The 72,089-nt window shown below is 36.9% G+C and overlaps 2 long non-coding RNA genes across 3 annotated transcripts; both read left to right on the top strand.

Moving 5' to 3' along the window:
- The first annotated feature begins 20,168 nt into the window (after positions 1 to 20,168).
- LOC107986637 (uncharacterized) lies at positions 20,169 to 50,656 on the top strand. 2 transcript variants are annotated; one of them, XR_001744312.2, is made up of 4 exons: positions 20,169 to 20,506; positions 21,759 to 21,894; positions 33,879 to 34,018; positions 50,453 to 50,656. It is a non-coding gene; the product is annotated as an uncharacterized LOC107986637 (long non-coding RNA). The 2 variants fall into 2 exon arrangements; XR_007059929.1 differs by lacking the exons at positions 33,879 to 34,018; positions 50,453 to 50,656 and adding an exon at positions 22,958 to 23,613.
- LOC124901497 (uncharacterized) lies at positions 38,310 to 39,546 on the top strand. Its single transcript, XR_007059930.1, has 2 exons — positions 38,310 to 38,785; positions 39,251 to 39,546. It is a non-coding gene; the product is annotated as an uncharacterized LOC124901497 (long non-coding RNA).
- Positions 50,657 to 72,089: the final 21,433 nt, after the last annotated feature.

Here is a 72,089-nt window from a genome sequence, read left to right as displayed (position 1 = left end):
ATCTTCACCCTGGCCCTCTTGTCAACCTGCGGTGATACAGGCTGGAACTCTGACAGTTCTCATAAGACGGCTGCTCTGCCAGGCACAGCTGGCTGTGACTTAGAGCCACACTTTGGAGCTTCTGAGCTTCCTTTTGCTTCTATTGTTAGCAAAGAACAAAATCTTCATGACATTCTCTATAGCAGAGGCTGTAACTTTCATTGAGATTTGTCAAAAGCTTGAGATCTTTTGCTATTAGATATGGTTTCCCTTGAAGCCTGCAGGCCATGGGACTCTCACATGGCACCCCCGCCCCTCTATAACCCCAAGCTTTTTCCATGCAGCAGGGTCCATTTACCCTCACTAAACAGTGTCCTTCAGTCACCAAATTGCAGGGAAAAAGAAATTACCCTTCACACCAATCTCAGGCCTGCATAGCTCTATCCACAAACCTGCGTTCTTCTAGATAATTATCCTGTGAGATCCAAGAACAATTATGGTAATATTTGCAGTAGCTCAGCATTAGTAATTATTTTCTATAGTATAGGCTGTTCAGTTTCAGATAATGTTAAGTAAAGGTCATTCTATTAGGAAAAGATCTTGTTGCAACTAACAGAAAACAACTGTGGCAAACTTAAACAGGAAATAAATTTGTGTAGGAGGAAATTAGGTAGCTTCCAAAATCAGGCTCAGAAAATAGTGACCTGCAGAGGTTACACAGTATGGAGCAGCTCAGGCCCAGCTGCAGCAGTGGTCTGGTCAGGAAGCTGCGCCTGGCACAGCCACCTCTGGACACTTATGCCAGTCATTACTGCCAGACTGTATGTTTCCTTTACCGCCAAACCGTAAATGAAGATTTGAAGTTTGCATGACAATGAAAGTATATTTTTGCTGTCTTATACAGAAGCCACTAGCATGTGATTACTGAGCACTTGAAATATGGCTAGTGTGTCTGAAGAAAATAATTTCTAATTTTATTTAGTATTAATTTAAATGAATTTAAATAGCCTCATGTGATTATTAATTATAATATGAGACAACTCATTTCTTATCTATCAAGATTTTTGTTTTGGAATTGTTAGTCAAAATTTTTCCAGGAAGCCACTTTTCCAGGTATAAAAAGTGCCACCTATACTTACATTTCTTGTCTCCTAGATCTCTATATTTGGCCTGTGGGAGAGACAACACTATAGAGGTCATTAGTTCAGTATATATAGCATCCTCTCCAAAAGCATTACCCACCAACCACTGGACTAAGATGGCTTTAATAGGCCTTTCCTTTATTTGACAAGGCCAGAGCCCCTGAGTGATGGGGTCATTATAAGATCAGTGGGTCCTTCCATGTCCATAGGGATTCAGTTGAGTTTTATGACACTGAAGCCAGACTTTTTAGGTTAGAATTTTGGCTCTGCCACTTGCTTAAGGTTCAGTGACCTTAAGTAAGTCATTTATGCCTAAGTCATTTATGCCTCAGTGTTCTCATCTATAACAAGGTTATGACGAAAGTACCTAACTCAAAATGTAGACAAATTTATATAAAGCACAGGAGAGCGTCTGGCATGTAGTAAGCTCTCAGTGAATATTGGCTTTTAATGTCATCACTGCTATCAGCACCCAGATGATTTTGCAATAGAAGATCCAATGCATAGTCATCAGTTTTCCTGTGAAAACAGGAATAGGTATGTCTGCAAAATTACTATGACTCTTAATATAGACTTAAAAAGTTAAAGATGCCAAAAGACATTGTTAACTCCAATGACCTGTCTCTAGGAAAGACAGCTGTTACCTTATTAGATAGTTGAGAATCTGTTTAAAAATCTCACCTTCTAGAAATAAGTAATAAGTTGTTTGATGATAAAACTTCTACTTCATATGTGAAATAAGAAAAAAATTGGAAGTCTTCAGATTTAGGGTAGAGTGGAAACACACAATGACGGAAACAGTGCCAATGACAGTAATTTGTGCTGACTCTAAAAAGCACATTAGTGGCTTCAAAAATTACTCCTCTCATTATATTGAGGGTTTCTATTTTTTATAAAAACAGAAACCAAAAATGCAGAAAAGAACTCCAGCACTCAGATTAATACATGGAACACTACAACGATGAAAGAAACTATGTTCGTCATGCATTGAGACATGTTTTCATTCTTGAACTTTACATGGACCTCACTGTGGGCCGTCAGCAGCCAGCATGTAGCACTATACAGTCCTGTCTTCTGTTTTAGACAAGTTTCTTTTTTGTGCTTTGCGAAAAAAAAGAAGAAGAGGAAGAAATGTAAAGAAAATACACAACAACAATAACACTAATCCCTCAACAATAATTTCTTCTCTAAAAATAGTTCAAGAAGAAAAATAAAAGGATCTTGCTGTATATTTTTTGTATCTAGATTGAATTATCTAGTCTTCATACTTTTCCACCTGGTTTTAAAAACAAACATCACAGATTTTAGTTCTCTATCATGTTATAAGCAACAAATGAGAGAGTTATGACTTATCCACAGGAAAAAAAAAACAACCTGGAGAACTCACTTCATATGAGATCAATAACGTTGCCCTCATGCACATGTGTATATAAATTTTCCAAGTCTTTTACACAGATGTTTCTCAAATGCCACTAGCTCATAGAAAATAACAAATCCTCTAGTTTTCTAGTAACCAAAATCAATAAGACATGGAATCTTCATCAGTCAAGAGCCAAGTACTTTGAAGTTTTCATACATGTCTTTAAACCTAAACACGTGTATTGCATAGTATTACTACCAAATTGGATATATTAAGGTTTACAACTTCACTGATGCAACTAAACAGTTTTATGCAATTTTTAGGGTGATAGAAAGCTAGTGATAAAAAGTGACATCTAAACTGAGCCTTTACTTTATTTGTTATGAATTTCCTAAAATAATATGATCTTTTATATATATTTTAAAATAGGATGTGTGTCTTGAGTTGACTTTCTGACAGTAAAGATGAGTTTTCCTCAACACATGTGCCTAAAGGTTCCATGAATGATAGCACACATTTGTGAGACGGCTGGCCAAGGTAAGAGGGATTTATATTCATGCAAAGGCAGTTATGTTCAAATCAGGATGAACCTGCAAGTTCACACTAGCACCACATTTTACCCAACCATATGGATAAATCTGAATCTGAAATGCTTATATTTACTTAGATTTTCCACAATCCTTTTTTGAAATGAAAATCCAGAAAAATCTACCAATTCACCCAGAATTCTTCGCTTTGACATGGTAACTACTAGAATCAACAAGAAGTGCTATAGGTAGAGGTCAATTTGCCCTTGTCTGAGAAGACAAACAGTCAAAGGACATAGTGGTAAAGAAACTAAGGAGCCCTCATTTCTCTATCTTCTTATGCTGAAGTGCAACTTGATGTCTTCCCATTTTACTCTATATTAGAGACATCATGTTGTTTATGTCATTAGGATATCTTTCAAAGACAATGGGCAGCGAGGTGAGACCACAGCAACCAGTGATTCTTCTTCCTATCAATTTCTTCAGATATAAACCCTAAACACAAACCTTACAGAGAAATCTCTTGTTAACTTGCCCTCTCAATTTACTTACAAATCTCTGCTTCTTCCTTCCTGTTTTTCAATCCTGTTTTTCACCAGCACTTCAAGAGCTAGAACAATCTCTTGTTACTGAGGGAAGAGATTGACATGCTATTCAAATGAGTTACTATTCACTGATGAATGAGCGATGATGCTGAGTTGCATGATGAACTCAGCAATCAGTGAAGGTTACTGGGTTCATTTCCTTTTGTTTTGGAAATAATAAGAATACATTATCAAGGAGAATTACATAAACATATATTCTATTAAAACTCCAGGGGCCTGGTAGAGTTCCAACCAACAGAGAATTGTCTGAATAAACCGTAACCTTGGGGCCCGAGAGGACCAAGTTCAAGCTTTCAAAACCACACAATCAGGCTCTCTTTTAAAGAGATGTTTATGTAATGTTTTAACAATTATTTGGGGAGTAAAAGTTTTAGCTGGTTAAGTGGCTATTTTCTTTGTAACACTACCAATAGACTATTTACCTAAATGTCTTATTGACTAATTCCTCTTTTTTCATATCTCAAGATTTAGAGACACATACAAACACAAATACATGCCATGCACACAATTTGGTATGGTATCAATGTCACATTTGAGTGTGAATAGCTAATTTTGGCAATCATTTTGCAATCTGATCATGACTGATTTCTTAGGATTTTTTTTTTCTTTTTTGACAAGGTCTCACTTTGCCACCCAGGCTGGAGTGCAGCGGCGCAATCTCGGCTCACTGGAGCCTCAACCTCCTGGGCTCAGGTGATCATCTCACCTCAGTCCCCCAAGTAGCTGGGACTATAGGCCTGCGCCACCACTCCCAGCTAATTTTTTGTATTATTTTGTAGAGATGGGGTTTTACCATGTTGCTCAGGCTGGTCTTGAACTTCTGAGCTCAAGCGATCCACCCACCTCGGCCTTCCAAAGTGCTAGGATTACAAGCGTGAGCCACCACGCAGGCTGCATACGGATTTTTTTATTTTTAACACAGGCATTTAATCTCCAGTTTAACAATTACCTATTCTTGGGTAGGAATGAACCCCCGTGTAGCCCTTCAAAACACAATTGTAAGTATCTGTGATATTCCTATTGCAAAAGTATCCTCCTATTCTAAAGGAAAATATGGTTGAAATATTAAATCTATTCTTTAGAAGGTCACCTGAAGTTTACTCTTCATTTACCTTCTTCTCCCATGAAAACCCCCTGTGCCCACTGCCCCATGCTGGGGACCTTTAGACAAAAGCATGGTGGTGAATCAAACTTGCAGTTCAAACTCTGAAAGAGACTTTATTAAAATGGACAACAGATGTGAACAAAGAAAAGAAATAGATCAAAGATGTGAACTCCATTCATGAGGATATTTGCAAACACAAAGCATGCAGGTTTTTGTTATTTTTAACTTTCATCAATGCAACCTTCTGGGTGGAGGAGGAAATAACACTGAAAAATAAAAAAGAGGGAGTATGCAATTGTGGAAGAGAAAGTCTTGTATCTGTGGAGTGGAATGGATTTAAAAGAAGACAACTCCACATACATTTTGAGCATCTTATTTGTGTAGACACTGGTGGGGATGCTGATGGCACAGGCAGGAAAACATGCCATGATCTCCACCTTCAGAAGCCCAGGGTTCAGGGGAGAAATCCAAATTACAAAATAACTGTAATAAATGCCAAATGCAAAAATTCAGAGATACAAATTTTTCATTATATATGTTGATACAAACCATTGATATACTTTTCAAGAAATGTGAATTGTTTTCGTAATTAAATAATAAACTGAGCAAACTGTAGCTGTTGCATAAGAATTGAAACAATTTGGAAACAAAACAAGTAATTGTTGGCTTTTATGATTTATACTATCCTTGTGCTGGAGAATCTGAATGAAGCAGTTCTGTAGAAGAAGCAGCGGAGGCCACAGATAGTAAATTTGGAGCCTGTGATTTTCAGTACTTTGCTGGATTGCTGCTTACAGTCATTTCTTACAACTTTAAACTTGGCCATGTCTCTTATTCCTTGCTGACCAATTAACATTCACACCACAAGTTCTAATGCCTTTTATTTGCTATTTGGCATTCCCAAACCTCACACATTCGTACTGCTTAGTCCAAGCTTCACAATTCTTTTGGTGCAATTTGGAGATTTCTATTTGAAAACATAGTGGGGTTATTGGGAACTTGTTTGCATAGCTTTTATTTTTTAATAAAGTGTTAAGGTCAGGACAACTTTTAGCTAAGTCTCAAAATGGCCTTATAACAATGGAGAATGAAGAGAATAACAGCACTTATTGTTTTCTGTTGGCTATTAAGCAGATATCTGGAAACTTCAGATGAAGAACTTTACCCAGTTTTCTATAAACCGAGATAGTAGAAGAAAATGGAGAAAATTATTGGGTTCTTCCTTACTTTAAAAGCTTACTTTTCATTTTAAGAAGCATCAACTGGTTTAACAATAATAAGTACTATTTATTTTAGAACTTTGAAAACATTCTAAGGTCTATGGGATAATTTTGAAGGTCTTTTCTTTTGTTGAGATTATTTGTGAGAGGAAATATAAAGTTGTAGTTCTTCCTGCACAATGATCTCAATTGGCAAGGACACCCAAAACAGGCCCAAAAGCTGTCCAAATTCTAAATTGGAAAACAAATGAATTAGCCTTAAATGTTTAGAAATAAACAGGTCCAAACAGGTCCAAAAGCTGCCCAAATTCTAAATCAGAAAACAAATGAATTAGCCTTAAATGTTTGGAAAACATATAAATTACAGTCAGTCTATTATGTAAGTCAATAAAATATTTTTATGCACTAAATTTCTTTTTTCATCAATGAAACAAATCTAAAAGTTACTTCTAAAATCTTATTTGCCCAAAGTTAGGCCACAAAGTGGAAGATAATTTTATTTTTTATTTCTCTTATTTTGAGGAGCTAGGGCTAGTAAAAACATAACTAAATAAATATAAAGAAACCAAACCCAGCGTTTTCTGATATTAAATTATTTCTATGAAAATGTAGATTCCATTTTAGGATAATCGGCTTTGTAACATGGCTTCCAGGAATATATTGTGGTAAAAGTATGATGTGCCTTTCAGTAGTATTACTTCACAGATAAACACATTACTTAATTGGAAAGCATAACATCCAGCTACCTACCGTGATGAAATGAAAAAGGACACAAAGTAAAAACAAATCAATAACACTTCAGAGTGATCAAATTATTTTCATAGTGAGTGAATGGATTCATAAACAAAATGAATTTTAAAAGGAGGGTCAGAACACAGTAAAACAGGTAGCTACTCGGGGTCAGTAGGCTCACAAAAGGGAGTTAGAGTTGGAATTCAGCCTAACAACCAAGTGGTTTTAATTGTTTATGACAGTGAGGAATAGAGTGAAGAAGAGCATATAAAAATGACAAATATAAAAAGAGCCCACTTTTTTCCCTGGTTACTTTTAACTTACATCTTCCCACCATACATTTTCTTAAATTCTGTTTGCCTACATGTAATAAAATTGTCTGAAGTGAGTGTAACCTGTTCTTTTCGTATTCTTAGTCTGATGAATATAGCAATATTCCCAAGCAGTTATCCAGATTGAGGAGCTAGGCTAGAAGACAAATAATTCACTTTTCTCTCAATCAAGTAAGCCTTGCTATTAAAGTAAAAACACAGTTGAACTAAGCAGTGCCCCTAGCAAAATAGTAAAAATTGTGAATTATGTAAATTCTAATGCATTAAATTAGAAATTGTTCTCTTTATTATGAGATATCATGGAAGCTGATTATAAACGACTGCTATTGAATGTTTCAGGGAGAAGATGAGATGATGTAAGAAGGTGAAATTTCTTTTAAGAATATTTAAATTATGAAACACAGTCTTCATGCTTCTACAAGATAAGAAACAGTTTGGTTCCAACGCTTAAAGATGGGAATTGATCAGCTGGTCTTTCTTGTCTCTTTAGTATGTTTGATTTTTTTTAAATACTTGCATGCATTGTTTTTATACTAGAGCATTTTATACATTGTTTTTATATTAAAGCATGCATGCATGTTTTAATACTTGCATGCATTGTTTTTCAGTGACAGATAAAATTGAAAGGCAAAAACAAAAGTTGGAAGTGAGAAAAAATAGATCTTCTATACATTCTTATGTTTCATAATGAAACAACAATTATCAATAAAATAAGTGAGAATTTTTATATTGCACATCTGTGAAAAGTAAGAACACTTTATAAGTTCAATAGAATGATATTTTGTCTGTGATTATAATAATAGAAAAATGACATATATAGTTTTTATGCCTTCATTTCTCTCAATAACATTCTAATAATTTATTTGTATTGTATTTTATAAAAGTATAGGCAGTAAATACATTTAAAATCATAGACAGTTTGAGACGAACTGCTCTATATCTGTGATTTTCAGACTTTAAGCTGCATATAAATCATCTTGGAATCTTGTTAAAATGCAGATTTTGATTCACCATATCTTGGTGTATCCAGAGATTCTGCATTTGTAACAGGTGCTGTGTGACAAAGATGTTGATGGTCTGAGGACTGTACATTAAATAGCAAGGCAACAGATCGCTTCTGTTATTTTTTGGATAATATTTTTAGTTGTTGTTAGTCACTAGACACTCTTGCTTTATGGGCAACCAGTCTTTAATTTTATACAAAGCATGTAAAGAATACATAGAACTGCGTAGAAACTTCAAAAAGTCAAGGCAATATCCCTGGAGTGACCACTCAGTCTCATGGGCAGGGTTGCTCCAACCATGTCTTCTGGGAAGTTCTGAGCTGGTAGAAGCGGACCCTGGTTTGAGTAGTGAGCAATTTCAAGGATTGTTCAAAGGAAAAAAAGAGGCCAATGGAACTTTGAAATTTGTCAATAGTAGTTCCCCGGGGACTTAATCCATGAACATTTCCTCTGATTTTTGGATGCAGCTTGAATTAATGGAAGTCCTTCCACCCAGCATTTCCACTGAAGGTAAACCAAATTATGTTATCTTTCTCTATAGAATTATTGGCATAAAATCTTTTAAGTATCAGTGCAAAATTATAGATTTATGGCATTGTTTTTTGATGTATTCCTTATATTTTGAGGCTAATTTGTGATAAAAGCCAGAAACATGATGATTTCTTTATGAAAAGCATACCATTTAATAAGTATGGATGAGACTACGGTGCTGAACTAATATAAATATGACGCATTAGTTCTAGGTAGTTTGCAGGCTATGCAATGTTTATATTATACTAAGTATGTTGAGTTAAATGCAGAAATACAACAAAGAGAATCTTAAATGAAAAGAAATAAAAACAGAAGTATATGAAGTTTGCAAAGTGATAGTTAAAGAGTAGTATTTCCTGATTGCAGGCAGTATACAATGCAACATAAGCAGAAAATGGCTAGATAATGGCTTTGAATATGAAGAAAGAAGTGAATGCAAATATAAAACTTATCCTAACATACCATGTTTCAGATAATTCCAAAGAAGCACATTTTCTCAGTGTTATCATGCAAAGTTCTGCATGCCATCTTGCTGTATAAAATATATTGTCATTCCATCTTCATACTTATTTGCAATACTGTTTATTGTAGAAAGAAAACAGAAGGAAAACCCTAAACAAATATTAAACATTCAGGGAAAAACCCTGTTTTATTTTGGATGTCATTTATAATATTTGAAGAAAAAAATGCTAATACTGTGAAGTAAAAGGTTTCTCTTTTTGTTTATCTTTTCCAAAGAGCTTTCTTCACATTTGAATACATCATAAAACTAAACTTTAATAGTAATATTAATTGTGGCACACTACAATAACTCTGACTCTCAAAGTAAGCTTAAGAATCAGTTATGGCCTAAACATTTATTTAAATATGTGTGGCTAGAGATGGTGGCTCAAAACAGGCCCAAAACACACCTGTAATCCTAGCACTTTGGGAGGCCAAGGTGAGAGGATCACTTGAGGCCAGGAGTTTGAGACCAGCCTGGGTAATACAGCAAGACACAGCACCCCCATCTCTACAAAATTTTTTTTTTAATTGGCAGGCATGGTGATGTTCACTGGTAGTCCTAGCTACACAGGCGGCTGAGGCAGAAGGATCATTGAGCCCAGGACTTCAAGCTTACAATGAGCCACAATGGTGCCACTGCACTCCAGCCTGGGTGACAGAGTGAGACCCTGTCACTAAATAAATAAATAAGTATGTGTAAGTATTGAAAAAACTTACTTTGCTTATGGAAATTATTTGCTGTTATTTGAAGAGTACTTAAAAAATAATGATGATAAAATAATAGTAATAATAATAATGATAAAGAGCTTCTAGTACCTTTATTTCTCTGCTAACTATAAAGTACATCCTCATTTAGGGAGGCTGAGGCGGGCGGATCACGAGGTCAGGAGATCGAGACCATCCTGGTTAACACGGTGAAACCCCGTCCCTACTAAAAATACAGAAAATTAGCCGGGCATGGTGGCGGGCACCTGTGGTCCCAGCTACTCGGTAGGCTGAGGCAGGAGAATGGCGTGAACCCGGGAGGCAGAGCTTGGAGTGAGCCAAGATTGCGCCACTGCACTCCAGCCTGGGCGACAGAGCGAGACTCCGTCTCAAAAAAAAAAAAAAAAAAAAAAAAAAAGGTACATCCTCTTTTAAGGAAGTAACACATTAACATTTCCAGGAAGGACATATGGCATTATTCTTTCAAGTCTCCCTCAAAGTCAATTGGAGTTACATATTTTTACAAAATGTGTAAAATAAAATCTTTTTTTACTGCACATTATTGCCTATTATTTCCAAGAGCAAATCAGTAAAATCTGATTATTAGCCAAAGTGATAGAATGCTTTCTGGCAAGCCACTGTCACAGATTCACACTGGGAATTAGGGAACACACAGAGTTGGCAAATAAAGAAAACAATCAACCTCCTACCTTGTCCGATATTTTCATAAGGTTTTTTGAAATAGGGGAGGCCAGAAGAAATTGGAGGAATATTACAGTTTACTTTGACCTAGGATTTTAAAATATCAGAGGAAAATAATACTTTTTTTGGATTGAATAATAATCCTTATAATTTTATAAAACCAACTATACACCTTCTGTGTGTGTGTGTGTGTGTGTGTGTGTGTGTGTTTCTGTTCCTTCATATAGTTGAGTAATCACTGCCCTTACTTTTAGGTAGCCTATAGGTATTTTCATAATTAAATGTTAAGACATAGCTTTCAAAATCTACTTTTATTGGAATTTATCCTTGATTTCTGAAAAAAAATGCAATTATTTACAGTGATCAAAGTCAGGTTGTTGTGCCTGTATCAATTTATATCTTTTGAGATCCACTGTTGGATTGTTAAGTCTTGCACACACAATCATTGTTTTAGAAAACGGTGGGATATCTTCTTAAGAATGTCATTCTGTAGTGATGAACTTAAAGTTTAATGATGTTTTCTTTTGACTCTTCTTCCAATCTGTCCTTCAATTCTCCATTTCTGTTAACCTAGCACCATGGGTGTTATAATTGCCATGAAAAAGATAGCTGAGGAAAAGACCACTGTGCATGATTAAGATAGATATTAATGTGGAAGAATAAGTGTCTCCTACAAAGTTTGAATACACCAACAGATGTTTTATTCACCAAATGACTAACCCTAAGTATGTGTAGATTTCTAGAAGTCAAGCCGAGGTTAACTGAGAATAGACTTTTAGACACAATTTCTGCAAAGATAGTTCTTAAGCCCCAACTCTGCCAATTTTATCATCTTCCACAGTATTTGTGATAGTTGGGAATAAATTCTAGTCTATTGTTTATAAATCGTTGACATAAAACATGTACTCAGTGAATAAATTGGACAAATCATTATTCTGCATTGTGATTTTTCTCCATGATTTAATATTTTTTTAGCTCCTGTGGTATGCATTGTAATGATATAAATCAGCATTCCACTTACATGAGGCAGCCTTAATTTGACTCAATATCCATCTGTGGTAAACATTTACATTTTCAAACATACCCCAACATTTGAGAGGAGAAGACAAGAATAAAATTGTATGTTAGACATATGCCACATGTCTAAATATTTAAAAGATATAAACCAAGCTATTAAACTGACAATTAAATTTGGTTCAATTCTCTTATTTTGTCAAATATACTTATTCAAAAAAGAATTTGTGCAAAGCTATTATTTTTATAAATTGAAATTTGAGAAGATGTCAGACTACTGAGTTTGTTAATGCACATATGTGGATGCCATCTTGATAAGCCAGGTATGTTCAGTGAGTAGTAATATAAATGCATAAATTGCTTCTTCCAGAATATTTCAGCTCTAGTTATTTTGCTATAATCAAAAGTTTTACATGATTTTTGTGTATTGACAGTAATGAGCTAAGGGATTAAAAGTATCCACAAAATGTAAATTAAAGTAAATATAAAACAGTAAAATTAGTTGTCATATATGTTTTCAAAGATTATATATCTTAAAATATTAAGTTTATTTATCAAACATTACACGGCAAATGCAAATTTTAATTTATGTGCACCAAAAGTTTTAAGAAAACTATTTGAATACTTTTCATGTCTGTAATCCCAACCCTTGGGAAGGCTGAGGCAGGAGGATCGCTTGGAGCCAGGAGTTCTATACCAGTCTGCAATGTAGCGAGACTCTCTACAAAAATAAAAATAAACCTAATGCTAAATGACGAGTTAATGGGTGCAGCACACCAACATGGCACATGTATACATATGTAACAAACCTGCACATTGTGCACATGTACCCTAAAACTTAAAGTATAATAATAATAAAAAATAAAATAAAAATAAAAATAAAAATAAATTATCCAGGCATGGTTGTGTGCAACTGAAGTCCTAGCTACTCAGGAGGCTGAAGTGAGAGGATCACTAGAGCCCAGGAGTTTGAGGCTGGAGTGAGTTATGATCATGCTACTGCACTCCAGCCTGGAGATTCTTTTTATTTGTTTAAAAAATCAATTCAAACAAACATTTTGTTAAAAAAAAAATTCTAGCATTCTGTACTCATTTAGTTGCCACTATAAAGAATTGCTATCATACCTTAGGCATGTTATTTAACCACCATATATACAAATGTAAGAGTAAAAGTATCTTTAGAAGTACGAACTGGGAAATAAAAAGAAGAAAAGAATAAAAATGATGCCTTCAACGCTATTGGGAAACCATACTTCATTATGCAAAAATCTGTTGAATTCATGCTATCCTCTTTGGCAAGTTAATTCATTTTTCTTATCTCTTAATGTGTTTGCCTCCCAAATATTCTCTGCATTTTGAAGCAGTGTGTTTATATCTTCAATGTTGTTGCTACAGTTTGGATGTGTTTTCTCCAAAATTCATGTGTTTAAACTTAATGGCCAACACGATGATGTTAACAGGTGGGGCCTTTAAGAGGTGATTAGGCCTTGAGGGCTCCTGCATCCTGAATGGAAAGGGAGGCTTCCTGTGCTGCCTTCCACCAGGTGAAGACACAGCCTTCCTCCCTTCTGGAAGATGCAGCAAGACACCAAATGCTGGTGCCTTGATCTTGGACTTTTGGCCTCCAGAACTGTAAGAAAATAAATTTCTGTTCCTTGTAAGTATCCCAGTTTGTGGTATTTTGTTATAGAAGCACAAATAGACTAAAGTAGAAGGCAGTGGCACAACCCATACACATTTGAGCACTGCTGCCTTCTGTTTTGAGAACACAGGGCAAGAGAGGTGGTGAAGTGTTTCCCTGGGGCCTGGATGGTATTAGTAAAGAAAGCACAAGTTTAGGGTGCAGGTTCTAGAACTGAGCTCTGCACACTGAGTAACATAGGCGGTCATGTTTTCTAACATGAATTACTTCTGTTGTTTATTATATGCAGAGTTCTTTAAAATACAGGACCCAAAGCAAGAGGCCTTGTCCAAGTTTCAGGACATGTTTTTTGTTTGTTGTTTGTTTGTTTTTACATATGATGCAGAGGGCTTAAGAAATCAGTTTGGGAATTCAAGATACAACCACATTTAGTCAAGACATATTTTAATGATGGATAAGTCAAAACCACTTAAACTTAAATTTCTGTAAAGGAGGAAAGAAAGTTTCCAGTTGCTTTGTAGTTATATATTAATTATCGCTTGATATCTGCAAGGCATTGGTTCCAGCACTCCTGTGGATAACAAAAGTTGCAAAAGCTCAAGTCCCTTAAATAAAATGTATAACATTTGCATGTAACTTGCACACATCCTCCTATATATTTTAAATCATATCTAGATTACTTATCATTCTTAATACATCTAAGTGCTGTGTAAGTATTTACAGTGTGTTTTAAAGTTTGCATTCTTTATTGCATTATTCTTATTTTATTTTCTAAAAATATATTTGATCCATGGTTGGTTGAATAATCTTCAAATGTGGAACCCATGGATATGGAAGGCTGACTGTATATAATTTGCATTTTTAGGTATAATTTACACGCTTTGGAGGTAGATGGGGTTTGTGCAGAGAATGTAGACATTGACAATTAATATTTGCTGATTGATACCAATCAGTTACCTTCCCATTAGAAATGACACTATGTAATCTTGAGAAAATTCTTCTGAGAGAATTCCATAGGTTTTGCAAAATATTTTGTGAAGTCATGTTTCCATTTAATTATTGATAGTTAACTTGATGCTCATTATAGTTATGAATTATAATTCTGCTGAGAAAAAAACATTTTTATGTAAGGGACAAGAAAGGGAAAGGAAGACGAAAGAAACATTCTAGCAAGCCAAATGGCAAAAGTCTGGCAACATGTAATACAGATCTGCCAAATACATCCTGCTGCTTTTCAGTGTGGCCACCTGCCAAATAGCTCTGCATTGCATCCTCAATAGGTTTGACAAGAGGAAGTGAAAAGAGACTCCACTGTAATGCTATGGCTCAATTAATAAACACTCATTCTGGAAACCATTAATTGTTTAAATTGGGTTTCCTGTCTGGTAGAATGTTCAGGCTTGTAGCCGAACAAGATTAGTGCTAATTCTCATTAGGCATTTAAAAATACTTGTTTTAAGGACATCTCTTATTTATTAATTATGTGCTTAGCATCCATATTTTAGATAAAGGGCAAACAAAGTACAAGTCCTAGAGGGCTGAGTTAGTAATAAATAAAGCATAAGAATAAACTGTTCCACATTTAAAAATTCATGATTCTGGGTTCAAACCAAATTAATTTCTTAAGAGTAATGTTTCCTTCAGAGTCCAGTACTCTTATTATTCCTTAAATCAGTTTCATGTATGGTTGCCCATGTTGGCAAAGTAAAACATTCTGCTTTTTAAATATTCCTAAGTTAAGATAAATCTTAAATTAAGGGGGATAAAAGCTTTATAGAACTAGGCACTGTAGAAAAAAAATCAAGAGAAATAGTACTAAGTATCCCAAAGAAATACACAGAATAATAGAAATGTTGAACTTAAAATCATGAACTATGTATGATTATTTAATCCAACTATTAATTTTAGATGTGAGGCAAATGAGGGCTTTGTGATTTCCAGTCCCATATTCCTGTTAGTAAACCTTGATGTTCATCAGAAACATCTAATGGATGATTCATGTGTTTAAAGTATGGTAGCAGAAAGCCATATTTTCAACAGATGACTAAGGTTATTTACAGGCATATGGTCCATGAATCTCACTTTCAGAAACCCTGCAGGACCCAATGTTACTACCCTGAATAGAAGACAGTATTGAATGTTGCAAAGGTTAGAAGGGAGATGATTGACCAGTAAAATGATGGAAATGCAAGAAAATAAGAATGTTAAGATTTTTCAACGCCCACACCCTAAGAAACGGGATTGAAAAGCAGTGACTTCAAGTATAACACCAGAGTTTCCATTTGGATCCTTGAGGTAGGCCACTTCCATTTTCTGTCGGCACCCAACATCATTCTTCCCTCCCTCCTTTATTTACCTCTTTGTGTGTATGTGTACATTTGTTAATATCTGTCTCTCCCTCAATATCATGAACTCCTTTGAAAGGAAAAACTGTCTTACTTTTGCACCTCCTCAATTTTCTTATTTCTAAATGAACTATATGGTTCCTGTCTACTTTGCACTTAATTATCCCATTTTTCCCTCAGTTCTCTTCACATCAGTTAGTGCAACTTTAGGACTAACTTCTTTGTCAATTGCTTTGTGTCCAAGCAGACTTTAGGTTCTGAGTATAAAGTCCATATGTGATACATATCTTTATACCCACCAGAATCTAAGAGAGTGCTTGGCACAGAGTAGGCAGTTTATACTGGAGAGCAGGCCTTTATTGACTGATGAGAATATGTGACAGGATTTGAAATCTTATCCAGCATACACGTTTTGATAGCAGCTACCGAAACAAGGGAATGTTGGAAGGGAACTTAGGATGACAGGAGGAGGGTAAAAGGCAAATTGAGTGACTTTCACGTTTTGAGTCAGTGAGAACCAAAATAAAGGACTGGTTCAAATCCACAGGTTAAACTCAAGGAAATATATATATATATATATATATACAAATTATATATATAATATATATAATATTATATATTATATATGTAAGATATATTATATATTACATATATAATATATACTATATATAATATATAATATATAATATATTTTATATTACATATATAATATATACTGTATATAATATAATATATAATATATTTTATATCTAATATATATTATATATTATATAATATATTATATACATTTATAATATATATTTGTATAATATATATTTATATATTATATACATAATATACATTTATAATATATATTTGTATAATATATATTTATATATTATATACATAATATATGTGTATAATATATATTTTTATATTATATATTTATATATTATATACATAATATATATGTATAATATATATTTTTATATTATATGCATAATATATATGTATAATATATATTTATATATTATATATTTATATATTATATACATAATATATATGTATAGTATATATTTATATATTATATATTTGTATATTATATACATAATATATATGTATAGTATATATTTATATATTATATATTTATATATTATATATTTATATATTTTATACATAATATATCTTATAATATATATTTATATATTATATATTATATATTTATATATAATATATAATATATAAATATATAATATATAAATATTATATTATAATATATATTATGTATATAAATATTATATATAATAGATTGTTAACCAGGAAATCATGTGTAATTTTATTAAACTGCAGTTTAAATCAGTTGTCTAGCAATAATGGATCAGAGATGCAGCAAGATATTTGAAATGGATGAAGTGAAGGGAACTATTGTTTTATGTGAACATTACGTGCCAGGGTCTGGAACATATTTTATATAAACTCCCCAATTAAAGAGAAAAAATGTGGTTTTCTGTTAAGCTATAGATAGTGCAAGGGTGAATACAGCTCTAATGATGATACTCAGATTTAAAAAGATGCGGCAGTTCTGGAATTTCAGTTTTATGGGGCTTTTTTCTCCCTCAATCTTAGAAGATACAATAGAAGACAAACATATTTGTTCATGTTCATTAAAAGAAAGCCTGACAGTGCTGAAAAGAACAGGTAGTGACTGATTCCAGGAAATATTATCTGTGATACAGTTGTAAAAATTGCAGGGCATCTGTACAAACTACAATTTATAAGCAAACAGAGAAATCATGCTGGGTTCTTTTACTTTCTATTAAGGTCATAAAAGAAAGTAGAAAAAAATAAATTTAGAAGACTTTTTTTAGCAGTGATTAACACAGAGAGGAAACAAAATGAATGTGTAGTTAAGAGCCATTATATTTTTTTGGTGGGGAAGTCAAATTAATAGTTTTTTTTTCCCTAAGAAAAATTTGAACTCTAATGGACTTTTGACTACAAATCACCTATCAGGGGATTTTTTTGAAACTACATATCATTTATCAGGGGGATTTTTTGTATGTGTGTGAAGTGATTGATAGAATGACATTTTTCTATTGTCTGTAGATAAAATATGCCAAAACTATAATTGTTTTCAGAAGTTTGAAGTCATAAAAATGTATTTCAGTAGTGAATTTTTTAAAAGTATATTTAAGCCAGGGAAAAAAGATACGGAAGTGACATTTTCAAAGGGATGGGGGTGTCATTAAAAGTTATTCCATGATAAAGGAAAATTGCATCGGTTTTCTTCTTATAGCAGATTCTCTCGCCTATCATAGTCAGTGTTATAACTGGGTTAGATAAAATGCAGGTAAATTCTTGCTGTCTTCATACTTCAGTTCCAACCAATCTCAGGATTTTTTTTTTACATGTACACTAAATCAGTAGAGTAAAAAACTAACATTAATAAATAACTTGAACTTTCTTTTACTCTTCAAGATTTGAGCCAGCTTTAAAAAATGCACAAGCCAGTCCAAACTTGGTAGATATCCCTTTTATTTCCTTAAGTAAATTTTCTCAACTGCCAAATTGAAAAATTTTAATTTATTAATGCTTGCATGAATAATTCACTCTCAGACACTGAACGATCCCAAACAAACAAGCCAGTTTGTGTATTTAGTTATGTGAACTTTTGAATCCACTGCCTCATAAATCCAGTACTTTATTGAACCTAAAAAAAAAAAAAAAAAGTGCTGACCCCTATTGGCCCCACCATTAATTATCTCCCACTGCAGACATCACATCTTTTCTTTACTCTTCAGGATTGTTTCTTCCTTATTAAACATTTTATATATTTTCCCCTATTATGTCTGTGGTGCTCCTCAGTAGGCATTGGATGGCTTTGGTATAATTTCAGTAATTTTTCCCAGGATATTCTGCTGTACCCGTAAAGATATCAGTTATTTATTTTCTAACATAAATCTATGGGAAGTATTGATATATTCATCTCCACTAATGAGAAGATTGGGCCTCAGGCAGGTTGATACATGGTCAAGATCATTTCAATCCAAAGTGTTGCACCTTTCTTTTTTTTTCTTTGGCCTGTAAGTCATGTTCTTTGCCTCTGATCACTCCTGTGCCCTGTGACTATCCAGCAGACCTGATGATATTTTCCCTGGCTTCCGTCTTACAGATCCCTTCCCTGAGCCTCCAGTCTAAATTGGGTCCTCATTAGACAGTACTGTCTTCATTACCTCATATTTGTATAACAATTTGGGATTGTAAACTTGTGTGATTGATCATATATGTGTCATGTGCTATCCTGTAAAGCTCAGTGAGGGGACGGATTGTATCTATTTCACTTCCACTGCTGCATCACTTGTGTGCACCACAGAAACTAACATACAGCAGGGCACACAGTAAATATCATTGAAAGAGTGTGTTAAAGTGAGATTTAAAACCAAGCCTGTACCATGGAAGTCACAGATGTACTACTGCAGGAGTGGTTGTGGTGTTTTCGTGAACGGTTCCTATACATGGATTCCAAGTCCTGGTGGCTACATATGCACTATCCTGTACCCTATATTCTATATTCTATACTGTCATACTGAAACTAGGTTGAAAGCTCATTGAAAGCAGATCTTACGGTTTCTATTTAGACTAAATGAAACATGTAGTTAGTTGGTTAACCCTTCATAAGTACTTACTAATTGATTGGAAACTGATCTTAACATTTAATTTGTTACAGAGCATACTTTATTTCACTAAAGCCATCTTCCTGACGCTGTTCTCTAGCATGCTTTGTTCTTCTGTTATAATGACTGACGATCATAATCAGGAAAGGGTATGCCTGGTGTTAATGCTTCATTTTTTCCCTTTTATTCACAGGCAGTTGGAGTGATCAAGCTTTCAAATCCCTGAAAACGTGAGCTGTGCTATGTCTGGGGCAGGCTCCATATTTTTATTATGTACCACACAACTCTAAAAGCAATACAGAAATTCAGGGCACTTAGATTGAAAAATGAACACTTTCCACATTTAAAGGAGAAAGACTTACATATTTTTGGAGTTACATACATTCTTCATCCCATTTATGAAATCCAAAACCCACGGTTGGGCATAAAGCAGGAGATTTAATACTCTTCTGCTGGTGGGTTTTGTTGATTTTTACTGCCCCCTCCACCCACCCCTACCTTATCCCACTCCATCCCCTCTGCTCTTTTTGTTCTTCATAGTTTTGTGCTAACTTCAGAGCTGCAAATGTGTCATTGATCACAGATTTATATATATGAGCTAAGAGCAGGAATGCTAAAATAATTTCTTTCTCAGGCCTTAAAGATAAATGATAGGTCAAGATGCTTTACTTCATAGCCAAACATACTAAGGCACAGAGCAACATGGCAGGAATTTGAGTTGTGAGCGCCAGAAGTGCTTGTTCAGCACTAACAAGAAATAGGAGAATAGGATCAGTATAATCTCATATTCTTATTAAATTAAAAAAAGACAGAGAGTAATGCCAAGGTTATGACATGAACTGACAAGACCAAAAAAAAAATCAGTTTTTCTGATGCTTCAGCCTTTGCAAGCATAGGAAAGAATTAAAAAAAAAAAAAAAAAAAGCCCTGTGGCATGAGTTATAGATGAAGTATCTGCCTTTAGCTTGGAATTTCCTGGCATTTTTCAGCCTGTGACACAGACTTGATGTGATTAAACAAAGGCTTTTCTCCAAATTTAAAGCTCTTAAAAAAAAAAGCTGAATCTAATACTCTAACTTGTTTTTAAATGGGAGCAGATGCCTCTGTTTCTTGAGCTGACTTCCAGATTCTGAGAAATAAATGAAGAGTGGAGGCTTGTTTTGGTAGAGGCTGAGAAAAGGAGTTGGCCATATTTGCCCTTCAGAACTTCGTGTCATCCCCCAGCTCCCCAACGGCAGGGCCACATTCTTTCACAGGACGGAGTTGGGGCAGATTATGGCTTCCTCTGGATTGGATTTCCCTTGGCTTCCCTGAGGGCAATCCCCCGAGGAAGCACATCCTGGAGCCAAACTCACCCAATGAACCACAGCAACAGCTCCTAGGAGAATGAAGAGTGTGAATGGAGTAAGTACATGCGTATGGGTGGACGTGGTGGCCAACTTGGATAATCTCTGAGGTTCTTTCTAGGCCTGACATCCTAGGATGCTCTAATAAAGGACGACCCCTGAGATGAGGCAGAACACAAGACCCTGGGCTGGCAGGGGGTTTGGAAATGGCACTGAGCCTTAGCAAAACTCAGTTTTCTACTGAAAAAAAAAAAAAAAACAAAACAACATAGCTCCTTGAAAAATTATTTTTGATTGGAATCTATAGTTATTTATCTATCAATCAGACATGTTCTTTTAAACTTATTATTTATAAGTAAGTACCATCCACAGTTTGGCATGTGTTTACATTGCATGGGTGTGTTTGTGTATGTGTGTGTATTTGCTCAGTATCCTGTTGCAACTCTTTCTAAAGCCTGCCCACTCATGATGTAAGTTTTTTGTTTTTTGTTTTTTGTTTTTTTTAGATGGAGTCTCGCTCTGTCACCAGGCTGGAGTGCAGTGGCACCATCTCAGCTCACTGCAACCTCTGACTCCTGGGTTCAAGCGATTCTCCCACCTCAGCCTCCTGAGTAGCTGGGATTAAAGGCATGCACCACCACGCCCAGCTAATTTTTGTATTTTTAGTAGAGATGGGGTTTTACCAGGTTGGCCAGGATGGTCTCCATCTCCTGAATTTGTGATCTGCCTGCCTCAGCCTCCCAAAGTCCTGGGATTACAGGTGTGAGCCAACTGCTCCCGGCCCATGATGAAAATTTTTACCAGTGAGTTTCTAGACTCTTGACTTCAGAGTCTGTAATGGTTATCATTACATATATTAAGGCACACTTAAACCTTATGTTAAAAAAGCATGAGGAGTTAAAAATTGTTTTGCATTAAGATAAACTTTATTTTTTGTAATTTGTTTCACCACCTCTCACTTTTTTGAATACTTGTAAAGCATTCATTGAATAAAGAAATTATGTACAAAAATGTTACATCAGGAGCTGTAGGGTGCTTTAAGAATTTAAGCACCAAAGATTATATGGTCCTAGACACTTAACACTTTAAACAGAATAGTATTAAGGTTGTGTTAAAAGCTGCTACAATTTATTTAAGGCTGTGCTTTAGTATTTGACCTACAAAAGTATTTGAAAGCCTCTAAAACGTAAAATCTGGAGGTCCATGGAAGAAGCCCGATCCAACAACCCTGCCACAGACAGTTTTGACTCCATTAAATGTTGATGATCTTGAAGAATTAGTCATGGAAAAATAATTTCAATTTCTTCTAGTGGCCTTTTCAAAATGATGAGCCTGGAAGAGTTACAGACTCTGGCCCGAAAGAACCAAAGTTGAAGGTAGAGATGTTTTAAGGATGAGCAGAGCAGAACAACTTAGCAGTGGGATGTTAAAGGCAACATGAATCAAGTAAGTAACTTCCTTTTAATGTTCCCAAAGTGCTTTCCTTGGGACCTGTTAGAGCAATTGCCAGAAAATATTAACTATAACATTTAGCTATGGTCATATCTGTCTCGCCAACGTTCTGTTGGCTCCTCAAGGAAGGGAATATAGTTTATTTCTGCCCCCTCCATGACTATTGTCCCAAAGATGAAAATGCTGATCATTGAAATCATTTTATCAGTCTCTGAACTGACTCTCTGGACTTGAAATTTTTGCTCAGAAGTGTAACAATCACCTGAAACTTGGCACAGCCACACAGCTTTCTACCTCTACCTCTCCCAAGTCTGTTTCTTTCCCATTTCAATATCAGTTTCTCAGTGCAAACCTCAAAAGCTATCCTTGATTCTTTTGCCATTTACTCTGTCTTCCATTCTCCAGCATCACCGGCAAAACGTATTCTGAAATCACCAACTCTTCTTTATCTCGATGTTCACTTTAGTTCAAGCCAGGTTGACTGTTGGGATGGCATATCCCAGTGTCCACACTGGTCCCTGTCTCAACCCAGATCATTTCCACATAGCAGCCAGAGTGATCTTTAAAAAAGTTTTAAAAAAGTTAAATCTATGTATGTCACATCTGTTCTGTACCCTCCACTGGATTTCTACCATAGTTAGGATAAAATCCCAAGTTATTTCTGAGGGAATGAGGCCCTGCACCCTGCATCCCCTGGCTTGTCTTCTTTGGCTTCATCCCGTACACTCTACCCATTACTCAGCATGTTACAGCTACATGGGCATTCTCTCTGTTCTTTACATCCAAAGCTCAGTCAGACACTTTCCCTTTCTTCAGCAGCGTATTCTCTGCTCCATGAACCCCTGGGGCTGGCTCCTTCACATCAGTCTGACGTCCATCTAAATGTTTATTTCTCAGCAAGTTCTTACCAGGCCTCTTTGCCTAAATTAGCACACACACCAACACTCATTTTTACTACATCATTCTGTTTTATTTTATTTGGAACATATATGGTTATTAAGCACTATCTCTTGTTCATTTTTTGTGCTCGCTTATTTTTTGTTTTCTGCCATGTCAGCCACTCCCTGCTAGAATGGAAGATTCATGGGAGCAGGAACCTTGTTTACTATGTTCCTTATTGCAATCCTAATGCCTGGAACTCTAACTAATACGTAGGAGGACTCCACAATTCATTGAAAACTGAAGAAATGAATTCACTTGCGCATTTCCAGTTCCATTCCTGAACTCTTCCTTTAGTGAGAAGCACATGATGACCTTGTTAATATGAAAATTGATAATGGGGTGAGAGAAGAAAAGAAAAGCATAAAATACCTGTCTAATCCATGCACCACCAGACACCAGAGCATGTGGGAAGTGGCCAAGAAGATGATGCAGGGACGTCTGAGCCCACTTTCTTATTGGACTTTCCTAGGTACTGTGGCCTGGGAAATGATATTAGAAGTAATGCATTAGAAGTGGAAAACAAAACAGGAAATTTAAGGTCAACATTCAGAGTCTACTGTGCTCTCTTACTTGGGCTCACCTGAGAGCATCTTGGTAGGCCAATGTTGTTTCAGGGGCTCTGAAGTGGGATCCCCTTGAGAAATGACCTTGAGTTTCTCTGTTCCACACATATGGAACCCTAGCCTTTGGAGGACACTTAGGTCTATGTGCTTGGGATATAACAAGACTCTGCTTTTGATCTTGAAAAGCTTGAATGATATTTAGGAAGGCATGATATATATACAAGGAAAATGAAACAATGTTTATGGTTTTTTTTTTTTTTTTTTTTTTTTTTTGAGATGGGGTCTCACCCTGTCGGCCAGGGTGGAGTGCAGTGGTGAGAACTCAGAGGCTCACTGCAACCTCCACCTCCCGAATTCCGGAGATTCTCTTGCCTCAGCCTCTCAGGTTGTTGGGATTACAAGCATGTGCCACCATACCTGGCTGATATTTGTATTTTTAGTAGAGACAGAGTTTCATCATGTTGGCCAGGATGGCCTTGAACTCCTGACCTCAAGTGATCTGCCTGCCTTGGCCTCCCAAGGTGTTGGGATTACAGGCGTGAGCCACTGTACCCTGACAGAAACAATTTATAAGAAAAATTACAAAGTAACAATGTGTGCAAAGTGTCAAATAAAGGATAACTTCAGAACTGATGACTTCAGAAGCACAGAGGGATGACTGTGAGTAAAAGCGATTAGGGAAGTGTTCACTCACATTTACCAAAATATGTAAAACCACTGGAGTTGTAGTGAGGCTGGAAAAAAATGGTTTTCTGAATATACTGGAACTAAATATTTATTTATTTATTTTTTGGCAAAGTATTGTGAGATCAAAAGTTGACCTCCATTCAATTAGCAACAATTAACATAACATAGGCTTTAAATTTTAAAATAATGAGCTATAGGATACAGTGTTTTTACATCATTGAATATTAAGATTTGTATAAGAAAAAAAATCATTCCCAGTCCTATGTTCAGTTTTACCTTCGTATTTTTCAAATTATTCATAGCTTGATTTCAGATACAGATTATCTAGTTCCTTTATTCTCCTTTTCACATACGTTGTCCTCTTTTTCCTTTTAGTAATTCAGACATGAAGAGAAGCTCAACTTAACCACTTAGATTATTTTATTATTTTACTTTTATTTTATTAGAATGTTTAGCAGCTCTAAAAAAAGTCTTGGAAAGAGAGAAACTCAAAACCAATTATCCAAGCAATATTTTGAGGCTATCTGGTGATTTTCAGTATTTGTGCTCTTGGTATCACCTGAGATCAACATAATTGTGCATTGAGTCCTGATTTACTACAGTTTATCAGGCAAGTTTTTGGAAGGTATTGTGGGCCTTTCTTCACAGCTCTTTAGTAAAATGCCCAGCCCTCTTCTAAGAGCTGACTTTCAAAGCTACATGGGCTCTTTCAGATGGTTATGAAATCTTCAAGCAGCACTATCGGACTCTTTTGGTCTAAACTGATAAAATTTCCAAAAGAGAAATCTTGTGACTTGAGAGAACGCAAAGTAAATGCTGAACAAAGGGAGTTGGTTAATAAAAGCTTCTCTACTGAAAAAGACAATGAAACCCTGGTCTTTGATTATTTAGACAAATTTGAGATATTTCCATTTTCATTCATTTCCAATTCTTTAGTAGATAAATTTTTATCAATAATTTGTGAGCTGAGAATTTCTAAAGTTGTCCCTGAATAAGGCATTTGTTGGTCAAGTAGCTATTATAGCTGAATTCTTTATCAGAAAGACTTCACTAGGCAGCTGAATACTTTATTGCCTTTTCTCAGTCTAGTTAACAAGGGAGAATAGTCCCTTGTTAAATGCATAAATACTTATTCAACTCATACTGTAGCAATTTAAAAGTGTTCCCGGAAATGCCATGGGCGTTTTATGGATTATGAATTCTTTCAATTTTCAGTTTAAAATTTATATCATAACCACAATAGTGTTGAAGACCTTTAGAAAAGAAAACCTCACTTCTTCCTTAAAACCTATGTCTGAAACTGGTTATCCTCTCCTTTATGGAGAGAAAAAAAACTATAAAATTTATGAGTTTGGAGGAGAATCAATGTCATGTATATCTTAAATCATATTTATTTATACCTGGCATATTTATCCTAGCTTAAAGAGCTCTATGACCCCCAAATAGTAAAGTGGTTAGTGTACAGGGGGAACTTCGGAACACATCTAGTGTGTATTTCTCCTGGTACATCGCTTCAGCTGATCCTCCCAGGGTAAAGGGTGGAGAAGTACTGGAGGTCCCTGCGGGATGTCTAACTCATTTATTCTAACAGCAGGCAGGATCTTAAGATGACCACCAATATGCATCTTATTAACTTATCACAACTCAGGACAATTTGCCAGTTTCCAATATTATTCATTCCCTATAATATAATTTGCTATATTTATTTACTTATAATAATATAATAATTCAAGCAAATACAAAATATTTAATTTATATTTTATTTGTTTTATATATAATTATAAAATAATATAAAAATAATTCAAGCAAAATTTTATTCCTATAGCAAGAATATTGTTTCATCTTTATGAGAGTTTCTTTTCTTTTATATGGCCTTTCACATACAAAGTGTACCTTGCAAATAAATCAAAAAGTAAGTTTGTACAACAAAGCCATTTACTTCAAAGGAAACCTCAAGAAAAGTACTGATCAACTATAATGGGATTTTCTTTCTATCTTAGTATAAGTTGTGACTACCAGGACACACACCTATGTACACACACATACGTATGTGTATTACATATGTATCTGTGTATGTGTATATATACATGCATGTATGTGTATATATACATACACGCATGCATAACATACATACACACATACATACACATGTATAGTCTTTTTTCCTCTGTCCTACAGTGGTAAAAATAAGACAGACTTATATTCAGAATACAGAAAGGAATGCTTGTTAATTTTTATTTTTATTTTATTTTATTTGTTTGAGATGGAGTCTTGCTCTGTCACCCAGGCTGGAGTGCAGTGGCATGATCTCAGTTCATTGCAACCTCCACTTCCCGGGTTCTAGTGATTCTCCTGCCTCTGCCTCCCCAGTAGCTGGGATTACAGGAGTTCGCCACCACGCCCGGCTGATTTTTTTTTTTTTTTAGTAGAGACAGGGTTTCGCTATGTTGGTCAGGCTGGTCCTGAACTCCTTAACCTCGTGATCCGCCCGCCTCAGTCTTCCAAAGTGCTGGGATTACAGGCATGAGCCACTGCACTCAGCCTATGCTTAATTTAAAACTTTGCTTGCTAATCTGAAATTGAATTTATTTGCTAATCTTAAAATTGTTAAACATTATCCTAAAATGCAAGATCATTATATATTTTCACATAGATTCACATCTTGAAGCTACTAGAAGGTGGAGGGGAGGAACTATTTGGTGTAGGACAGTTGATTTGACAAATCTTAGCATTTCTGTATTTCAAGACTCTGAGAAATCCTTAAGTTCAGGGGTTCCCACATAGTGATAGGCCTATGTTTGGGTGGAGGGCAGAGCATTTTCTCTATCATTTCTATAAAACAAGAATTTTAGTTCCCCTATTTTCCAAACTTCTAAAGTCAACATTCCTTTAATTGTGAGCAAGAATAAATGGGCTTCTATTATACACACATAAAAAATTCCCATTGTTTCTAATATCTCTCATTAGATATTAGGCAACATGGGGAATCAAATAAGTACCTTTAATTTTCATCTCAGATGTGAGAAAACTGGAACTTAGAAAAGCAAAGTAAATGCTCATGGTCACACTACTGTTAAGATAAATCTGGGATTTAAATGTAGGTCTCTCTGATTATAAAACTCATGTTCTTTCTCTTGCAGGATGCTGCCAGTGACCCCAGAGCCTTTTGTTTTCCTCCAATATTCTCAGTGCTTTAAATATTTAATGATCCTTCAACGTCTCTCTGAATGCACTCCAAATTATGGAAGTCCTGGTTGAGAGTGGGGCCTGGAGCAGTTTAGAACCCTCTAATCAAAGGCAGGTCCATCTCTGGAGGAAGTTCCTACCTGGGGCAGAGAACAACTTATAGCACAGTGCTCCAAAATTTTCAGAGAACTGTGGGTAAGATGAATATCAAGGTCAGGCTTAAAGTGGAGCAACAAGGGAACGGATATCCCAGTTAGCAATCTGTGGCCCAGGGAGTGAGAGAACTTTAGCCTCAGCCATTGCATTTGTAACTGTTTGAGGATGCAGGAGGGAGGGTCCAGGCTGGGCCTAGAGGACACTGAGACATATCTGGGCTTATCTAATGAGGTTGAGAAGTTGGTGGGCCACCAGGCTTGCTTAACGGGAGGGTAGAGATTTTCACATTGGAGTTTTCATGTGGTGATGTGTTTCCTTAGCCTCCCTGTTTTCTAGGATACATGGACTAAGGCATTGGAGTGAGATAGGAAAAGCTGGAAGGTCTCTATGAGATCATGAGAGGCAGGGGTAAAGGGATCTGCAGTAACTCAGTGTGACACAGTGTGGAACAGAATGATCTCTTTGCCTCTGTGGGGAGGACAGCGTGCCCTAGCACTGTGGCTGGTAGTGTTGGTGTGTCAAGGTCTGTTTCAGGTGGCACTGAAGGCTCTATGAGCATTGGCGGCAGAGTGGTGTGTTGGTGAAGAAGGAAAGCCCTAGAGCTCACAGCCATCGAAGAGACACACCTAAGACAGCTCCTCACACTCCCAGAAATGTCCTGGGGGAACTTTACAGGGGCTTCACTGGGATGTGTGTGGGGAGGGCAAATTTCGGTTATTATTTTAATTGTTAGCCTAACCATGTCTGCATCATGATACCATAAGCCAGGGAAACAGTTGGGTCAGAATTAATGGAAATTGTTACTTTTCTCACGCGGTGATGTTTTAAGTGCCTGCTGAACTCCATTTCGGGCCCATAGACTCAGGCCACGCAGGAGTGCCTCATTTCTGACCTTATAGATGACTCAAGTAGGACCCTGAGAGACTGCTGAAAGCTTTCCTTCATTTTAACTAATTCAGCACATATTCTGTGGTTGCTTTCAGAGAGTAAGGCCTTGTACCAGGAACTTCCACTGTAGCCAAATAGAATCTGCAAGCGTGCCATAAGAGAAAGCCTGGTGCAAGGGACAGAAGATAGTTCCAGAATCAAAAGACCTCTGTTTGTATTTCAGGACATGTTATTTTGGGCAAAGAATCTGATGTCTCTGGGCTCTAGTACTCTCAACTGTGAAATGAGAAAATATTTTATGAATGCAAAATTGGGACATAGAGTCTGACCAAGGTTTCCTATGGGAGTTTCAGGTATGAGACTCAAACTAGCTCCTAGAGATTGGGTCTTACAATGCTTGACTTGGGGCTACAGTTCAAGTGAATCTAATAGAAATGGTTTAGGATATTTAAAGCAAAGATTCCGCTAGACAATTTTGAATGAATTTAGTATAGAACCTCCCTCGTGGTGGAGTTCTGAGGATCAAATGAGGCAATGAAGGTGGAGGATATTTTTAAAATGTAAAGCACCAAATAAATATTGACCATTTTAATTATTACATTTTACTACTCTGCATAAATCCAGACTTTTGCTTTGTATTTTAACCCACGTTGCTACCTTGCAGACTTGAGACCCCAGACCTGTCTCTCATGTTTATGGAAGAATCTGACTTTCTGCAGTTCCAAGCAAGCCACTTTCTTGCTTCCTCAGGCACTCATGATAAGCACTGAAGGGTACAATTCTCCACCCACTTATGTGGGGGATCCCTTTCCATGTGGCTTCATCCTTTCTATTTCTTAAGTTCATATGAAATATGGCTCAAAGAAAAGTCTATCTGATTCATGGCCTTTCTCTTTTTTTAAGGTATGAGATTTGTTTGTATTATTTAAAATGTATTCCCTCATTGTTGTATACCATGGGCCTGACCCAAATCAAATCAGCAGTTTCTAGGCTTTCTTGCCCAAGACTCCCCAGATGCTCTTTCTCTGTATTTCGGTTCTGCTCCCTTTTGCCCTGCACTTCTTTCTGTTGCTGCACTCCGTGGAGTATCAGACACTATCTTGGCATGGCAATTAGGCTAATGGTTGGATTGTGATAGCCTGAGAAAGCAATCTGGGTGTCAGGGATGTCCATCTAGAAAAATGTAAGTAAGTGCAAGGAGGGAAGAAGGAAATGAAATTCACAGGCCAAACTTCACCATTATTTCTCCTTGCAAAGCAAATAAATAAGGCCTGATTTCGGGAACCCATGCTTTGGTATAGGTTCATAGTAGGCTCGTGGGCAACCAGAGGGACAATACAGTTTTGGGATAAGGTAGCGTGTAAACTATGATTTAAAAAAAAAATGTATCCTGTGGTTTTCCTCTGACTCCTCCACAGTTAACCTTCTGAAAATAAAACCTTAGTGTTGAAAAAATTACTGGCTATAAAAGAGATAAGTTTATTGAGAATTCAAGTGGACCAGGGGATTTTAGGGTCGTTGCTACATTGCAGAGGAACGACTCATCATTTTCTGGCTATAGGTTGACACTGGTGAAATTACAAGATCATGGGTCTTGGGACCACTCAGCTCCTTCTTCTTCTCTGTCTTCTGCAGTCCCTTCAGAGGAGAGTTTCCACCTCTCATTTAGTGTTTTTAAGGCACTCAGATCATTAGCATTGTGTGCTTTCTGTCCTATGCCTTATATAACTAGAAGTTATTATTATTCCAGAGTCCATTAATGAAGAAAGTACCACTGGGCCTAGAGTTCTTCCTTTTGATTGTCTTTTTTTAAATTAGAAATTCCACCTTCACAGTTTTTGTGTAGATGATCCTATTTTCTAATCATGTTTTAGGCCTTAAATATTTAATAGAGTGTAGTTTCAATCATCTCATTAGAAATTCCATTGATGTTTAAGAAACTTACCCAGGCTATCTGTCCTGTTGCCCCACTATCAATGTAACAAAAAAGTTGAAATGGGACAGAGTATGTGCGTGTGTGTGGAAGCCCAAGCTGTTTGCCACCCTTCTCAGTTCCAGACAGCATATGGAATCCCTAGATACTTTTTTTTCTTTTTTTTGACATGGAGTCTTGCTCTGTCACCCAGGCTGGAGTGCAGTGGTGCTATCTTGGCTCACTGCAAGCTCCGCCTCCCTGGGACTACAGGAGCCCGCCACCATGCCCGGCTAATTGTTTTGTATTTTTAGTAGAGACGGGGTTTCACCATGTTAGCCAGGATGGTCTCGATCTCCTGACCTCATGATCTGCTCGCCTCGGCCTCCCTAAGTGCTGGGATTATAGGTGTAAACCACCGCGCCCAGCTCCCAGACACATTTTTAAAGTCACATTTTAAACACACATTCCTCAAAACTGGACTAAAATGAGCAGTGTGTACTTAGAGTACCTGAGATCACACTATCTGAAACAATAGTGAGGAGCCTGTGGTTAGACAATGGAAAATGATTGTAGGATAAAAATGGAATAGTTGTTTATTTGTTATATTTTGTGTTGAAAAAAAAAATCATGTCTTTCCTTTTTTTTTTTTTTTTTGGTAAGGCAAGATACTTAACCCAGTGTTTACTAAAGTGTGTTCTGAGAAATACCAATTTTTCTGGATGAAACCAGAATCCACATTTTCAGTTTCATGGCCAAATAAGTTTGGAAGCACTGTTACACAAAGCCAATCACATTTCTGCACTGCTGAAATTCTGAAGACTTTACTAAACTAACAGGTTCTGTGAATTCCTCGGTCGGGGGAGGTAGCTCATACACAGTCTTCTTTTCCTATGGGGTCATTTTTAGAGCCACTGAAACCACTGTGAAAACTGTGGACCAGCTCATTGGAGAGCCACTTATTAAGAGTGACTCATCCAGGCAGATTACAGGATGAAGACAAGTAACAGAAGAGCCACATTTACACATGGAAATCACTAAACAAACACCAATGGGACCCTTCATGGCAAAGTCTAAAAGTGATTTTGGTCTAAATTAAATGGTTTCCAAAAACTTATCTAGAACAAATGCCTCTTAAAAATGAAATACTTGTTTTGTGTTCATAACAGCTCCCTAGAAAATCAAGCTTTTAAACCAAAACTTATATAATTGGTCTGAAGAACTTCCTGCCTCCTCCTTAAGAGATTTAGGGAACATAGAAGATGGCTTGAGGATATTTCCAGACAGTGACATCAGAAGAGAAGAATTAGCATGATGTTAGGTAGCTGTATTTAGGAATTATCTCTCTACATAGAAGTCAGTCTTTCTTCATGAGAGCCCCTGACATTTCCAGCACTCCATGCTGGCGCATATACCTTCAGGGCTGAGATGTGGAATTTCTAAGTTCCTCTTGACGCTTGGCTCGAAAGACTTTTCCACAGATGCTGTCTGCCAGCCTGGGCTCAAGATTCACCTGCTGGGAAATTTCCAAGCACAACTTTAGGCCTCAAAGGAGCAGAACTTGATGGTGTCAAGAGACAAATGAAGTGGAATTTCATTAAGAAATTTTAATGCAAAAGCAATGATGATTAAGAAGCCTAAAGAAAATCTGGCCAACGTGCTTTTTAAACTAATACAGGAGGGAGAATTCCACAGGCATCTTCATTGCCCATCTCTAAGGATGGGATTTTGAGAGGCATAAACACTGCTGGGTTTAAAGAAAGAGTGATAATTCCAGCTAGGGACACCGAGGGAGGCTGAGGAACCCTCTCCATGGTCTCTTTAGCAAGAAGCCTCAGATAAAGACAATGTTCCCCATTAGATAGTTTTAAAGGCCTTGGGTACACAACTAGAAATTCACTGGAGAACAAGCCAGGAAAATCACCTACATTTTCAACCTCTCTAGTTTCTCATTATAGTTTTCTATTTTTTCCCCTTGAAGGTCATAAAACATAATGTAAAAACAAGGTGAATTATAGCAAAGCATGATCTAGGTGTGTAACTAATTCCTATAATATAAGAGACCTTTAGACTTCTTTGAAATAGGCCTTTCACTTTATTATGGGGAAAATTAAGGTAATATAAAAACTAGCCCTTAAAGTTTTCAATTAGCTCAAGTTGTGACCATTTCCAACAATAATCATATCTGAATAATGTCATTCTTAAAACCACTTAGGCTTTGTCTTATGCTTTTCCAGATGTTAGTGATATAAAAGATTGCAAGTAGTACATTTTAATTCTGAATCACCAGGAAGCATATTTTGGCTATGATACAATCATTATCTTTTTTTTTTTTTTTTAATTTAAGAACACTGGTTCCAAGAGAACATAAGACAAGGGGAAGGTGTTCAATTTTTGGTACTGAAAGTAATTGTAATAAATGCTATGACCAAATATTAGAATTCTATTTGATATATTTAAAAGAAATTGAAAAAACACTTTAATAATTTTGCTTATCATTTGCCACTGATCTTTCTAAACATAATAACTTGAAAGGCCGTTGACATTTAAGAATAAATAATGCAAGCAGGTTTAGTTTTCTATATATTTCATACTTTGCCAAGTGAGTATATAGTTCATGTGATGACAGTTCTAGTCAAGGAATAAGGAAATCTCACAGAAATGGACAACTTGATTTTAAATGTAAGCGTAACATAGACACATTTTTATCATTGTTTTTATATTACTCAGGAAGTCCTATAGCAGACTTGTGCAGGAGACAGAGAAAGACAAGCCTAGGGTCCATCCTTCAAGGACTTGATAGCCCAGTTCGGGAAAGAAACATGGGTCTATGGGCAGTAAAACTATAACAAAAAGAGTAAGTGCAAAAAGCCAGATGAATAATAAAGATATGATTAATTAATGAAGTTCAGAGGGAAGAGAGAAAGAGAACCTTTTAGCAGTGGCAGGATTTGAATCTGAAAGTGAAGCATAGCTGAGATGATCTTAGTTGGAGAAGCTGGAGCAGTTCTCTCCAACTAAGATAATCCCTCCAATTCATTGCATGTGAGGGACAGAGAGAATGGTTTGGGAAAAATTTATGCAACAGGATATGATCACTTTAATTCCGGGCCAAATTAATAATATCATTTGTTTGAAGCCAAGAATTTCTGTGGGTCAAGGAATGAAGAGCTGTAGATCTAAAAAGGATAATTGTAGCTGGACTATGGAGGGCTTTCAGTGGCAGACCAAATCTGAATTTTCTAACATAAGATTTGAGATAGGGACATGATGATCTCAACTGTTTTGAGGAAGAAGGAGTGCTGTGTGGGAGAGGGAGTTGAGGGGCAGGAGGACACAGCCAGTAGACCATTGGTGTTAGCTGATAAGCCCCTGGACCAGTAAGCTACGCAGTGATAGTGGGAGAATGGGGGAGAACCAGGGAGCAGAGTGTGGTGGAAAGTGAGAATGAGAGAGTGGAATCTCTGCTGACTATTTCAGCGAATGCCAGGAGTGGTTTTCTTTTCTTCCCCCCGCCCCCCTTTTCAGTGCATTTTTAGTCATGAGTTGACACATTCACTGGATCTTAAAGCTGGAAGTGAAGTCAAGTGACATTTGATCAGGTCCCCTGTTTTTATTGAAGTTTGTTTATTCCTGTTTTACAGACATGGTAATTAGAAACCAGGAAGACTGAGAAGGAATCAAATTTGCAGCAGCTCAGTAAGTGGTAGACTGGGAACAAGAAGCCAGTTCTCTGGGCTCTTGAAGCAAGGCCCTGCCACGTTGTCTTTCCCCAGGAGAGGAGGTATGACAGATAAAGGTCTTAGGTTGATTTTTTAAAACTGTGTGACTATCAGTGTCTGGTATTTTATTCCAATAACTTAAAACATAAAATTAAAATCACAGCATGCTCAGCCGCAGATTTCCCTTTCAATGCGATGCTTTTGCATACCAAAGGATCTGAGGACAGTTTTCTATTTCAAACTGTTTTTTTTTAAGCCACTATATGTATAGGCGCTAAATGTAGAAGTCTTTATTATTTTAAGTGAATTTTTTCTTAAAAACATGAAAGAAAAAAATCAATTTTAAGAAATTAATATGTGAAATGACTTGAATTTCTCTAAGGGTTCTTTGCAATGCTTTCCCATTATTACAACTTCAATATCCTGTTTTAGCAACACTTATTTAACTAGTCACATTTTACTTTTATGGGGGAGCAATAAATGTAAAAGGCACATAAAAACCACAGCCAAATGGTTGACATTTGACCTTTAATCATCTCTTGGACTCTCCTTTAGCAACATACCACCTCCTCTTCTACATATACACAAATACACAGTGTGTATCAACACACTTCCTAATTTACCACATATCATGATGTTGCTGAAGAAAAGAAATGACTTTCTTCAACCTGGTCTGCCTTTTGTTTCTCCTCACATTTTTTTTTAACTATTTTTATTATTTTCTGTTATTGGCCTAACAAATTACCACTTCCTTTGTGATTAAAATTAAGACTGGAGCCCCAAAAAAGGTGGTAAGAGGTGATTTTTTAAACTATCACAAGACCAAGAATCAAGTAAAAAGTTTGTTTTGAATTTTGAAACTGCATTATTATAAACAAAATAGTTCTTTATTTTTACCAATATATGAGTAGTTATCTAACCTAAACTATACATACACACACACACACACACACGCATATTATATATTGATTATAAACAACAGGAAATATAGATAGAATTAGTAATTAGTAGGAAGGGACCTGAGAAGAGGCCTGATCGCCAATCATTTGACAGATATCAAGGCTGAAAGACATGGCTAATGCCGCATGGCTACTGAGGGCAGAACTAGAACAAAGACAGAACAGCCCGGGCTTAGCCCTGTTGACTTACAGCTATGCCCCCAAATATGACATCACTTGCAGAAAGAGAATGTTGTGCCCTGAACATACAAAGATTGAACCAGAATGTCTCAGTGTTCACAGCAAATCCAGAAAAAGATCCCATCCTTGAAGCAACTTTCTTGATGGCTGCCCCTATTTCAAAAACTTGAGATGACGGGCGTCCCCACAACACTCCTCCTCTGACTTGTTTTGTCTTCATGGTATGAAAAAGGGTAGGAAAAATCTGGAAATCTGACCCAGCTCAGTCAATAAAAAGGCTTTTGTCTGTGAACCTGACCACAAGTGACTCATTAACAGCCGATTGAAAGATTTTTGTCGGGAACTCCCCCCTATCTCTTAACAGAAATAAACAATTTGAAACAAAACTGAAGTATAAGGTGAAATCAATTCCCACTTCAAAATAGTGTTGTCTACTACATGTAAAGGTGTTTATTTCCTCCTGACAAAACATTTGTTATGGATTTACTGCCATTTTTATCCCTTTACCTAAATCCACCATTTGTTTTGTCAAAGATGGAGCATGAAAAATTCTTTACAAAATGTCTTAAAGTGCATCCTGAATTAATGGTCCAATTAATTTTTTAAAAAACCTTAATTTTTTGTTTCTAGCAGATGATTAGTTACCCTTAATTTCAAATGGTATTGTATTTTAATTTATTTTATTAAAGTTCAAAATAAATTAGTAATTCAATTTTGTATTTTTATCATTTATTTTTTAATGCTAAGTACTAACTTTTTTTTTAAGGTGCTTACTGTGTGTGTTGTATTTCATTTCCACAGTATTCTTCCTTAAAACACATTAATAATTTTTGATCTTTTAATAATTGACTTCAAGTTAGAAAAAGTAGTGGCATTAAACTATATTCAGAATTTATTAATATAGCATTTAAACTCAAGGAAAATGCCAGACTCAAAAATTCTGACAATGCAAACTCATTCTAATCAGGCTTTGTCTCTGCCCTTTGTAAGAACTGCAAGAAAACTGGAATATCTTGTATGTTAATATTCTGAAATATCTCCAGTAGCATCCATCTGTGAAGTTAAAAGACTTCATCATATTTACTTTTGATTTTTAAAAAGGGCATGGGCCCTCTGCCTCTCCAGCTTGAGGTATGAGAGGATCCACAAATGAAAATACATTATCATCATTAAAGACTTGGAATTCTAGAGACAATCTTATCCAGAGGGAATTAAAATAATGAATTACATTTGGTCCTGGTAGTTTTAGTGTTGTGATACTTTAAATTGGCTTAAAGTCACTCCTGTACAATCCCCATACATGTTTCAGTATTAATCGTCAACTCCCCTTTAATTGCCTATATTCCTTTAAGATTCTGCTATACTATCTCACTTCCTATGAGCAAGAGCTAAGCCTTCAGCCCTGGGCGAGCAGCATGGGCAAGTGATTCAAATGAAGGGCTTGATTAACAGACTCTTTGCAGTTCTGCTCTAACAAGTCCAGCATTTCCTGGAAACCTGCTCACAGATTGTGGGACTATTTTTAGTAGCTCACCTCCCAGTAAATGTAGCTATTAGATATCCAGATATCCTTGCCTCTTTCAGATGCAGTAAAATAGAACATAAAAGGATGTAATTGAATGATTACAGCTAAAGCCTGTAATCAGTAGCCATAGGGTCTCTCTCTTTCCCCTAAGTGATCTGGGACACAGACCCAGGAGGGCCTTGTCCCTCCCCACTGCCTGGGAAACACACATGCCGTGCACAGGCCATGCTGACTCTCTGCAGATGCAGCCTAACCTCAAAAGCAGGCGCCCTGCAGATGCAGCCTAACCTCAAAAGGTTGGGACTGTTTTCTGTGCATGCATGCAGGGTAGAAAGGAAAGGCAAAAGAATTCACATATTTGGACATCTACTTGTGTATTCATGTGATTTTCATAGCCATGTGAGGTAGGTAGGTAGGTATGATTATTTTCATTTTACTAATGAGCAAAATTTACTGCTATGGTCTGAATTTTTGTGTCTTCCCAAAATTCATATGTTGAAACCTAATCACCAATGTTAAGGTATTAGGCAGTGGGACCTTTGGGAGGTGATTAGGTCATTAGGGCAGAGGTCCCATGAATGGGATTAGTGCCCTGATGAAAGAGGCTTCAGAAGGCCTTTCCTCTTCCACCATGTGAGGACATGGCTGGAAGATGCCATCTGTAAACAAGAAAGTGGACTCTCACCATCCCTGAATCTGCTGGCATTTTGATTTTGGGCTTCTCAGTCTCCAAAACTATCAGAAATAAATTTCTGTTTTTTGTAAGCCACTCGGTCTATGGTGTTTTTTTAGGGCAGCCTGAATGGACTAAGATATTTACCAATCAGCCAAATTCAGCAATTGCCTGAGGACCTGTGGCTAACGAGCAGCAGTGTCAAAGCTGGGTTTAAACTCAGCCCATGTTTCCCTTTTACACTCTGCTCTTTAATGGGGGACAGAATAGCAGACTCTATAACTAGGGTGGCTGAGTAATTTATTGTCCAAACCAAGACATGTCTAAGGAACAAGTGGAAGTGCCGTTAATAAAAACACTGGGACAACAAGCCTAACCTGTAAGGGTCTTAGGCGAACTAGGATATGTGCTTGTCCTGTCCCTAACCCTGCCCTGCTCACGCCAGCAGAGCCAAGACTGAAGGTGAGTGCCCAGTAGAAAGTTTCTAGCCCACTGGTCAGGGTGGGGACGGCTTATACCCGAATCCTGCAATAGGTCCCTTGGGCAACAGGGAATGAAGCTTTAAAAAATACTATATTTAAGACGAGATTTTAGGCATGAAATTCTATTTCATTTTATGTAACTCAGAGAGGATCCATCATGCAGAAAGTGTTACTTACAGCTGCACCCCTAACTCCTTAGAGGCAGTGAAACTGTATCATTGGACTGCCAGTCACTTGCATTAGATATGTTGAGATAACACAAAAATATCTAACATTTATTGACTTGCCATGTGCCAAACAGTGTGCAAAGTGCTTTACTTACATTATCTCATTCGATTTTCTCAAATACTCTATGAGGTAGGTAAATTTATTGCCCCATTTTACAGATAAGAAAACTCAGGCACTGAGAAACTTGCTCGAGAACACACACATAGTAAGTGGCTCAGCTATATTCAGACAGAGGACTTCTGCCTCCAGAGTCTGCACTCTTCATTATGACATAGGGCCATGTGTGTTGTATTGATCTTGGAAAGAGAAGGGTCACAGAGCGGTGTGACCTCACAAAGCTTGTATATTATTGAAGAGAGGCTTTTTTATATCACCACATCTCAACTAACACCTCAGTGTTTGTTGGAAGACATCATGTATGTAGTTTTAAAAATACTAAGTGTCAAATGAGTGACACAGAACACTCTGTCATATCACAGTGCTTTGTGGATAGAGACAAGGTGGCATATGCTAATAGAATATATTGATATTTATCTTCTTAAATATCCATCTCATTCTCCCTGATAGCATGGGAAGCCTTGCAAGGATTGTCCTGCCGTTCTTTCAAGCCCTAGCTCTTGGCACATTGTAGACACAGATAACTCTGTGCTTTATGACTGCAGTTGTCAGTTCAACCACAGAGCGTTCAGAGCAGAGAAAGTCTCTGGGGGTTACATGCAAGGGACTTGAAGTTGGGAAAAAGGCTTTGAAAAAATGAAGGAGAAAGATGAAATGTATTCCAGGTGAGAGAAACAAATTAAATAAATGAACTCAGATGGGAGTTTTGAGGGCAACGTAAAGAAACCAGGCTGTCTGTATTGAATTTTATTAAAAAAGACTGAATGAGAAAAGCAAGATTATGAGGTCTTTGATGTTAAGATGTCAATTGGGCCATATTTCATAAAATAAGATCAGTCTCCTGACCTAGTACTACAGGGTGTTAATGCCCACAAAACAATACCCCAAAATGAAGGCCTCAGAAGCAAAAATTTTTCTCTGGCCTTCTTCTGCCCACTGTCTCAGTCTCATTCTCCTCCAAGGCTAGCCATAGAAACTAGGAACCCCGTTGTCCCCAGGCAGGTTACAGAAACCAGAATCCCTTTATCCCCCCCAAGACAGCCATAAAACCTAAAAATATTACTTAACGTTCCTCCACCTTTCTGTGTAAAAACTGGCCATAAAGAAATTATTTTATCGATCTTGTTTAGGTCATAAGACATTCATTCCAGAGAGAGTCCTGCCCCACCTCTGAGAAGGAAGGAATGTACACTCAAGAGAGATCAAGAAGAATCTAAACAAACAGGCCCTTCTGCGTTTTCCCACAAGAGAAAATGATCTAATTAACATTCGATCATAACTTTTTGTCCAATTATATTTCTACACTGCTGTTCATACTTTATTTAACCTAGGCATAAAAATTGACAATTTTTATTGTATTTTTGGCTCTTCATTCTGAAGGCTTCCATGTATACATGTTAAATAAATTTGTACACCTTTTCTCCAATTAATCTACCTGAGTTGATTTTTTAGTGAATCTTCAGAGGTCCAAGAACCCGTCCCTTGAGCCCTACAAGTGCTAGAATCCTACTCTTGGTCCCTCATGGAGGCTGAGTAGTTCTTCTGGGACCATGAATTGAACTAGAAATCTCATCTGCTTGAACAAGAGAACATTGCGGTCATTTGACGAAGAATCTTGTAACAGCTGCTGGCCAATTTTTATCTGATTTGGAAGGACATTGGAAGTCTTTAGGGGGTTCTGAGAAGGAAAGCATTATGGCAAAATTAAATGGTAGAGTGATATAATTTTTTTTTATTTTCTAGGAGGAAAAAGGAAAGTCGGGACATATGGAGAAATAGATGTTTGAGGAATATAAGGAAGACAGTGTTTCAAAACTATTCATGGAGAGCTGCCTAATATTGCTTCTGTGTTCCTCAATACTGTGGACCATTTTAGACAGTAGACACTGGAACGGAGAGTAGTGAGGAAAAGTGAATTCTTAATGGCTGTTTATCTCATTAGGCAAAGTTTTTTTCTGCCTTTCCTTATACTCCAGAAGTTTTCAAGCTGAAAAATTGAAGCTTACAAAACTACAAATTTATGAAGGGCAAAGACTACATTTTCTTTGAATTCCTACACCATCTTGCATGTTAATGGTTAACCAAGTATGCATAGACCTCCCCATCAACAGGGAGAGTATGATGGATACCCAATAGCTAGTCAACATTAGCAGTTGAGTAAGCAAACAAAGTGAGGTGTGGAGGTAAGAGTCTAAGTGCCTGAAGTCATACTAGATTGTGGTGCTCACAGGCATTTAATGCCTCCTGAGAAGAGACAGTTACTCTATGATGAGTTCCTGAGATTAAGCCATTTTAGAGCCAAAACTTTTTTATTTTGCATGTAGTTTAAAAAATATACAAATTATAATTGTTATAATTAATGACTCACCCACATGGAAAGCAGCCTTCCATTTAAACCCTGAAATATGACCATGCTTCTGAAAGCAAATGAGAATAATCTGTAAGTGAGAAAACATTCTCACAAAACATATGCATGTTTTTGTTTTGGATAGAGCCTTTTTCAGGATCCTAAGCCTGACACTGTATATGAAATGAAATCAGTTAAAAGAAGCATATACATTAAAAGGATATGTCTAGAGATGATGCCACAGGAAGGAAGCAAAAATTATACCAGGCAAAGAGGTAGTTAGTGCTAAGGGAAAATGAGTATCCACTTTTGTTCTCATAGAAATTGAATATATTTAAGGTGTACAACATAATATTTTGACATACATATATATACATAGTAAAATAGTTACTACAGAAGACCGGGGGCAGTGGCTCATGCCTGTAATCCCAGCACTTTGGGAGGCTGAGGCAGGTGGATCACCAGGTCAAGAGATCGAGACCATCCTGGCCAACATAGTGAAACCCTGTCTCTACTAAAAATACAAAAATTAGCTGGACATGGTGGTGTGCCCCTGTAGTCCCAGCTACTTGGGAGGCTGAGGCAGGAGAATCTCTTGAACCCGGGAGGCAGAGTTTGCAGTGAGCCGAGGTCGTGCCACTGCACTCCAGCCTGGCGACAGAGCAAGACTCTATCTCAAATAATAATAATAATGATAATGATAATGGTAATTACTACAGAAAAGCAAATTGGAATATCCATCTTCTCACAGAGTTGACTTTCCTGTTTGTGTATGTGGTAAGAACATCTGAGATCTAATCTTTGAGCAGGTTTTCAGTATAAAACACAGTATTATTATTATCCTCATACTTCTGGACATATTCATCCCATGTAACTGCAACTTTGTACACTTTGATCAGCATTTCTCCTTTTTTCTCACCTCCTTGCCCATGGTAACCACTGTCCTACTCTCTGCTTCTATGTATTGGACTTTTTTAGATTCTGCATATAAGTGACATCATATACTTTTTTTTTTTTTTTTTGAGACACAGTCTAGCTCTGTCACCTAGGCTGGAATGCAGTGGCATGATCTCGGCTCACTGCAACCTCCACCTCCCAGGTTCAAGCGATTCTCCTGCCTCGGCCTCCCGAGTAGCGAGGATTATAGGCGCCCGCCACCATGCCCAGCTAATTTTTGTATTTTTAGTAGAGATGGGGTTTCACCATGTTGGACAGCCTGATCTCAAACTCCTGACCTCTTGATCCACCTGCCTCAGCCTTCCAAAGTGCTGGGATTACAAGCGTAAGCCACCGCGCCAGGCCTGAGATCATATACTTCTTAATAACTCTTGAAGGCATCAGTATTATTGGAATCTGTATCAGTTAACATGGGCTAGATTATGTCATAGTGCCAAAATATCCCAATGTCTCAATGCCTTGGAACAGCAAAGGTTTATTTCTTGGTCACACTGCATGGCAGTTGTGGATTGACTGGGGCTCTGCTCTGCATCACTGTGGCCCAAAACCTCAGGTAGAGCGTCCCCTACCTGGAAACACGCTAGTGATGAGAGCAGGGAAAATGCAGGGCGAAGCACAAAAGGACTCTTAAGGCTTCTGCATGGTGGTGATCATATTGCTTCTGCTTACTATTAGCTGCTGTAAATTACATGCCAAGCCTTACTTCAAAGGTACAGGAAAGCATAACCCTCTCCTAATGAAAGACAGTGGATATTGGTAATGAGTAATCCAATCTTTCACAGAGTCTAGTAAATAATGGATGCTTTTAGAATTTAGTAATCTGAGTAATGAAGAAAATGTCAAATGATTCCTGTATATTTCATTCAGCACCTATTTATTAGATGTTTTCAATATCAGGCAGTACACTAAGTACTACATAATAAGGCAAATGAATGGATAATATATTAATATATCAAAGTGTTTGCACTGAAAGGAATATGTTTTATTTTTTTGAAGAAACTTGTGTTTAAGTTAATTCATTTGCCAAAAGCAGAGCAAAGCTACCATGTTGCCTGTATTAGTTCCCTATTGCTGCCTGACAATTTATTGCAAGCTTAGTAGCTATAAAATATCACAAATTTATTATCTCGTAGTTTCTGTTGGGCAGAATCTTGAATGACATAGCCAAATTCTCTGCTCAGGGTCTCAGCAGGCTGAATGAAGGTGTCAGCTCGGGCTGTGGTTCTCATTTGAGTCCTGGAGTCCTCTGCTAAGTTCAGTAATTGTTGGACATATCCATTTCCATGTAGTTGCAGGACTGAGGCCCTATTTTCTTGCTGGTTGTTGGCCAAGGACCTCTCTCAGCTCCCAGAGCCCACCCTCAGTTCCTTACTACATGGCCTCCATAGGCAGTTCATAGTATGGATGCCTGCTGTCTTCCAAGTCAGCCAGAGCATATACCTCTGACATGCACTCCTTCGATCAGCTGGAGAAAACTCTCTGGCTTTGAAATGCTCATGGGATTAGATCAGGCTCACCAGATAATAGCTGTAATTTAAGGACAGCTTATTTGGGATCCTAGTCACATCTCCAAAATTCTTTCATAGCAGCAACTAGATCAGCATTCGATTAAATTACTGGGAAAAATGTGTGTGTGTCAGGGGCTGGGAAGCTTGGAGGTCTCTTAGAATTCTGTCTACCCCCTGACCTCACTGCAAAATGGTGGGTGTTAGTGTAGAAAAAAAAAAAAGGTAATAGTTTTTCCTCATGCATCACAAGGTTTATGGCTGAGACCCCTATAACAAAAGACAGATTAACAAAAGAAAAGCATATATATTTATTTAATACAAATTTTATGTGACATGGTAGCCTTCAGAAATAAAGACCCAAAGAAACAGGGAAAACTATATTTTTATGGACAGTCACGCAGAGAGGTATGATTAGAGAACAAAAGAGTATGATCTAATGGTAATAAACTGGGGGGACTTAAGAAGGCCGCTTTGTCCCAATGCTTCTTAATATCTCTGTGACATTCCTTTTTCCAGGAATACAGAGGACTCCTCTGGAATGAGAGGTTTATGACCTATTTTCAGGGGAGGTTTTATGGCCTGCTTCGGGGGCAAAGGTACAAGTGGAATTCTTTCTATATCCTACTTCTGCTGTTTCCTCACATGCTAGGGTGCCATATTTTTGTGTAGCATGTCCTGAACTCTGTTGTTATTTCAGTTTGCCTATGGCAGGATTGATGAGGTAGGGCCTGTTCTAGAGTAAGTGGCTCTCCTGGGTAAGAACTGGAATTATTAGGAGGGGTATCTTTTGAGGACATTTGTGATGGGTTTGCTCAGTGACTGGTGAGACCCTAGTTGTGTGCTCCCAAGCTGGATTCTCTATGAGTAACACTGAAATTATTGAATCCCTTAAATTCCTAGAGGGTTACTGCATTAGTCAGAGTCCTGGCAAGAAGCAGACAAAATTTTCAAACTGGGTAACTGAAGAGAGTTTAATAAAGGGTTATTTTTTTATTTAGGTGTGGGCAGAGTGTAGGAAGCCAACAAGGGATCGTTATTTCTCCTAGGCTGAAAAGGGGAAGGGGAGAGTGGGACTGGGAATCTGGAGAGGGGAGTTGTGTGGAAAGGGCTCTGACAGGAGCTATAGCCTTTGGTAGAAAGATGCCACCAGTCCATGGAAACTAGGCAGGAAAGTAAAGGGAAACAAATAGCCTAGTCTCTTCCTTTAATCCTCTTATCTCTTGCCAAGAGGGCAAAAGAGCCTGTTTGTCCAGTCCTCAGAGGTCAGCTTCATGGGGCAAGAACAGGGTGGAGAAAGGTAGGGAGGAGATCTAGAAAGGCAAACAAAAAGATAGGTAGCATGATTACTAAAGACATATTTCTTGGCTGTGGTCAGGGTCACAGCTTCCGTTGTGACTCACAGATGAAGTCTCTTTATCTGTGCTTCATAGAGTGTTTTAGTTAGCTTGGTTATAACTCTATCCCACTATGCAATATCATTAACATATATGTCTGTCATTCCCGCTATTTTGTGAGCTTCCTGAGAGCAAGGGCCATGCCTTATTCATCTTTATACATGCAGTGTCTATGTGCTTGGCCCACAGTAGATGATTAATGAATGCTTGTGGGATTATGAAGATATGAAGTCAATGGTGAACAATTATTAAAGTCCTACAAGTAAATTGGGTAATAGGGGCATAAGCAAATGCACAACACTCTTACTGCTCTCTAAGATGTTCTATTACATATTGGCTGATGGAGTTAGAAGATACACTTACCATTGCTGCAACAAATCTCCTGATACTATGAAAATTTGATGTTCTATTTTCATTTTCTACTTAAAGGTCATTAATTTCAGGTTGTACTACACGTTTCATTTAATGAGCACTAGAATCTATCAACAGAGAAGGAGGAACAGCAAATGCAGGGCAAATGAGACAGCTCAGAGCCACTAGTCATCAAACTCAGTTGGCTGTCTGCAGAGTGCAATGACTTTGGGATAAGACGTGATGCTTTACCTTCCTGCCATTGTCACATGTGGTTCTTGTTGCCAAACAGGGAGTAGAGTGTGCTAAGTCTATGAAAAAACTGTTTTCTTCTGTTTTACTTTTTGACATTTTCAAAGCACTAGATAAGGATAAATGTGGTCAGCTTGATGTATGATTGTTTTGGTTCACGTAGAATCATATGCTGAAGAATCACAGGGACTGACAGGGGAAAAATGTAAATGTCATAGTTTTGCTAATTACTTTAGCATGTGTTTCTTCCACATGTCTGAAAGCAAATGTAATTGAGGGTTGTGGTTTCTGGGGCATGGCCAAAAGTACAATGTGACTAACAACTGAGGAAAATATCATGGTTTATCATGTGGTAGAGGATCTGTTATCGTTTTCTTCCCCTCCCCCACAAAGTAAAGATTTTTCCAATATTTAAGGATGTTACTGGAGTATGAAAGAAGAATTATACAAATTGAATCCTGGGATTGGTATTTTTATCGGGTAAGAAAAAAAACATATAAAATGCAGTTTTAAGTTCAGTGGCTGTTCCATTCCATCCTAGAGGTTTCTATTGCAAAAAGTGGATTTGCAAACAAGAAAACAGCTCTTTCAATTCTTTAAACATTTCAACGATGATAAGGGTCTTTCTCAAGCAAATAAATCTCAGGAAATTCAAATACTAGTATGAAACCATAATCTCCCTTCACCTTGTTGCTTCAAAGCCTAGTAACTCTATTGAGAACTCCTGAAAACCAGTGGGTGATCTGACCCCAAGGCTTCATATACTATTTCTTATTTTTATCACAGGAATTTCACAATTTAAAGGCAAGGTTAAAAAACAGTCTATTTTCTCTCTTAAGCAAGTGATCAGGTTGCTTTGTGAACAAAGCAAAAGGCTGAGCTCACATGGAACACTTTTGAAATCTTCCTGGTTTGGGATGGACTGCAAATGCTATTAGTATATTTCCTGGTATTTTAGATGCCTATGAATTGCACCGTAATGAAATCTTTGAATAACAAGCATCTGGTAGCCAGAGCCCACAAAGACTTTCCTATATTATGCAGAACCTTCTGCTACTTTTGAGGCTGTTCTCTTGGTCTTTTAGACTATATCTTTTTCCCTTTATTTCCCCACATGTTTGGGAGTCACAAGTATTTTTGTCACATTTATCACTGACTGTACATAGGTGACTAAACTGGTCATCTGCAGGTCCAGCAGGTTGTGAGAAGAAACTGGGTGATGTATATTCCCCTTTCTCTCCCATATCAAACACCACACCCTCATCCCTGCCCACTAGCCCTATAACTGCTGACTATAAGCTGCAGAAGCAAATGGAAAGTCTATTCTACCAGTGGATTGAGGGGTGTTGGGACTCAGAAAACAATAACCCAAATGAAGGCTTCAGAAGCAGCCTCAGAAGCAAAAGATTTTCTCTGACCTTCTCCTGCCCTCCTGTTTCATAGTCCCACTCTCCCTGGAGGACTATCATAGAAACTAGAATCTCTTTTCTGCGAGGCAAGTCATAGAAGCCAGAACCGCTTTTCCCCAAAGCCAACCATAAAAACCTAAAAATATTACTTTAACTCCCTCCTGACATCTTTCTGTGTAAAAACTGGCCATAATTTATCTGATATACCTTGTTTGACTGTAGGTCATAAGACCCCCATTCCAGAGATGGTCCTGCCTCATACCTAGAAGGAAGAAATACATGCTCAAAGGGGCCAAGAAGAATACAGACAGACAGGCCTTGCTGGCTTTCCTCACTCGATCTATTAGCATGAGATCATACCCTTCTTGTCCAATCATATTTCTACACAATCATCCATACTTCATTTAACCTAAGCATAAAATGAACAATTTCTTCTGTATCTTTGGGTTTCTATTCTGAAGGCTCCTGCGTATGCACATTAAATAAATTTGTAAACCTTTTCCCCAATTAATCTACCTTTTGCAAGTTGATTTTTCATAGAAACTTGAGAGGACCAAGGGGAAAGCTCTCCCTTGGCCCCTGAAAAGGAAAGGTTCTAATGTGTTATTGAGAGTAATGTCAGATAAGAAAATCCAACTAGAGAGCAGAGGAAAGGAGGAAAGCTGGAATAGGGGTTCTAGCTTCTTTAGGGAGTTGAGTGTGGGCCATGAAGGGCCTGAAATATTATTCAGGTACCTGCTTGTATTATCCCATATGCTATTTTTTTTTTTTCCTGAAAAGAGAGTTAAAACTTACAATTAAATTCAAAAAGGGTTTGGGCTACACAAAGTTTTAAGGCTGATTATTGTCAAGAAAGTAAGTTTAGTTAATTGATTTATATTTTACAAATCCAGGAGAGAAGGAGGAATGGAAGGAAGTAAGAAATAATACAGGTAGGATAAATAAGAAGAAAATAGGCATTAGAGAGATACTAGCATTTTATTCCTTTTATCAGTTACTTAATACTTGGTCTGGTGAAATGGGATCTGGGGATAGACACCATTTCTACCAGACAATATGCATGTGTTTTAGAGATGAGACAATGAAGGCATAGAGAAGTTGAACAACGTGTGCCAGTTCACTTAGCTGGTCAGTATCAGCCAGCCAGCTTTGGGGGTTGCGTTGCTCTTCGTTACTCCTGGAAATCTCTTTCTCTTTCTTGATATATTTTACAAAATATACTTTTTGTAAACTGGAGGATAAAGTTGCATACCAAAATATTATCTTTGGGTGTTGTGATTATGGGTGATTTGACATTTTATTTTTGTCACCATTTTATCATAGTTATAATAAACATACCGAACTATATAATAAAATAATTGTAAATTGCTTTCACCTTTCTAAGAAATTAGTTATCATGTTGTTAACTCCCTCAGGAGCAACCACATTTCTGCTGAACAAAGGGCATCATCAAAGGCTGTAAGAGAATTGGAAGAATTTTATATTAACTTATAATGTCCACTGCCATTATAATAAAATGCGGCTTGTTCATAGTAAGTAGTGAGATTGCTTGATGAAATCAGTGCATAAAACACAATCATATAAAAGTAATTTCAATATAAAATTATAATATTTATTCAACTAAATACATTTAATCATCTAAATTAATATCCTTTAATATGTTTCCTGGCTGTGTCTCCATAGGCACAGTGAACAGATGCTCATGGCAACTTCTGCTTTAGAAGCCTCACAGGTAAAACTCATCATAGTGGTGATCTTCAGAGGCTGAGTCAGCCATTTGCTTATTTGCTACAAGAGAATAAATACAACTGTTTGAGAAAAATTTTTATTTTTCCATCAGTTTATCTGTTTAGTCACTCTCTGTAGAAGCTGAGCAGTTCTCCTTTGAGGCCAGGGTCTTGGTTAGGATTCTGTATTTCCAAACAAGGATATGAAATTGAGTAAGTTTCCGCTTTCCCAAATCCCAAAGTGTAGGATGCTCCCTCAACCAACAAACTCAGGAAAAGGATCTCAGGCCCTTCCTCTAGACTAAATTCTCCTTATAGATTCCAGACTCTTCATAGAGAATGTAATCCTGGGTTGCCTCTAGGCTCTCTTCCTGGGGAAGTGACCATCTGGAGGATTTTTGGAAGGCAATTCCCTAGGCACTCAAAGTTTCATTTATGCATTAGTCCAGATCACTGAAAACATGGTACCACTTGGAACACATTATCTTGGCCTTATTTAGAAGTATTTTTCTTCAGGCTCTAATGGCAGCCCTCAGTTCTTATCAAAGGATACTATTAAAACCACCAGCCCTCTGCCTGTGTTTCCAGGTGTCATCAACTACTTAGGCCAGAATATCCGATGCAAAATCTTACCTGATAAATTTCTTACAGAATTTGCACTACAAAAGACAATCTTGCTTGAAGTGATTTGTTTCTTTTTCTCTAATGATAAGAATACTTGTGGATGGTGAGGATGGGGTTGGATGTCTCCAGGGGCAGGCAATATGTCTTTCTACTAAAATTATCACAGGGTCGTCAGCATTCCCAAGTTGATCAGACTCAGGGAGGCTGACTCACTCTTATCAAGCTCCTCAGAGTCTGACTCGTAAGCTGGAATGCCAATGTCCTCCATCTGGGGTCTGCTTTTCCTGCCGTATTTAGATTTGCTGAGGAAACATAAGAAGCAGAGCCAAGAGGGATGAATAATTTAAAGAGAAATTTCTTATAGAACCTAGGACCTAGTACATTATTCCAGCCAGAAACATGCATTTCTTTTTCATTCAAAAACAAATTTTTCTTTTTCTTCCCAGGACAGTGCTGGATAAAACTGCCAGCTTCAATGGCATATATATATATATATATAACATATATATGTATTATTTCTGTCACAACTGACAGATCACACTGTTATGGATTTTACCAATTTAAAACTCAGGAAGCAAAATTCTTTCAAGATTGGAGGGTTGGACAGTACACATCAGTATTTTCCTTATCATAAAAAAGGTGATGTAACATTTCATCTCTTTTTGCTTCCGCTGCCAAAAAAAAAAAACAAAAACAAAATACAACGAGAATGCTGCAAGGAATTAAAATTTGACCATTAAACTACATAGACATTTAGAGCTCCCATATTTGTGAAATTTATCCCAATGTGGCCTTAAATATCTATTCTTAGATATATTTCTAGGACTATAATTTTATTTAGCCTTTTACCTTTTTTGTTATAATTGTTCAGTCTTCTCAAATCCTCTCTGGACAGAGGTGAGGCAAAGAATCCAAGATTCAGACAAACAAGCAAACAAACCAGACATTTTCCCAACCCCTCTCTTTCATATATAGGAGTTTTTAATGGTCTGTTGGGTAAAAACAGAAGTACCCACTTATTCAAGTTTTCTGCTGGTCAAGTGAGAGATACCATAAATCTTATAGTAAAATATAATTTAAATTTGAAGAACATTATTAGAAGCCAAACTCTATTTTCTAGAATGCTTAGTAAATGGAGTAGTATGGTTAACTAAATATTTTAACTGAGTTGTCACTAATATTAGGTATAAATCATATATATTACATGTAACATGCATAATGTATATAATATATAATATATGTAGAGGTGTGTGTGTGTGTGTGTGTGTAGTATAAATAGATCTTAGGCTGAGATCTACACAGATTTTGCAGTTGTTCCAGATAATCATTGGTGAGAGCTGGGAGAAAACTAATCCTTTGGACATTTACATTCTGGTTTCAATTCTAAATAATTAGAGGTTTAAAATATTAAGCAGAGATGCATGTGATATGCTATGTTCTGTGTAAATTAAATAAAATAGTATGTGACCTACATATATATATAAATTCTTATTCTCCTTGTTTTGTTGCCAATTTGAAATAAAGAAGGATACATTTTTTATGGCCCATGCATATAAACGTTAACTTCCTCTTGCTGCTTCCATTTTTCTAAGAGTCTTAAGTCTCTGTTTCTAGAAGCTTCTTGAAGAAAGCATTAGGAATAGATAATTCATTACATCCTTTTCCAAGTATCAATCTGTGAAACAGGGAAGAGCTGATGACCTAATACTATTAACAAAAACAAAACACCACATGTTTGATCCCATTTTGTTTTCCTATCACAGGAAACTGGGGAGGGAATCATGTTCCAGCAGTGAAGAACAAAGGCAGTTTTTTGGGGATTTACATACGCCATCTCCTACAAAGTTAAAAAATTTTCTTTTCCTGAAAGACTACAATCAAGATACAAACATGTACAATGGGTGAAGTGGATTAACAAGTTTGTGTCATGTTAATTATATATTTCAATAAAGATAATTTTGGAACTAGTTTTATGGATGTAAATATAAATTACAAGTTAACTAAATTATATTGAGGATGCAAATAACTTTGGAAATAATTATAGGTGTAATCAGCCATTTGAAAATAAAATGAATACAATTAAACATGAATGACAAAACATGATGGCAAAAGGTCTCCATCTTGATGCTCTTTTCTTAATCCATTCGGACCACTGAGGACCCACGAACACTGGTCCAGTAACTGCAGATAACGCTGGACTCACTCTCCTGGAAAAATCATTCTATAATTTGACAGCTTCGATTAATGAAACAATAATATCAATGAAAAATATTACATTTATTTCTTTTCTCATGGTTAGGAGTAGTCAATATAGTAATTTAGAGGATTTTTCAGGGCTGATGACTGTCCTTAGAAGCTTAGGACCCATCCATGCCCTTTGTGTTTTCCCTGGTGGCAAAATGCATACTTTTACCTGTGACCAACAAGGGCTGCCTGTTGGAAAAAAGGAGTGGTAGAATGGTGAAGACGCTGGTAGGAGAGGGTTATGTGTGGGCAGCATGGCCAACAATTGTCCATTTCTAAAATCAGATGGGCATGGATTCGCATTCCAACTCTGCCACTTACAAGTTGTGCAATTTTGACCAGGCTTAAAAAAATGCTATCTCTATTCCTCCAAACTTTAGATTTTTTAGATAGCAGAAGGGAGAATTATTTCTTCCCCCTGAATCACTGACCAACAACACTAACACTGATTCAGAATGTAGAATATACTCGGTGTTTATCTGCTGCAGAAAAACTCCCCTGGTATGCTAGCTCCTTTACTGAAACTATTCAGGAAAGTATCACTAAGCAAAGGAAGTTAAGAAATCATTACCATACTGTCATCATCAATGCATTCAGGATTTGATCTGCATTTGGTAAGGCATCTGTCTTTCCAGATTTAACACAAGCCACCCTAGCAGTGGAAAAAAATAGAAAACACCTGGATAACCAAAAAGGCCTAGGCAATCCTTTGTAATTCTTCAGACAGGGCCATCTGTATATTATTTTGCATACCCATAATAATATAATGAATAATTAGCATTGATTAAAAAAGTACGAGGAATCTTTTTGGAGCAATGCCTATAGAGGGATTGTGGAGTTTCCCCAGACTGATAGTTTGTGATCTTCACCACTTCTGAGGAAGCCAGAGTTCACGAAGTGCTCCCACTATGCGCCACATTGACCCAGGAATTGAGCTGTGACAAAAAGTAAATTTTCTTCTAAAGAAAAAAAGAGTTGAAGGATAAAAATATTTTTTCTTCCAATTCATAACTTTGAGCACTTACTATGTTCAAAGCACTATGTTAGACCACCTGGGAAGTATGGCATTGTCTAAGACTCAATCTTTTTTCTCCAGGAACTTAACTAGTGAATGTGAAGGGGCCCAAAAGTAACTTTAATTCCCGGTAGAATGAGGGTAAGCAGTAGAGGTTGGTTAGAAGTTCAAAGGTGGGGCCAGGAGGTGCCCTGTTAGAGTAAGAGCACAGGGAACCTTGAGGAAGTAAGTGGCATTTGAGCCAGACCTTGATAGATTATAAAATTTTGAGAGAGGAGTGGAAGAGGAAAGAAAAAGTAAGGACTTTCTTAGATGAAAGCAACAGTGTAAAAAAGGTAAGTTTTGCTCCCTTGAGGGGATATTGCCTCCATGGGAATGCATGAGGTCAGAGACAGATGAGAGTGCAGAGAAGTCAGAGAGTTAAGAGTAATCAAGATAGATGCAGGTGACTTTCCCTTAGGCTCTCACCATTTCCGGGCAAGCAATCCCTACAATTTCCAAATGTAAGCTCTGAGATTCTGTGCCTGAGGCTTTCTGTAGTTGCCAGAATCTCTGCAGCCCATTGCAGGGAAGGCTAGAAAGGTGGAAGAGTTAATGACTCTTGGAGACAGACCTAGGATAAAAATACTCTTGTTCCCTTCCCCATAGTTTGAATAATTTCAAGAAGTGTTTAGCACTGTATTCTAAGCAATAATGAGCCCTAATTACCCTTGAGGTACCCAACTTGACAACACATTTTTTTATTGGCTTTCTTCCCATCACCGTATCATCTCCATTCCCTTATTGACACTTCCTGAAATCATCTCCCAAATAAACTATTTGCACTCCCATCCCTGTCTCAGCGTCTGCTTCTGGAGGAATGCCTACTTGCGAATGTTTCATGCTTCAATTTTTTTTTTCTCCATTTGATGTATAATGGAGATCTTACTCTGAATCAGATGTTCTAGAATGATTTTTCTGCCCAGGGGAAAGAAAATGTCCTAAGGGACATTTGGAAATTTCTGGAAACATTTTTATTTGTCACAACCAGGGGAGACAAGGTACTACCTGCATTTAGTGGGTAGAGAGCAGGAATGCTGCTAAACATACTCCAATGAACAGGATAATTTCACACAACAAAGAATTATGCGACCCAAAATGTCAACAGTGCCAAGGTTGAGAAACCTTTCTTTAGATTTATCCAGTTTAGATGACAAATTTGCAATCTTGAAATCTTTATACTTTTCACTAGTCCTAAAATGCGGCAAACTACAAAGCTGTTCATTAAGAAGTATATAATGATGGATCAATAAGGTACAAATAGATAAAAAGATATAATCCCTAAGTTTCTACTTTATCAGAAAACAGCAATGTCTTGTCACTAGAGAGCAAATATTTGACACATTTGCCTATTATTTGACAGGAATCCTGTACAGTCATGTTCATTGAGAGGTGATCTATTACATCTTGTTTCCATCATTGGCAAAGATACTCTATTTTCTTATCTTCTTTAATTTCCTTTATAGTGTGTTTGAGCCTTGAGTAACTGTTAAGATAAAGCAATCCAAAATTATTAAGTCCTTGGTGAGCATTTATCTTACAAGTAAATTTGCAGAAAGGTGCCTTTTCTAGTTTTGAACCCGATGAAGAGCTAGATAATGTTGGAATCAGATTTTTTAAAAAATGGATTAACATTATCCACCTCAAAAATCACAACAAACAGCAGGTTGCAAGCATATTAAGAGCATTCTTACTGAAAAGAATAAAGATTTATTGCCAACTGTGAAGGGGCAGATTTGATGACTGATAGAAAAATCACACTGCTTTGTCAGCTCACATAAATAATCATTCATCAAAGAAATGTGTTGATGAGTTCAGTCTGGTTTGAATTTAAATCATAGTGAATTCTTTGGAAACAGCTGAAGTACCTGAGCATCATTAAAAATCTTCAGCACCCTATCTAAGCATACAGACAATCCTTCTTAAGTTATATAATGAATCTTATCAAAAACAGCAAGAATATTCATGCTCAGAGATGAATAAAGGCTGACTATACTTACCTTGAGAAAAACACATCTGGATGCTCATGAAAGTCTGATAAGTACTTCAGAAATTTGATCTGAGTTCACTTTTGCAATAGATGCTCAACAAAGTGGATAAGGGGGTCAGATGAGTGTTTACCAGACACAAAAATAACAACGGGTGGCTGATCAACTTTCTCTGATAATTATTGTTCAGTGAGAAAAGATAAAATGTGATATTTTCTCCGGTAAGCATTACACCATTGGGCCACCCGAATCCAAAGACTCTCTGTGCTACCGATGAATTGATGGATTCTGACAAGCCAGTGTGTGTATCTGGCAGCCAGGTGTCTTGGTGTGGGTGAGACAGGAGCTAACAGAGTTGATACATGGGAATATTACTCCCAGATGTTCTCCAAAGGGAAAGGACAACTTTCTTTCAACAAGGACAACCTGCCCTTTCAAGATGAGTCCTATGGCATATGTGCAGCGGTTAGTTAGCTCTCTGAGAAGCAGCAAAGCATCATGGGTGCCATTTTTGCCAGAAAAACAAATAAGCATATCTAATGGGTTCTGTCCTATCCCTTAGTAAAAACCAGTGGCCTGTGTCTGGAGGTCATTCAAGGCAAATGAAAGAAAGAAATTTTCTGATGTTGGGGAGATAAAGAAGAAAGAACACAGTGAAGATGCATGGTGTTGATTTTAAACTGAAGAGAAACCTAACCAAGCTAAGCCTGTCACAGTCAGTTACAGCCCTTGCTATAAATGCCTCTATGGGAAAAATACAACCAACAGTTAATGTCCCTCATGCCAGTGCTCTAATATCCATAGCCTGTCAGGTCTCAAGCTCTTTCATTTCTAATGGAAACAAGTATTAGTCTGACAATATTTTCATTTATATTTAAGAAACTTTGGTTTTCAATATGAGTTGCATTAAGAAAGTTTTCTCAAGTTGTCAATTCCACAAATTTCTTAGCATTCTTTAGGTCTTCTGAATTCAGTAATGCAATGTTTGTCGTCATAATTGATTTTACGTTTCTAGATTACACATCCTGAAAATGACACACACAATATGCCGAACTGCACTCACAAAATCTAAATCCATGGGTAATGGAACAATTTAGGGAAAACACAACAGATACTGAATAGACATAGTTTATTCTATATATATTTCAAGGGAATAAACCTAAGCTGTGATTCTATGGTCCCCTAGTACTCTATCCTGTAGACAGTATCTAATAGATAAGTTTGATTTATCTCTTTTTATGAACAAAATTTGTTTTATTCATTCTATTAAATAAAATTATCATTGCTTAGCTGTCAAAAAATAAATAAATTGACATGTTTTTATTTTCCATTATTGTTTTTAGCCTTCCATCTTCTCCAAAGCAGAAGAAAGATATAACTTTCTTCTATGAAAAACAGTTTCTATTGCAGGTTCTGGCTAAGATAGTCTGAGAGAATCCTGACAGTATTTCAGTTACTTCAAACTCATCATTTCAGGTTACATAAATCTACCTTTCTATAAAATTTTTGATTCTATAACTTTAAAAAATTAGGTTCAACTCCTGGGATTTAAAAACCTGTAACCAATTTAACCCAGGCAGTATTACTTTTGCATTGTTATGTATTAAAATTTTTGTTAACTTATAAAAATATCCAAAAGCATTTATAATTTTCTTTCAGGGATGAAATATGATAGATTAACTTTGCCCATATCAATCCTATTTATTTTTACATATGTATATTATATATATATATATATATATCTTAATTTTACACTGAAGCTTGTGTCAGTTTTAAATGTACCGTCTTTCAGCTCCAAATACGTGCTTTCCTGTTCTGCTTTATGAAAATGGAACTGGACCCTGTAAACTGTTCTCCTTTGCCAGTGGGCATGACATTTGGCTTCGTCAATAGAAGACTGGTTCTGGTTTCCTATTTTTTAAATCAACTTCCGCCGCATTTTCAGGTCAGGTTTTCCCCAATCACGGGCAGCTTCTGAGAAGCTCTAGGGTCTGTGGCAGCTTTGGTTGAGCCCTTAGACTGCACCCTCTTTGAAGAGATCTGAATCTCAGTCTTGGGGAAACCCTTTCCTAAGTCTCTGGTCTCTTTATTATGTACTTTCCTTAAGCCTGGAGGTAGTAGCTGATTTTTTTGCAGCTGCATATTCTTGGCTGCTTAGAGTTCTCTTTGAGTCTTTTTAAATTGTTAACCACATTTTACTAGTCAAATTTAATTTTTTTTTTTTTTTTTTTTTTTTTGCGACAGGATCTCACTCTGTCACCCAGGCTAGAGTGCAGTGACACGAACACAACTCACTGCAGCCTCGACCTCCTGGACTCTCTGAGGGGAAACCCTTGCTTCTACATTTTTAATTTTAAAAAATGCCCTTTGAAATTTTAAACAGTGATCCATATTTATTAAATGCTTCTAACCGATGATGAAGAAGAGACAGACATTAAGAACCTCATTCTTAAAAAGAAGCTTTTTTTGGGAGAAAAAGACTTACAGACAAGTAAATTTTATTATTAAAGTATTTTATATATATATATATATATATATATATATATATATATATATATATATATATAAAGCAAAACAAGGCAAACTTGAGGAGTGCCAAGTAGTTCAGCACTGCTCTAATCTACAAGATGTATGTGTGTGTGTGTGTGTGTTGTGGGATGGTAATGTAGGGAGGGGAGGTGGCAGCCTTGAGAACAGTGCAAAATGAGCCTGGAGGGGTAGGCTAGCTGCAGACCAGAAAGGACTTTGCATGTCATGCTAAAAAAATTTGGATTTCATTTCACAGCAACTACAAAGCCCAAAAATGCAAGGGAAATTAACATATACAAGAAAGTTAAAAGTCATTTGTTTTATGCACCTTCACTATGTGGAATCCACTATTGAAGGATTTAAATAAATTCAAATATTCAGACTTGGTCTGAAGTTAAAAGAGGGGAGATGATCATATATGAAATATTTAAGTATTAGGAAGTAACAAGAAGCACTAAATTGAATGGCAAAGACTAAAATGGGCACTGGGGTCTGAAGGTGGGAGAGGTTAGAGTAATTAGGGAGAGGGTAGAACTTGGGCATGGTTCTAGAGCACTGGAGGGACTGCATTTTAGGAAAAGATCAGAATGAGCAGCCTTTTAAACCAGGGGAAGCATGACCACAGAATGGCTTGGCAGCAGGAGGGAGCCTGAGCTGAAAGGGGATGTTGAGAGAAAAGGTTAAGATTGTAAGACAGAGCTTCTGGAAAGACAAACCTATGGCACTGTGTCTCTACCTCCCCCTTCCACAACCATACCACCTCTATATTCCTGCTGAGCCAAGAGGCAGCTCCAGTTCTCTCTCAATCCATTGCTCAAGGAGTCATTTCAAATCAGGAGTTTATTCTCTAGGATACCATTATAAATTTTTGACTTGTGAATTGTTGATAATACAGATTTTTCTGATCGTATAGTTGTAGATGACTGATAGAAGGGAGGATCCCCAATGTGGAAGCCAGAAAATGTTGAAATGTCCTTTTATATGTAAGTTGCATTTCAGGTGTTGAGAGGTTACATGTTTCAGCTGTTAGTTTGGAAAACATAAGGCATATTTGCATTAAATTTATATTCATTTTATCTCCAAAAGAAGCAATGCCATAACACACCAAATGTCATAAATCAGAATGTCATACTGAAAAAGGACTGTTTCACATTTCTATTTCTCCCTTAGGATATGACTGACCTCAGACACAGGAATTCAGAAATCTCACTGCCTGCCTCTTTGCCATTAGGAAAACAGATACTGGCTCCCCAAACCCATGATGAAGAAAGAAGCTGGAAGAACTCTCAGAAGAGTTTTCAAGACCATGAGTGCCCTTGCCAAAACCCAATGGAAAAGTCTCTAGAGAAACAGAGGTCATAGAAGTTTAAAGGTTTGGTTACTTTTTAAAGTTTTTACTACCTTCCCAGTAAATATTGCCTTCATTCTTCATTCTCACTAGCAAACTGTCATTTAGCACCCAATAATTCTCTTATTAAAGCCTAGAGAGAGAAATATTATTTTCAAGGATGGGTAAATTTAACTGCCTTGCTCTCTCCCACAACTTTGCAGAGTAGTTCAGGGTACAAAGTTCTTCTCATTTTTCCCCCTGAATATATTCCTCTTTTATTGTACAACATAAAACCTTAACTACCAAGAATCAAATGTACCATAAGAGAAAAATACCTCATGGCAAAGTAATTGCACAGTGGAAACAACCTTAGACATAAGCTCTAGGCTTGGCTCTATGAAGGTGTAACTAATTCTTCGACTCTCAGAAAGCTTTTTAACCTCTTTGTTTTCTCTTTAATTAGTAAATGTGGATAAAAGGCTTTATATATATAAACAACAACAACAACAACAAATATATATATATATATATATATATATATATATATATATAATCAAGGTGAAATGAGATGATAGATATTGAAAGTGATTTTCAAACATGTTTCTTATAGGAACATAAGAAATTCTTCTCCGTTATTCTAATTTACAGTTTTCCTTATGTACCCTTACGATCAAGAAATCTAGATGATGGTGTCGGAAAATATTTCCCTAATGTAAAGACATAGATGCACAGTGGTATTTTCAGTGGACTGTACATTTTAATTGCATGTACAGTGATATACTAGCCAGAAGACCAGTGATTTTCTGTATGGCTGCATCTTCATCTTCACTCATTCATTTAACAAATATTTATTGAATGCCTACTATGTGCCAGGCATTGTTTTACGTACTGAAGATACTGCGTAACGAGATGATGCGTCTTCTTTCCTGTAGCTTATATTCTAATTAGAAAAGACATAAACAAGTAAATAAGCAGTATGCCAGGTAATATTAAGTGTAATGAAGAAAAATAAAGCAGGAAATGAGAATATTAAGCAGGAGTCAGGCCACATCTGGCCTGCTGCCTGGTTTTGTAAATAAAGCTTTATTGGAACATAGCCTCAGCCATTCATTTACACTTTTTTCATTAGCTGCTTTAAGTTAAATAGTTGAAACACAGACCGTCTGGTCCACAAAGCCTAATATATTTACTCTCTGGCCCTTTACAAACAAATTTGAGGTTCCTGATGTTGGCCATCGAAGGGTGTTTCAAGGACTTTAACTTTTATGCTGAGTGAAATGTAATGACGATGATGGGAGTAACTTACTCTAACTTATGTTTTAGAAGCATTATCCTGGTGGCTGTGATGAGAATGGACTCAGGAGCAAGAGTGGAAGCTCAGGACAGTTTTGAATGTGGCCCAACACAAATTCATAAACTTTCTTAAAATATGAGATTTTTTTTGTGTTTTTTTTCTTTTTTTTTTTTTTTTAGCTCATCAGCTATTGTTAATGTTAGTGTATTTTATGTGTGGCCTAAGGCAAATCTTTTTCTTCCAATGTGGCCCAGGGAATCCAAAAGATTGGACACTTCTGATTTAGATAGTGATTACAGTGATGCAGAGGAGAGAGATCATCATAGAGTAGTAAGGATGAAAATGAGGTGATAACAATAAGGATTAGTTCCCTGGATATACTTTTGAAGTTAATGCAGTGAAGGATTATGGCTTAAAGAGCTAGAAGTTTGGAATTTCCATCAATTGAAATGGGGTGGCCACTAGAGAAGCATGTTTGGGGTTGGAAATTAGCAGTTTGGTTTGTACGTAGAAGGTTTGAGACATCATGTGGCCATTGAACTAGACATGCCAACAAGGCAGGGGACTATATGAGCTCAGAATTCAGGGGTGGGGTCTAGGCTGGAGATAAAAATTTCATAGTTACCAACATACAGGTGAGGTTTAATGCCATTAGATAGAACAAAATAATCAAGAGAACTTTTTTTTTTTTTTTTTTTTTTGCTCTATCGCATCTGTCAGTTACTGCTCAGGTGGCTTCTTTATTTGCTGGACTGTTTTTGCTAGATAGAGTTTTAGGTTGCAGGGCATATGCTTTTTGCATATTTCTTGATAGCATTTTGATTCATTGTCCTGATCCTACTTTTAGCTTGAAGTAATTAGGAAATGGGGAATTTTGTTAGTTAAAAATGATATCCTGGGCCTAGTTTTGAAAAGCAAAAATCCTGTAAAATGTGTGTCTGCTTCTAGAAGTCAGACCCATTTTACCCAGGCACATTTTTCTTGGAATGGGTAAAGAAAAGAGAATAAATTACATTTATTAAATACCTACTATGTGCCAGTGATTTTACAAACAATAGTTCATTCCAGGGCTCTGTTTTTGAATTTGCAAAATTGGGAGGGAGTTACTCTAGTATTTCTATTATTTTTTTACTTCCAGATGGAAATTCAATAAGGACAGTTTCTGTCTCTTGCTATATCAACATCTCTTATATCAGAGGAAAATTGAAAATAAAATTCCAAATTAGTGCAAACACATTCCTGACTTTCATGAGTTCACTTTTAGGTCACTTCTAAATCAGTGTTCTATTTATTGGAACAGGTTGGTTCATTACACTGATTGGTGTTCTCTTTCCAAGGCTCAATAAAATTCCATGAAGCATCAACCTGAAGAATAACAGCCATGCAAAAAAAGCTCATCATCACTGGTCATTAGAGAAATGCAAATTAAAACCACAATGAGATACCATCTTATGACAGAATGGTGATTATTAAAAAGTCAGGAAACAACAGATGCTGGTGAAGCTGTGGAGAAATAACAACACTTTTACACTGCCATTGTGGAAGACAGTGTGGCGATTCCTCAAGGATCTAGAACCAGAAATACCATTTGACTCAGCAATCCCATTACTGGGTATATACCCAAAGGATTATAAATCATTCTACTATAAAGACACATGCACATGTATGTTTATTGCAGCACAATTTACAATAGCAAAGACTTGGAATCAACCCAAATGCCCATCAATGATAGACTGGATAAATAAAATGTGGCACATATAAATCATGGAATACCATGCAGCCATAAAAAAGAATGAGTTCATGTCCTTTGCAGGGACATGGTTGAGGGTGGAAACCATCATTCTCAGCAAACTAGCACAGGAACAGAAAACCAAACACTGCATGTTCTCATTCATAAGTGGGAGTAGAACAGTGAGAACACATGGACACAGGGAGGGGAACGTCACACACTGGGGCCTGTTGGTGGGTTGAGGGCAAGGGGAGGGAGAGCATTAGGACAAATACCTAATGTATGTGGGGCTTGAAACCTAGATGATGGGTTGATAGATACAGCAAACCACCATGGCACATGTATCAAATAAGCACATGTACCTATGTAACAAACCTGCACATTCTGCACATGTATCCCAGAACTTAAAGTAAAATAAAATAAAATAAAATAAAAAACAACAACAACGAAAAAAAAATGGACAGAACCCCACCCCCCCCCAAAAAAAGGAAATAGGCATATTTGTAGCCATGGACTATGCAAGAATGGAGAACACAGTGTAAATTGTTCAGCTCTCTTGATTAAAGTGCACATATATTACACATAGCTGGGAATGCAAAGAAATGCAGTCTGCTTGTGGATCATCAATCTGGAATCTCTCCTCATTACCTAGAGCCAGGTTTCTCAATCATAGCACTATTGGCACTCTGGGCCAGAAATTTTTTTTTTGCTTTAGGGGGCTATGTAGGCTGTTTATTTAGCAGCGTCTTTGGTCTCTAACCCTAAGTGCCACAAGCAAACCCCTCTCATCTAGTTGTGACAAGCAAAAATATCTCCAGAGATTGCCAAATGCTTTCTGGGTGTGGGGGTTGGGGGTGGGGAGAGTTGATAACCTAGAATTTAAGTTCTATTTCTTTTAGTCTAGCATTGAAAGTCCTCTATGGTTTGGCCGGCGTGGCGGCTCACGCCTGTAATCCCAGCACTTTGGGAGGCCTAGGCGGGAGGATCACGAGGTCAGGAGATCGAGAACATCCTGGCTAACACGGTGAAACCCCGTCTGTACTAAAAATACAAAAAAATTAACTGGGCGTGGTGGCAGGCGTCTGCAGTCCCAGTTACTGGGGAGGCTGAGGCAAGAGAATGGCGTGAACCCGGGAGGCGGAGGTTGCAGTGAGCCGAGATCGAGCCGCTGCACTCCAGCCTGGGTGACAGAGCGAGACTCAGTCTCAAAAAAAAAAATATGTTTTAATAAACAAAATAAAAAAGCATAGGTTTTATAGCATGGCCAAGATGGATTCTAGTCTTAGTTGTACCACTTGCATCAGCACTGTCCAATAGAAATATGAGATATATGTGCAAATTTAATAGTTTCTGGTAGCCACATTAAACAAGTAAAAATAAAAGGTGAATTTAATTTGATTAACATATATGATTTAGCCTATTACATCCAAAATGTTATCATTTCCATATGTAATCACCATGAAAATGATAAAAGAAGTATTGTACATTCTTTTAATCTATATCAAGCCTTACAATCTCTTGTATATTTTAATCTTACAACATCTCAGCACACAGTAGGCATATTTCAATGCTCAGTGTGCTAGTGGCTGCCGACTTGCACAGCATGACTTTACATCTATTTTTCCATCTCATGGATGCTGTTGTGTTTAAACTGCTTTATCATCAAAACCAAACCCAGCCTTCTCCTCATACACCTACTTCTCCTACCTCCCCATCTGGACTAAGGCTAGCAGCGTCCATTTGAGCCCGAGTCCCCTGCAGCATCTTGGCTTTGTTCCCATCTTGGGTTTTGTTCACACACCCACATCCAAAAGATCTCCAACTTCTGTCAGTTTTGACACATGTTTTCTCAAAAGACTGCTTTTCGATAATCCCATGGTTACCACCTCACTTCAGATTCCAAAGGACTTCCTACCCCACTTCCCTCACCGCAGCCTCTTGCCCGTCCACCCATTCTCCTCACTGCTGTCCATGCAACACAGGAGCACAGACCTGACTGTGCCATTCCTCAAACCTCCCACAGATTTCAGGAATCAAATCTAACCCCTGGCCCTGTGTTCAGAGAAGCAACCAAGTGTGTGCAATCATTTTTCCAGCCTTCTCCTTCCAGTTTCCCCATGCACACCTTGTTTCCAGTGTTGCAGGCCACTCTCTGTCTCCTAAGGACTCTGTACTTTCTTCACTTTTCCTTGGGGCTTTGTCCCTCTGTCTGGGAAGTTCTTTACCCTCTTTTCCCCTCTTTGCTTGTTGAGCTCTTACTTTACTTTTATGACAAATGGAAACTCCTCTGAGAGGCTCTACAGGCTTGGTCTTCCTCTCTCCCTTCCACATCCTTTGTGCCCGTGTGTGTGTGTGTGTTGAAGAACATTGGTATTCAACTTCTGATGCACTAGGAAATTCATCTTCTGATCCTTTCTATGCCCCCTTCTGCTCTGTTAATACTAGCAAAACAAATTATTTCTTTTCTTTAATGAATCAGTTTAGAGAAGAATTGTTCACTTATTCAGCAGACTAGTGTCCTTTAAAAATAAAAGGGCCCCCTAATCGCCTTAGTACGTGTCACCAACACAAAAGTGTGTCAATTTCTTTTTGAGAAGAGCAGATTGTACTAAAAATACATATATATGCATATTTGTTTTCAATAGGTTATAAACCTCATCAGAGCAGATTTTATGTTTTATTCGTCTTTGTGACCCAGGATTCAGAACCCAGAAGTCGGACTAGAGTATAATAGGAACTCCGCAAATGTATCTTTTGAGTCGACATCACTATTTCTGACCTGTGAGATTCAAAATGAGTCATGGTCTATTGGGTTTACTCTTCATCCTTGAATCCAAAACACATCCTCCACTCTCAGAGTCAGGAGCCCAGACACACTCACATGCTGTAACATCTACACAAGGACAGGCACAAGGACAGGCGCAGATACACAGATGCAGGTGCACAGGCATAGAGGGGGGTAACTTGGTAAAAACTAAACCCACCTTGAGCAATCTTTTCATAACTCTGGCTAGAAAGAAACTATTAAGCTCTCCAATACCCAGTTTTAGAGAATATTGTAAACTACAGTTTTAATCAAATTTTTAGAAAAGAGTTATTAATAAATTGAAATATTGACTTTTTGGAATTTTAACTTTTCCAGTTTCCCAGGTTCAAAGTTTGGTGCTGACCAATGCACAGTAAAATAACCAAGTCAACTAGGAGAAGAAGAAAAGGGGGTCACTGAAAAATATCACATATATTTATAAAATTTAGTTATTTCTGTACCCATTTGTACTATTTAATTATAGTTAATGATATTTTTAGAAATTGGGCTTGGGATCTGGCAGTATCCGGTAGTATATTTTAAAAAAGAAATAGGATTAGGTAACCTGCAACTTGCTTCCATGTAGTTTGGTGATGGAACATGTTGATGATATTTAGTTGGGTACATCCAGCGAGAGTGAAAACAAAACACAAAGGTAAAATTGTCATCTGAAAAGGGTATTTTCATTCTTTGAAAACATTCCTATGGGTAAGGCTAAAATGAATGCACTGGAGGTTTTCTTTAAATAGAAATTCTTCATAATATTTGAGAAGCTGGTGCAGTAGATGTCAATGTGCAACCCTCATGATTTTATGTTATTTTTGAGGTTTAAAATTAGCCCTTTATTAAAATATGAAAAAGGGTATAATATTCAATTAATAGTGATTTTTTCCACACGGCATAAATTCACATTTTTGTAAAATTTAGAAATATATGTTAAATTTCAATCTCTTTGCTTGAAATTAGTAAAAGTCAGGAATGAATGTATAAAAGATGTTTTCAGTTTGGGTCCTGAATTCTCTTTTGCCATTAGCATTTTCAAGGCTTTTTTTGTTTGTTTGTTTGTTTTTTGTACACATCTACAACCCAGACGTAACATCTCACTTGACCCAAATTCAGGACCCAGTTCTTTCAGAAGAGCCAGGGAAGGTTGTTTCTTATCTGCACATCGATGTAAGCACTGCTTCATGTAAATGGTAATTACTTCTGTGTGGCACCAATTCCAGATAATTCTAGTTACTTGCTTTTGACTGGAGAACAAAGATACAAAAACACACAAAGGCACAATCTAGGTGGGGTTACTTGGTTCAAGGACTTTTTAAAAAATCAGGCCCAAAGGGGTATTGTTATTTGGTTCCTTGGTTTGTTTGTTTTACCTCTAGACATTGTGAAGTCAAAAAAAGATTGGGAGAAATGGAGGATGGTACTAACATTACTGAATTCACGTCACGTAAAGCATCATGTCAGGTTTTTTACATGAATTCTTTCAATGTATAAAAATTTTATGGGTTAAGTATTATTTTTAGCCCTAATCTTCAACTCTAACAATAAAGAAAATGAGCTTTGGAAATGTTGTCACTTGTCTAAGGTCCCAGAGCTAACATGTCTCAGAGCTGGGATTCAGCTCATTGTCCATACTGGAGCATATGACCTGCCACCATGCCAAGACTGAGTCACATAATGGAATAAATTATGTGCAGTTCACAAACAGTTAATTTAAGCAAATGTAAGTAGACACACACAATAGGGGTTTGTACCAGCTCAGAAGAGCTGATAGTTAAATTTTCAAGTGCCAGTTGTTATACATAGACATTAATAAAAATTAAATTCTATACACTTAAAATTTAATAAATTATATTTTTAAAAGGCAATAAAATTCAAAACTTACAAGTCCCCCATTATTTTTCTCCATGTTACCATTATTTGTGTTCTTGAGGTTATTAATGTCTTTTGGGTGGAAAAACCATATAATGATATGCAACTCCATATTTAATGGCTTTCCCTTGTTGCTTGAAATTGTCCTCCACCCCAGGAGAGCAAATTGTTCATATTTACCAGCACACCACTGTGCATAGCTCTTATAAATAATGTGCATACTTCGATTGTTTTATGGTTTCTCTTTGTATGAATTCATGAACATTCAACACATATTTACTTAGCACTCACTGCGTGCCAGGTATTGCTGGACACACTTCCACAAGCATTATCTTGTTTATATCTCTTAAAATAGCTTAGAGGTAGATCTGATTGTTTTTATTTTACAGATTAAAAACTAGGATTTAAAGTAGTTCAGTAACTCTTCTAAGGTCACAGAGCTAGTAAGTAGTGGAGCACAGGCTTGACTCCACATTGTGTGAATCTGTACTTAACACCACAGCTGCAGTGACTTATTGTGTGAACAGTCCAGGACAGGATTATAGTCAAAGGAAAACATTTTACTAAGGCTCTGCTGCTTCTTTGCCTGTTTTACTACCACTATATTCATTTGAGTAAATAATCAACATATCCATTTGAATGCAACATGACAGTCTATAATGTTGAATAGAAAAATGAAGGCTAGAGTAGAGGATAAGAGGAGCTGAGGGGGAAAGGGAAAAAACAAGTGGCCATTTAGACTAGTTGTCTCATGCAAGGAAAATATTTGTAATGTCCTCGTACCACAAACTGGGTGATCCAGTTGCAACATTCTGAACACACAGTTTTCCCACTAAGAATTTTATTAAGAACAAAAAGAGCTGATGATGCTTTTTTTTCTTTTTTTAGCGTAGTAAGGCAGATTTCATTCAGGACTTTCATGGTAGATATCGAGACCACTGCAATGGGATTTTGCAGTTGGGGAGAGAGATTGGACTAGAATCTGATTACAGCTTGGGCAAAGTAGGAATTTATAGCCAAGGAGTAGGGTAGGGGTTAGTGATGGAAAATTACAAAGAGGAAACATCAGGGGTAAGAATAATTCCGGTTAAACTAAACTAACAGGATTCTTGTTGAAGACAAGTCAAGGTGAATAGACATCACCTGGAGGATGACAGAGGATAAGAAGGCTGATTAAACACTGAGGATGATCAGATATTGAGGTTGGGGGAAGGATTCTTTCAAAACTGACAGGGTTCTTTGCTCATACTGAATTTTACAAAGAAGTACATAGATGACCCTAGGAAAGGTTCAGGAGTTTGGCCAAGCAGAGAATCTTTGTCAGTCTCATGCTCTTGTCCTTTGAACACTGTAAGTCCATTTCCTCATTTGGTTGACTTGTGGTTCATTATAGTACCTATTCTAGAGTTGATTATGCTATGGAATGCTTACCTGTTACTTGGTAATACAGAGTCAAAGTCAAAGTATATATGTGTGTATATAATATATATAATATATATATTTTCTAATATGTCTTTCAAAGTAGAAAGTTTAGAGGGGCTTAAACGGAAAATCTTAGATTTTATAATTTCCAGAAAGCAATTTCCTAGGTCAGAAACACAAACCCCAGAATCTCAGTAGCTTAATATAACACCACTGAGTGAACAAGATTTTCTACTTGCTCACATCATAATCTGATGCAGGTCAGGTATTAGTGGTTTGGTGGTTCTCCAGTGATGTCTCAGGAATCCAGCTGCTTCAGTTTTCCAATGACTCCATTTCAGAGTTCTTCACTTCCAGCCAAGGCGTCAGTGGAGAATTTGCATCTGTTCTTAGCTGCTTCAGATCAGACTCCCATTCACATTCTTATCATTGAGCTTCAGCTAACTGCGCATCTAACTGCAAGGGAGACTGGGAAATGTCAGGAAGCACATGGACAATTGGTGCCAGGGACGGTCTCTTCTGTGTTCCTGTAGGATACAAAGCTTTCTTTTATTCCATCCACTCTTACTTTACTCTCTAGTCAAAGTAGATTTCTCTCTGCCAAACACAGCAGAAGAAATGAAGCGTGACTCATTAAGAATATATCTATTCTTTTTCCTAATGGCAAGATTTAGACAATACAATTTGAAATCAAGTTGACAGAGAATAGTCAGCATCGTTGAGCTGCTTCGCTTGCAGAGCGTTCTCTAAAAAGAAGGCTGTCAGATTTTTCATTATGTTTGCTCCTTAGCATTAAAATCAGAGAACTATAAAAGAACATTAGAGAAATTTGTCATGGTATTTTTATATATCAGTCAATAAACCATGCCATTTACTAAAGCTTAACTGTCTTCTTTGTGTATTTTGTGTAAATTTCTTTTACATAAAGATTAAATTAATCTTTATGTAAAAATATTAAAAATATTATATTTTAAAATATAATAAAATATTAAAAATATATTGTATGAGAGTATTTAACATTTACTCATTTTAATGGGCTCTTGGACATTGTCTTTTTAGAATTCCCAAGGCCCAGTGTAAAATTTGGCATTATAAATTAATGTGTGGTTTTAAACAGCCACTCCTCCAGAGTAGCTAAAACATCATCAAATATTAATACAGGGTTTATGTGATCCATTTCTGATTTTTGTCTCAAATCTCACACCAAGCACAGTTAAAAGATAGAGAATGATTTGCCAGGAACTAAGAGGGTTCCTGGAACTCAGTACTTTCAAAGCTAAAACCAGGAAAATTCTAGATAAACCACAATGAGTTGGTCACACTCAGTATTCTTCCTTGAACACAGTTTTGGTTTCTTGTAATTGACTTTGTATTTTTATCTCAGGTTCTATTCCCTGTTCTGTGAATTGGAAAGAGACACTATAATGTAGTATTCAGGCATCTACAAGAAAAAGAAAACAGACCATCCAAATGAATTTCTGATAAGTATGTTTGGGAAAATGAAGGTTTCATCTTGGAAGAGAAAATTCACCATAAATCTCAGTCTCAGTGGTGGAAGTATTCCATTTTCACAATCAGGTCTTTATACCTAAATATTTGCTCACTTTATTTTAAATTAATTTTAAATTTCAAATTAATTTGGCATAGCGAGCAAAACAAATAACAACACAAAGAGAGGAACTTTTGACCTGGCAGCCCAAACTCATACCATCCAAAGTCTCCATTTACCTTTTGATGACAGCTAGCTTGCTGCAATTTTCTTTTTTAGTACCCTCATCAGACGAGGTGAAAAGGTGAAACTGCTGGTGTGACATTTAAAAGTTATGATTTTGGCAAGTTTGCTTAAGAAAAACGTGCTTTGCTTTTAAAATGACCTCTTCTTCCCTTTTTAGTAAACATTTGTGGCCGGGTGTGGTGGCTCACACCTGTAATCCTAGCACTTTGGGAGGCTGAGGCAGGTGGATTACCTGAGGTCAGGAGTTCAAGACCAGCCTAGCCAACATGGCGAAACCCCGTCTCTACTAAAAATACAAAAATTAGCTGGACATGGTGGTGGTCACCTATAATCCCAGCTATTTGGGAGACTAAAGCAGTAGAATTGCTTGAACCTCGGGGGGCAGAAGTTGTAGTGAGCTGAGATTGCAGCACTGCACTCCAGCCTGGGTGACAGAGCAAGACTCCACCTCAAAACAAAACAAAATGAAAATTGTATTACTCTTAATATTCTGTTTCTTATATGGAACTTAAGGTTTTGCTGTTGTTTTATTGTCCTTCCCTGGTACTGCTCTGTAGAAATTCACTGACATGTTATTCTCCCTCTGCAAACACGTGGCACCGAAATAGAAAGATAAAATGTAAAATGAAGTCACAAGAAAGTCGAATTCACTTCCAAACAGTGAAGAGAGGAAAGAAAAGTTAGATTTTAGAAAGTGGCTTGTGATCCTTAGGTACAGTTAAGTAAGACTGAGAATGAACTCAACCTAGAGAAAAGCAGAGTTGAGACATGGAAAGAAAGAGAATGTGAACTACTGACGGCATGTGGTGGTGGTGATGCGGGGAGGACAGTGAGAGAGATCAAGTCAGGATTATATCCTTTGTGACCTTGGATCTAGCCGTGACTAATGTATCCCCTGGAGCTTTTCAGATAATGTGAATCCATATCCCCTTTGTTCTTAAGTCAGTTTATTTTCAAACAGAAGATCTCCAACTGAAGGAAAGGTAGCATCTTAATAATTGTTTGTATTTTTATGGCTCCTCAGGACTGTGAGCCCTGTTAAGTGACACCATCTCAATTTTGTTCCCTTGAAATGCAAATACTTATTTATTTATTTAGTCGTTCAACAAGTGTTGATTGAGTGCTTCCAAGAGGTGGAGAGAAAGGGGGGGGGAGGATGAAGGGCACAGGCTCTGGGGTGGAAGTTCCTCCACTTCTATTAATGTCTTTATCTTCCCATTCTTCTGTCACTTAACTCATCAGAAGATTGTTTTGAAGATTAAATCAAGTTTACACCTTCAAAATTTAAATGTTAAAAATAGCAGGTACTTTATAACTTTTAGCAATCATTACAATTGATATCACTACTATTGATACTATCTTTCAAATGTACAAAGCCTTTTGCAAGGTGCTCTATGATGTAAGTGGGGAAGGGTAGGAGAAGGTAACTTAACAACAAGAAATTGCCAGAGTGGGTTGTAAATAAACACACACTTACTTGATGTATCATAGTAATGAGTATTTTAAAAATATTTAGGGTATTTACAAAAATAGAATTTTTCAAAATGACTTAAGTTATCTGGGAGTTTTTGTTGTTTTCCTCCATTTTTGGTTGATTTTCCAATAAGCCTGCTTGAGATTTACTTGTTAGTTCCATGATTTTTATATTTTCTGTTTTTTTGTTGCTTCCTTTATCTTTCATAACTTAGTCCCTTCTCTGCTTTCTTTTCATTTTTTTCAACCTTTATAGATTGAATTTTTCTTGACTTTTTATTATTTTATTTTTTAATTTTTATTTTAGGTGTGGGGATACATGTGAAGGTTTGTTACATAGGTAAACAATGTGTCACAGGAGAGTGTTGTACATATTATTTCATCACCCAAGTACGAAGCCCACCCTCAAGTAGATCCCAGTGTTTGTTGTTTCCTTTGTGTTTATAAGTTCTCCTCACTTAGCTCCCACTTATAGGTGAGAATATATGGTGTTTGGTTTTCTTTTCCTATGGTAGTTTGCTAAGGATGATAGCCTCCAGCTCCATCCATGTTCCTGCAAAAGACATGATCTTGTTCTTTTTTATGGCTGCATAACATTCCATGGTGGATATGTACCACATTTTCTTTATCCAGTCTATCATTGATGGGCATTTAGGTTGATTCCGTGTCTTTGCTATTGTGACTAGTGCTGCAATGAACATTAGCATGTATGCATCTTTATGATAGAATCCTTTATATTCCTCTGGGTGTGTATACCCAGTACTGGTATGTTCTGCTTTTAACTCTTTGAAGAATTGCCATACTGCTTTCCACAATGGTTAAACTAATTTACACTCCCACCAACAGTGTATAAGTTTTCCCTTTTCTCTGCAACCTCGCTAGCATCTGTTACTTTTGACTTTTTATAGTAGCCATTGGGATTGGTATGAGATGATATCTCGTGGTTTTGATTTGCATTTCTGTAATGATCAGTGATACTGAGCTTTTTTCATATGCTTGGCCACATGTATGTCTTCTTTTAAGAAGCGTCTGTTCATGTCCTTTGCCCACTTTTTAATGGGGTTGTTTTCTTTTCTCTTGTAAATTTGTTTAAGTTCTTCATAGATGCTGGATATTAGGCCTTTGTCAGATGCATAGTTTGAGATACTTTTTTTCCCATTCTGTAGGTTGTCTGTTTACTATGTTGATAGTTTCTTTTGCTGTGCAGATGCAGAAGCTCGTAAGTTTAATTAGATCCCACTTGTTAATTTTTGCTTTTCTTACGATTGCTTTTGGGGTCTTTTTCATGAAATCTTTGCCCATGCCTATGTCCAGGATAGTATTACCTAGGTTGTCTTCCAGAGTTTTTATAGTTTTGGGTTTTACATTTAAGTCTTTAATCCATCTTGAATTTATTTTTGTATATGGTATAAGGAAGGGGTCCAGCTTCAATCATCTGCATATGACTAGCCAGTTATCCCAGCACCATTTATTGAATAGGGAGTCTTTTCCCCATTGCTTGTTTTTGTCAGCTTTGTCAAAGATGAGATGGTTGTAGATGGCAGCCTTATTCCTGGGCTCTCTATTCTGTTCTATTGGCTTGACTTTGTTTTAGTTATTTCTCTTTTTTTGAGGTAATACCTAGGTCCACAAGTTTCCCTTTGAGTGTTTCTTTATTGTTTCCCATAGTTCTGTTATGTAGTGTTTTACTTATCATGTTTCCTAAAAGTGCTGAGATTTTGGTTTATATTTTTTCTGAGAAAAATTTTTTCAATGTCCAGGTGAAAGGGCCTTTTGGTTTTCAGTTTTTGTTATTTGTGTCTTTTTGTGTGCATTGTAATTGAGGAATATTGTCTATACTATTTATCCTTTTATAAATTATTGATGTTTTCATATGTTCTGATTTTTATTCATTTTGTAATTGTTTCATGGACTCTTAAAA

The sequence above is a fragment of the Homo sapiens genome, chromosome 6 (genome assembly GCF_000001405.40).
Source record: "Homo sapiens chromosome 6, GRCh38.p14 Primary Assembly".
NCBI classification, from domain to species: domain Eukaryota; kingdom Metazoa; phylum Chordata; class Mammalia; order Primates; family Hominidae; genus Homo; species Homo sapiens.
Note: the sequence above shows the minus strand (reverse complement) of the source record. Positions and strands in the feature narration are given on the sequence as shown.